This window comes from Toxotes jaculatrix, chromosome 10, assembly GCF_017976425.1.
Source record: "Toxotes jaculatrix isolate fToxJac2 chromosome 10, fToxJac2.pri, whole genome shotgun sequence".
Classification (NCBI taxonomy): Eukaryota; Metazoa; Chordata; class Actinopteri; family Toxotidae; genus Toxotes; species Toxotes jaculatrix.
In genome coordinates this window covers 7,419,029-7,486,948 of record NC_054403.1, presented here as the reverse complement: position 1 = coordinate 7,486,948, position 67,920 = coordinate 7,419,029, and the positions used below count along the sequence as shown (strand labels likewise).

The 67,920-nt window shown below is 41.7% G+C and overlaps 8 protein-coding genes across 14 annotated transcripts in view; 5 read left to right on the top strand and 3 right to left on the bottom strand.

Annotated features, from left to right (window-relative positions):
* The first annotated feature begins 9,071 nt into the window (after positions 1-9,071).
* On the top strand, positions 9,072-13,787 carry cfap100 (cilia and flagella associated protein 100). Its single transcript, XM_041048512.1, has 15 exons — positions 9,072-9,122; positions 9,237-9,308; positions 9,402-9,505; positions 9,663-9,891; positions 10,004-10,068; positions 10,185-10,348; positions 10,538-10,618; positions 11,599-11,777; positions 11,959-12,043; positions 12,194-12,236; positions 12,339-12,493; positions 12,790-12,919; positions 13,060-13,262; positions 13,386-13,479; positions 13,662-13,787. Exons 1-15 carry the CDS (start codon positions 9,083-9,085, stop codon positions 13,785-13,787), a joined length of 1,770 nt encoding a protein of 589 aa, XP_040904446.1. The 5' UTR covers positions 9,072-9,082.
* Positions 13,788-14,666: 879 nt separating this feature from the next.
* Positions 14,667-25,605, top strand: ap1ar (adaptor related protein complex 1 associated regulatory protein). 3 transcript variants are annotated; one of them, XM_041048137.1, is made up of 10 exons: positions 14,667-14,852; positions 17,007-17,055; positions 17,149-17,175; positions 17,592-17,620; positions 17,741-17,837; positions 18,023-18,121; positions 18,614-18,678; positions 19,425-19,498; positions 19,652-19,774; positions 20,551-25,605. In XM_041048137.1, exons 1-10 carry the CDS (start codon positions 14,782-14,784, stop codon positions 20,820-20,822), a joined length of 906 nt encoding a protein of 301 aa, XP_040904071.1. In that variant the 5' UTR covers positions 14,667-14,781; the 3' UTR covers positions 20,823-25,605. The 3 variants fall into 3 exon arrangements, with proteins under 3 accessions (XP_040904071.1, XP_040904072.1, XP_040904073.1); XM_041048138.1 differs by having other exon boundaries at positions 18,617-18,678; positions 20,551-24,924; XM_041048139.1 differs by lacking the exon at positions 20,551-25,605 and adding an exon at positions 19,974-20,535.
* A 501-nt stretch (positions 25,606-26,106) lies between these two features.
* On the top strand, positions 26,107-36,793 carry smad5 (SMAD family member 5). Of its 3 annotated transcripts, XM_041048187.1 has the most exons (8): positions 26,107-26,335; positions 26,731-26,866; positions 29,533-30,470; positions 31,928-32,215; positions 33,455-33,562; positions 34,974-35,195; positions 35,307-35,563; positions 35,689-36,793. In XM_041048187.1, exons 3-8 carry the CDS (start codon positions 30,068-30,070, stop codon positions 35,830-35,832), a joined length of 1,422 nt encoding a protein of 473 aa, XP_040904121.1. In that variant the 5' UTR covers positions 26,107-26,335; positions 26,731-26,866; positions 29,533-30,067; the 3' UTR covers positions 35,833-36,793. The 3 variants fall into 3 exon arrangements, with proteins under 3 accessions (XP_040904121.1, XP_040904123.1, XP_040904124.1); XM_041048189.1 differs by lacking the exon at positions 26,731-26,866; XM_041048190.1 differs by lacking the exons at positions 26,107-26,335; positions 26,731-26,866 and adding an exon at positions 26,947-27,078.
* A 1,353-nt stretch (positions 36,794-38,146) lies between these two features.
* syvn1 (synovial apoptosis inhibitor 1, synoviolin) lies at positions 38,147-47,287 on the top strand. Its single transcript, XM_041048849.1, has 16 exons — positions 38,147-38,326; positions 39,790-39,941; positions 40,104-40,196; positions 40,349-40,501; positions 40,982-41,030; positions 41,449-41,552; positions 41,982-42,108; positions 42,229-42,328; positions 42,580-42,645; positions 43,078-43,194; positions 43,442-43,599; positions 44,356-44,502; positions 44,703-44,849; positions 45,302-45,485; positions 45,810-45,922; positions 46,028-47,287. The coding sequence occupies exons 2-16, from the start codon at positions 39,810-39,812 to the stop codon at positions 46,225-46,227; spliced, it is 1,890 nt and encodes a 629-aa protein (XP_040904783.1). The 5' UTR covers positions 38,147-38,326; positions 39,790-39,809; the 3' UTR covers positions 46,228-47,287.
* Positions 47,288-48,599: 1,312 nt separating this feature from the next.
* Positions 48,600-53,040, bottom strand: gpr137 (G protein-coupled receptor 137). 2 transcript variants are annotated; one of them, XM_041048800.1, is made up of 8 exons: positions 52,893-53,040; positions 51,174-51,646; positions 50,867-50,916; positions 50,464-50,701; positions 49,794-49,943; positions 49,502-49,627; positions 49,248-49,366; positions 48,600-49,035 (listed from the first exon to the last, which is right to left on the bottom strand). In XM_041048800.1, exons 2-8 carry the CDS (start codon positions 51,552-51,554, stop codon positions 48,939-48,941), a joined length of 1,161 nt encoding a protein of 386 aa, XP_040904734.1. In that variant the 5' UTR covers positions 51,555-51,646; positions 52,893-53,040; the 3' UTR covers positions 48,600-48,938. The 2 variants fall into 2 exon arrangements, with proteins under 2 accessions (XP_040904734.1, XP_040904735.1); XM_041048801.1 differs by having other exon boundaries at positions 51,174-51,640; positions 52,893-52,966.
* On the top strand, positions 53,029-62,726 carry pld7 (phospholipase D family, member 7). Of its 2 annotated transcripts, none has more exons than XM_041048797.1 (12): positions 53,029-53,408; positions 53,935-54,042; positions 56,154-57,143; positions 57,376-57,563; positions 57,684-57,864; positions 57,965-58,079; positions 58,323-58,450; positions 58,966-59,169; positions 59,806-59,945; positions 60,553-60,718; positions 60,826-60,925; positions 61,192-62,726. In XM_041048797.1, exons 1-12 carry the CDS (start codon positions 53,283-53,285, stop codon positions 61,392-61,394), a joined length of 2,649 nt encoding a protein of 882 aa, XP_040904731.1. In that variant the 5' UTR covers positions 53,029-53,282; the 3' UTR covers positions 61,395-62,726. The 2 variants fall into 2 exon arrangements, with proteins under 2 accessions (XP_040904731.1, XP_040904732.1); XM_041048798.1 differs by lacking the exon at positions 53,029-53,408 and adding an exon at positions 53,474-53,723.
* Positions 62,727-62,857: 131 nt separating this feature from the next.
* On the bottom strand, positions 62,858-64,643 carry smim19 (small integral membrane protein 19). Its single transcript, XM_041048804.1, has 3 exons — positions 64,355-64,643; positions 63,841-63,965; positions 62,858-63,428 (listed from the first exon to the last, which is right to left on the bottom strand). The coding sequence occupies exons 1-3, from the start codon at positions 64,486-64,488 to the stop codon at positions 63,358-63,360; spliced, it is 330 nt and encodes a 109-aa protein (XP_040904738.1). The 5' UTR covers positions 64,489-64,643; the 3' UTR covers positions 62,858-63,357.
* A 1,497-nt stretch (positions 64,644-66,140) lies between these two features.
* fam199x (family with sequence similarity 199, X-linked) overlaps positions 66,141-67,920 on the bottom strand; it is a 5,896-nt gene continuing 4,116 nt past the window's right edge. Inside the window, exon 8 of the mRNA XM_041048799.1 lies at positions 66,141-67,920. This exon is cut by the window's right edge and continues 601 nt beyond it. The gene's annotated coding sequence lies outside the window, so the exon portion shown is untranslated.

Below are 67,920 nucleotides of genomic sequence, written 5' to 3'. Positions count from 1 at the left end.
GAACAAATGCTAGTTCTCTGGATGGGGCACACAGTGTTTCCTGGTGGAAGACATAATAGAAACACAGTCCCAGTTTGCTCCGGCTCCACTTCCTCAGTCTTCTCCACAGCAGCCCTGGCCCCCCCGCCGACAGCAGCAGATGTAGCCGCCGCACTTTACTGAGCCATTTTGCTGAGCCATGACAATTGCGACAAACAGGGTGACTCTAGATAACCTTGGTATCATTGACACACAACACGCACACACACAAGGACAAACTTGGCATGTCACTATGGCAACTGTGTCATCATTTTAATCGCCACAGGCAACATGGGATGGAGCTTGGATGCCACTTTCGGGGTCTGTTTCGCTAGCTTGACAGTGTCATTATGGGCTCTTCCAAAAGTTAACAATTACTAGCAGATATAGCAAACGCATGATACCAGAAAGAAATGCAATTATGTAAAACTGCTCTCAGTAGCATTGTTACATATTACAAATGTACTAGATCATTATGTATCATGTAATGATCCCTTCAAAAGAAAATTTATACCTTACCTGATTTTGTGATTAGAAACCCAAAGCAGACTGTCCCCCCCCCCCCCCCCCTCAGGCATTACAGCAGCAGTAGCCTGGAGCAGACACATTATCCAGCCTTCAGAGACTTCAGCAGGGGGAAAAGGAGTACTCCCAACCCAGAAGATTAGGCTAATGAATTCAGTTGCTGTAAAAGGATCCTTCCTCTAATGTGTAATTTTCAACTCAGAGTGAGCACCTGTTTTCTATGATGTTTTCCTTCCTCAGGGGAGGAGAGAAACTTTATATTGTTATTGTTGCAAACAAAATTGGTCCTGACATGAATGCTATTTTTCTAATAATGTGATATCCTTGTGTGCTTAATAGTTTTTAATGGCATTTAAAGCTGAACTAATCAATATTTTTATATTAACAACCAATAAAATGACGATGTGTGACTATGTGAAAGAGTTGTGTGTGCAGAAACAGAGGAAAGTGTTAACTTCCACTATATTGTCTTTAGAAAATATAAAACGTGTTTAACGTTTTCAGGAAGATCAGTAAAATAAACAGTTGATAAAAGATTGTGTTGACTTACAGAAGTTAGCGGAGCCATGACTAACCTGAAGGTGAGGTCAGAACTTCAGCTCTTTTACGGGACACTGCTTTGCTTTAATGTCTCTCTAATGTCCCACAAGAGGGGCACTTAAGAGGTTCAAGTGTTCCCCCCTGGTGAGACCCAAAGAGCCAAAAAGCTCTATTTTCATTTTCGTTAAGCATTTATTTGGGTTACCAAATCAGAAATAATCACTTATATCATAAAATAATCAGGATATTCTCCAGATTACACCTTATTTGAAGCTTTATTATGTCACATTATTTGCTTTCTCCTAACATCTGTCAAAATTAACTTTAAAATTAAGTTGACCATGACCACATCTTCACAGGACTGTTTGAATGTCCCAGTCAACTTCCATACAAAGCATTAACTGTAATGTTGCATTGATTATATTGATTGTGATTCTAGGATAGCACATGCCTCACAGTAAGAATGAGATTGTGATCCATCGAAGCCTTTAGCTTCCTGGCCTGATTGCTGGGAAGATCTTGCTTCATTTCACCTCTCTATTGAGGCAGGCACTGTATAAATAGGCACACTGGAAATAGACCTTCACTCTCAGAGGAGCCTCTCAGGAGAGGGCCTGGACCGATGGCCAGATTTCAAACAGTGAGATATAGGCCAGAACATTACAGACATCTGGACTGTAACAGTGTTTTGTGGAATCCCTTCACATTTCGAGAAGAAATAGATGTAAACACTCGTCTAGAATCTTTTGAATCAGCACGTCTGCCTGAGTTTACAGTAGCATCTCATGAAGGAAACGTTCATACACTGAAGTTGTTTTAAAAAGAACTGTTCCTCCTGCAGCCAGAACATTTATTCATTTATTATCCATTTGCTCTTCCATGCCTCATTTACTGTGTGCCATGACGTCCACACCCTTTATCCTCAACAGTGTGCGTACTTCTGTTGACTTGTTGTTCTCCATTCCTGTTCTGAATAATGTTGTCACAATTAAGTTGTACATGAAAGGACATGTTTTCCCCAGAGACTTCCATGTTCCTTACAAGGCGCTAATGAATGATGATCTCACAATATATTTCCCTTTCTGTCAGGGTATCTGATGGCCGTTCAGCTCCTGGGTATAACTTGCGAAAAAGGAAATTTGCTTTGTATTTTTAATGGCTTTAAGAAACAGCCTGAGAAATATCACTCATCACTTGAACAATAGTTAATGATAATGAAATAGATCTTTGACTCAGTGTCTGAAAACCTTTGTAACAGATTATGATTCTTTATCCAGCATCCAGCACCAGTATCTGTATGAACTGAAACTGATTTGGGTTTCCTTTCTGCATCCACATAGAGAAGTGATGAGGGTGGTGAGTTGATATGGCAAATGTGTTAGCAAACAGTTGCCCATTTACCCATCAAGCAGACTCTCTGTTCAATCTCATTTTAGCTCTGTTTTGGTTTCCACCAACTCCTCACCAACTGTTGTTTGGTGTTGAGCAGGTAGTGTACAGTGGATTTATCAGGGTTTTCCCTGCTGCTGGAAACAATGGTGGTAAGAGCAGCTGTAAAACCAGAACAATGGGCTGAAATATCTTAAAACACTTTATAGAAATGAGGGTAACTGCAGTAATAATTGTTTGTCCCTAAAAGCGATCCCTTTCACACTGTGGTTTTGATCTTTTGTTGATGTAAAAAAAATATTGATTAATGTAGCTTTAAAAGTGCTTTAACCTTGGTAACCTCAATCAAAACATAAAGGTACATAATATAACGAAGCACTTCCGCAGCATCACACTTTTTATGGATCTAAGAAAGAACAGCTTGTCCAGATTAAATACCCAGTAGTTACGGATTTTCTCCACAAGATATTTCCTTTACTGCGAGGTGGAATATTTTGAATGTGAAAATGAACTGGCAGGTGGGTTTGAAAATGTTTCATATGTGGTCAAATTTCTATTGTTTCACAATAAAGGTCCCTATCAGAAAAATGCTGCATACTTGATGAGTCCAAAAAGGTAATGAAGCACTGACAGAGAGTCATTGTGTCATATTTTCACAGTCTGTTTGCCACTGTTAGATCATGGCATTGGGACTAATCATTGTATCAGATTTGTGTATACTGGTCCAATAACACTGCCCACACACAGAGGGTGCACCTTCCGAAGTACTGACTCTGATACTGGTACTGCAGTTCGGAGGGCCTTTGGATATGGCCTTTAAATGTTGTAATTTGGCACTTCTATGCTGCAACTGCCAAATAATAAAATAATTTCAAACAATCAATGGGGTGGTTTTTAGCAGTGAATGGAGCAGCAAGAGTGGCAGAAAGAGAATGAGGGAGAGAGGAAAAACAGGAAAATCTCAGAGGAGTAAAAAGGAATCTAACCCAAATCTCCTTCATTTTTCCCTCCCTTGAGTGGCACAGCACTTCAAGGGAAACTGATTTGCATGCAATTGTCTTCTGATTAAATCCTAATCTATTTTTACACCTCAGTGATGAGAGCCTTTGTTATAAGTCCTCTTTTAAACAGAGGACTTACAGCACCAGTCCACATAGCTGAGGAGTGACGCCTCTGAACAAGCCATTACAAACTGGGGGCTGTAACACAAGTTCTCGGATTCTGAGATCAGGGGTGACTTTAGATCAGGTGGTAGTTTAGATTGGTTATTAATTGTATGGTTTTTGGTTTGGTCCCCAGCTGCACATGTCAAATTGTCCTTGAGCAAGACACTGAGTCCCAAATAGCTTCTGAAACATAAGTCACAGCACTGTTATCCTGCTTTTCACTGTCCTGTGGCAACTGGACTTAACTCTGGACACATGAGCAATGGAGACAGTGGGTGGTTTATTAAGTTGAATGTCCAGAGGACTGCTATTTGTAGCACCGCACTGTCAAAATCGATCACATTATCTCTTTAATCCCCCTGAAAGAAAAATAAATATCAAAGTGTTGATGAAAGCATTAAGGACTATTAATATCATCCCAGGGTAAATTATTCCAGATTGAGACGATTACCGGGTTTAAATAAGGTAAATTTGTGGGCCAAGGTGAAAGAACTCATTATCCTTCATCATTAGCGGTTTAGTCCAAGAGGTGGATCCCATAATTCTCAGCAGTCTCAGTGGCAATTATCTTTCTTGGGGTGCAATTCACACGCACATGTTTGTAGTTAAAGTAATTTCTGTTAGGGTAAACTCAGGATGCCAATCGGAAGAAAGTGTTAACCAGGCAGAGACAACAGACAACAGAATTTACAGCAGACATGGGTCACAGAATGAAATAACTTCACATATGCCTCAAGAATAGTTCCCACAATAGCACCCGATGGAATACAGAAACAGACAGAAACTTTTCTGTCTTTTTCATTTCACCAGTTAAATCTTTTCCCTTTGAGATGTCCTTCTGCTGCCAAATTGTCACCCGAGTATCCGAATGCAGACAGCATTTTCTCCAGACAAGACCAGGCGTCTGTCTGCTAACGAGTTTTTAATTATATGAGGATTAATTCTGCTGGGATCAAAGCCGACAGGCATGGATGGATCCCCCAAATATTCGGTTGTACATTCCCACTGACAGAGGAACTCATCGTTCACAAGTGCCTTCATTTTCAAATGGAAATGTAAACAAGAAAGTGTTAATTCATTAGGGCTTATAGACTAACAATAGACTGAAATAGGTTGAAGCTGTACTGCTTGTATGTTAGGCCTCTTCAGCAGCATGTTAAAGAGATAGATTTGTGACTTTTCCTTGAGCAGTATGATTCAAAAGTGACTCAACACACTGGAGTTTATGAAAGATGTCACCTTTCCTACACAGCTCTGGAAAGACCTCTTAGAACACAGAAAATTAGGTGATGTGTTTTTAAGGTTTGTTTTTAAGGTTGTATTAGCTGATTTATTTAGCCACTAGGGGGCAGATAGAGAGTAACCGGTTACAAGTAACCGGTAATGCATTGTGTAAAGTTTACACACACTTTAGTTATGAAGTCAATCTTCAGCAAAGTGCTAATTCTCTGTCAGTGATCCACCTCTCTTGACATTGTTCATATCTGATTCATTTCAAAATTAAAAAAAAAAATATTGATTGATGAATGACCCACTATGGTCACCACTGATGAAGATAAGTCAACAAACTGAATGTGTTTTTTCTTTGCTGTCTCTTGTCAAACAGACAGGTCCTAACATCAGGATGATTGAACACTTATTATCTGGCCCTGCATCACTAGCTGTAAAGCTATAAGTTCATTTGTGGTGGCAGTGTGACCTGCTCTATAAATTTAGAGCCATCTAAATTTTATTGTCCATGAAAATTGATACAGTTAACACGAGGCTTCAAGAATATTAATGACACTGCACTGGACACCATTAAAAATAATTTTCACATTTTTAACTGTAGACTTCTTTGCTCAACTAGATTCCTCTCTCTTCTTTTAATCCCTCCCTCAGCTGTCTTGCCTCCCTCAGTCATCAGTTCAACAAGCAACAAGGTGGTTTTATTTCACACGCAGCACAATGAGCTGACTGGAGAGAAACTGTTGTCTTGGCAGGATTTCAATTTAATTACCCATCCAAGTTTTAGTACATTGAGCCTGTGTAAAAATGTTGTTCTTATTAATTTAAATTTAGACTATGTCCTTCTTAAAGAGTCCTCATCAAATATTTTTATGAGTACAAAAAATTAAAATGTTAATGCTGTCAGACCTTTCACAGGACAAGCTGGCTCTGCTGATAGACAGACCTTTGGGAGATTTGAATAATATCTCAGTTTCTGTGCTTTTTGTCAAGCTGAAGATTCACTCGTTTCCCAGTAAATAATTATTCAGTGTAAACTGGCATTAGACATGCTTCTGAGTGTCCTATATTTAGAAAGTCTTTCCAAATTCCCAGTTCACAGCTCCACAATTCATTCAATTAAACGGATTGTTTGAGAGAACAGCAAATAATAACCATAACACTACAATTAATCAGTTGAGCATATTCATTAAATTTTGAGGCTTTGCCAATCACTTCCCTCCAACATTTCCATTAGAAGCAAAGGATCATTCAATTTTCATAATATTTTATTAATCAAATGTTATTGGTTTGGAGACGTAGGTATTAACAGGTCCTAACAGTGATTTTATTTATATTTTAATGGTTGAAACTTCATCACATGATTCTGAGGGTATCACTAACTCAGTCACCAGAGAAAATTCCCTGTCTGCAGCCTTTGCAGATTAAAATCAGCTGTCAGTCACATAATAAAAGTCAACATGGTAAAACTCACTTTTAGATTGTAAAATCAAAATTCACTTTAAAACTGACGTTACACAGATGAAGAAATCAGAAACAGAGACAGAGAGAACTGTCTTCTGACATGTTTAATCCTGTAAGAAGGAAAGAGCTTTTCTGTCAACTCACAAAGACTCTCTGTCAGTGTCGTCTTCGTGTGTGGATGTGTCATTTTTAATGTTTCTCCGTGGAACCTTTTTTTTTTTCTTAAAATATGTGACCAAACTTAAGTTATCTGATGACAATCTGATTGTTCATTTTAAATATAAACATAGTGAACATATTCACATGTACATGTCCTTTTTGTATCTGTATAGTTCATTTAATAAGTTCATCATTTGTGCTTGCAAATGTTGCTTTGCACACTGCACTGATTCTGTTAAGGCAGAAATAATGAATGCATGAGTCTGAATGTAAAGTTCAGGGAGCAAAGTTTCACCAGACATGTAAAACAGTCACACTGTATAAAATGCTGTCTCAGTTTGGAGCCCTGCAGCAGTCATATGGACCTGAGCTCAGTCTGCATCTCAAAGCTGCCTCAACAGCTTCCTGACAGCGTGGCAGCTCCAGCTCTGCTCTCGTGTTTGTTTTATGACAGGAGGTCAGCCCTGTTTTTTTTTTTGTTTTGTTTTTTGACTCAGCCACCTAAACTCACTGCAAGACACGAGGAAGAGAATTAGCTTTTAAGTACCTGTCCATCTCACATTTATTCTTAGACAGTCCTGTAATTAATATGTTTCTCAAGAAATGCTTCTTTTTCTAACTTCTTTCAGTGTGTATTCATTTATCTGGTTACATGATGGATGAGCAGCTTTGTCCTTTTTTTTAAAAGATGCTATTTGTTTTTATTGAAGGTGGCAGTGTTAATTATGTTTAAAGAAAAGCTGTCAATCTCATTATGCATGGAAGGCTGAATGTTCACCTCTTATATAATAGCAAATATCCACTGTCTTTGGGCTACATGAGCGGAGGAGGTGGAGGCAATCTGTAATGCTCAAACAACCCATGCAACGCTGTAAGAAAGCAGCTGCTTTTACAGCATCTTCATACTACAGCAACCACTTTTACCTACGTTTCAAGGCAGTGATACTTTCTTGGCAGCTGTCCTAAAGGAGTGGTTGCAGAGACATTGTTTGATTTAAATGTAAGATTAATCAATTTTATGAACAAGTAACAAAAATCCACAGAAAGTGTGAAATGCAAAGCAAACATTTGTGCTAGTGTTTGCATGAGGTTTTCTATTCACTCCTGAGCATGAAGCTGTTCCTTCAAACCTGAATAAAAACCTCCATTCCTCTCTGCTCGCACAGCGTGCCCTTTTTCTGTTGCGAGAGCCAACACTCGCCAATGTGTTTGCATTACTTTAACCTGACAATCTGACACTGGGATTTCCTACAAGCAAGTGTAGTGTGTGGGCTGCTTTGTTGAGCTGAGATGTGCAGGGTCATGTGTGGATGCGTGGGAGGGAATGCATAGCGCTAGATTCTAAGTATATTCACTTGTACACAGTGAACTAAAAGAAGTGTTGGCAATCAAGTTAAGTTAACTTAGGAAGAAATTATCAGTGACAAAGACGCACTATTCCAATCATGTCTTTCAACAGCAGCCTTTATAGAAATCTGGGTTTATCTACTTAATAAGGCAATCCAACACAGTGAGGAAATAATGAGCTCAGCCTGGGAACAGATTGTGTGATCTGTCCATGCCATCTAGTGGAGAATCAACATGACTGCCCACAGAACTGATGAGCAAGCTTGAATTCGCCCTCCTGTATCTAACCTTGACAAATATGGGTTGGACTTTACAAACCCTCTGTTGCTTTTATCAAACCTGTACTCAACAAAAACAGAGTACACGCCACAGGCTATCTGACGGTGTGTATCAAAGAGAATAGTGACAACAGTATCAGACGGTAGACACGCACATACACAGACTTAACAAGCATTTTTAGGGCACACAATGCAGACGAGTTATAAGGTCGATTTTAAATGAGAGCTTTACAAGGGGACCGTGAAGGCAACGGTTACCATGACAACAGCACACAAACGCCTCAATACCTCTAACTACCCGTTCAGCGCATGAACAACATTAGCAGACGGTAGGTTGAATTCATTCTGAACATTAACTTTGAAGAAGTGTGTTAAACTGTTTTCTTTCTGCTGCTGTGTACAGCAGCCTGCCCCGGTTTCTGTTTGTCACGAGAAACGCAAGCTGGGGCTAATTTGTCACGTTAGCTCGTTTGGCTCGAATTTATTTGGGAATATGCACCATGTCAGCACAGTTTAAACTACCTGTCCCACACAGGTGTTTACACTTTGCCCTGATTGGGCCTCATCTGATGACATCATGTGATTCCCTGAGCCTTTAATATAATAATACATACATTTTATAAAACAAAATGGCCAGCGTGACGATAGCAAATTGGAAACTGAGCTATAAATTGTATAACAATAATGAAATAATATGTTGTCATAACAAAATGAATCATTGTAAAAATGTGTCTTAGAAAAGGACTTCAAAGGGCTTGAACTTTGACGCTGAGGTAAAAAGCAGGCAGGAGTATCCACAGCACCGACCTGAAGATGAGAACAGCCAGCATCCCACTCCTGGCAGAGAGATGCTGGTTTAGAAGTTCAGCATTATTGTTTGGGTTGATGAAGAGATCCATGAAAAGGTTTTCATTTGTTTTCTTTCTGGAATCTGCAGCCAAATTAAACACTGAGCCAGTGCAGCACCAGATGCCAGAGGAAACCTCAGAAATGTCGTCGCCACAACCCAGTGAGTTTCTGTCACAATGCTACACTTCACACACAAGAAGCAAATTCAAACTGAGTCAGTGACTGGTTGATTAATGTGTAATTTGTACCATTATTATCATTATCTTTTCACCAGAAGGACTACAGATTTCTTCAGGCAGCATTATCGTCTCAGAAACTGAAAGTGCTGCCAAATCGCATGAACAAGGTATAGTGGGCAAAGTGACAGATCTGGAAAATAGAAAGACAAAACTAACTACATGCTCTCATTGGTTTTGTTTTTTCTCTCCATTGTGTGTAGACATGAGGAGAAGGAGGAGGGCGATACGACAAAGCCCGTTCAAAGTGCCAGACAGTAATAGCATTTTTCTGCTCAGCGTAAATGAAAAGGGAGTCCAAAAAGAGGTTGGTGTGTGTGTGTGTGCTTGAGTGAAACTGTGTATATAAAAAAAATATATTTTACATCAATTACATGATACTTGTGTGACTCAGTGTTTGCAAAAAGTCAAAAAATTGATCTTTGCTGTGTTTAAGTCATGCTCCTGTTCTCCTCCACGCTCAGGAGATGCGTAAATTCCTGGCTCTGCCGATTGATGAGAAGGCGACCCACGCTGCACAGATGATGGCCAAGCTGAAGAAAGACCTGGAGGGAGAACTGGAGGAGGAGGAGGAGGAGGAGGAGGAGGAGGAAAAGGAGAAGATGAAGAATCTAAAACAAATCAGGAGTAAGACAACTATCCCTAAACAAACTCCAGGCAGACGTGAGCTGAAGGTGGCCATGATGAAACGAGGTAAGAGTCGAGAGCAAAGTGCTACTTGTGGCTTTCAAAAGCCCTACATTCATTCCACAGCCATTGCCTGGCTAACTTGCTCATTTAAATGTCGACTATTGTCTGTCCCCAGAAAACTTCACAAAAGAGAGCAAACATGACTTAATCTCCATGGAACGGCAGAAGGCCGTGTTGGAGGTAAATGATTTTAGGATCTGCTAAGACCTTAATGAAGGAGGAGCCATGAAAACAATACATCTCTGACTGTATTTGCATTCCTCTTCAATTACTCTCCCTCATCCTCCTTTATTCAGTTATCTCTGATGACGAAGAGGAGCGAGATCTTGAGGATGGACAAGGCCATTGCAAAAGACGAGAGGAAGATTAAACAGCTCGAAAAGATTATTGAGAGAGACAACCTCAGCTTTGAAGAGTTCCTCAGGGAGAATGAGAAGAAGTCTGTGGAGGCCAGAGCACTGTTAGTATCAGCATGTGAAATGGTGCTTGGCATGTTGCTGTGACTAATGATCAAAATGTGGTTTCTTGAAATTTTGTTTTGCTCTTATTATATTTTTTTAGTACAGATTGGTGTTTGTCCTAACAAGAGGACATGCACATGATGTTTAAAAAGTCCCACTGCAAATTGTTGTCTTGTCTCTGTTGTCAGTTTTGAACAGGAGGCCAAGTCCAAACAGAAGAAAAATGCTGAGATCAAGAAACTGAATGGTGAAATAGGGACCATAAAAAGGTAGCACTCTGTTGATGTTGTATAATTACAGTGTGTGTCAGTTGTCCTCTTTTACGTGTATAAAATTAAATACTGAATATGTTCACAGAGGTGAACTACACTGCTCAAAAAAATTAAAGGAATGCTTTTCAATCAGAGTACAGCATCAAGTCAGTTTAACTTATGGGATATTGATCTGGTCAGTTAAGTAGCAGAGGGGGGTTGTTAATCAGTTTCAGCTGCTTTGGTGTTAATGAAATGAACAACAGGTGCACTAATGGGGCAACAATGAGACAACCCCCAAAGCAGGAATGGATTTACAGGTGGAGGCCTCTGATATTTTTTCCCTCCTCATCTTTTCTGACTGTTTTTCACTAGCTTTGCATTTGGCTAGGGTCGGTGTCACTGCTGGTAGCATGAGGCGATTCTTGGACCCTGCAGAAGTTGCACAGGCAGTCCAGCTCCTCCAGGATGGCACATCAATGCCTGCCATTGCCAGAATGTTTGCTGTGTCTCCCAGCACAGTCTCAAGAGCATTGAGGAGATTCCAGGACACAGGCAGTTACTCTAGGAGAGCTGGACAGGGCCGTAGAAGGTTCTTAACTCATCAGCAGGACTGGTATCTGCTTTGTGCAAGTAGGAACAGGATGAGCACTGCCAGAGCCCTGCAAAATGACCTCCAGCAGGCCACTGGTGTGAATGTCTCTGACCAAACAATCAGAAACAAACTTCATGAGGGTAGCTTGAGGGCCCGGTGTCAGACCCTGCGCTGGTGCAGTGGGTCCTGGGTTCCTCCTGGTGCACGACAATGCCCGGCCTCATGTGGTAAGAGTATGCAGGCAGTTCCTGGAGGATGAAGGAACTGGTACCATTGACTGGCCCCCATGCTCACCTGACCTAAATCCAGTAGAACACCTCTGGGACATTATGTTTTGGTCCAGCCGGAAAATTTTCATTCCCATCAACGATGTGGTATCCTTTCGTTCCCTTCTTTTTCACAGTGAAATCGCCATGTCTGAAGAAATCCTGATAGACTACAAGAGATACAAGGAGCTTCTGTTCAAGCTGTCTCCTCCAGAGTGGCAGGAGGCCCAGAAAGCCAAGGCTTTGAAGGTTAAAGTCCCACCTGACACAGACACACAGGACAAGCAAGAAAGGGAGGGGTCCACAAGTGGGAACGGCAAGTACTTTACCTTGTTGCAAGTAAATCAACATAAAACCAAGTAAATCAAGATAAAATAGATTTTTTTTTTTTGTAATTGTGCTACTTTAGAATTTTATTTTAATTAATTTATTATTCATTTGTTACAGTAAGCATTGATAGTGCAAGTGGTGTGATTTGAATGATAACATATGCACAGGTTTGGAGGAAAAGGTGTCCAGTCCAGGCAGAGAGCTGTCTTCTATCAGAGAGACCAGGCTGTCCTCAGCCCACAGCGACACACTGTAAGGAAACACCAACACACTGACCTCAGTCACAGCACTGATGGTTGATGGCTGCACAGCCAGTATTTGTCTTGTAGATTCATACACACTGAAGCAGAGGTAAATAAGGCAGGTCATCTCACATGGCAGACTCTTTCTTTGGCTTTTCAGGATTACAAATTCAAAGCTGGATAGTGACAGCTCAGAGTATGAGGTCAGTTTTACACAAATAAAAATGTCTTTAAATCTTGAGTTTCTATTTGCAGTGCTCACAGGAGACCTCTTTCCCACCTTGTTGTGTCACCTCTCTCTGCAGGATGAGCCAGAGCTGTACTTTTCTGATCCCCAGCAGCTTCTAGATCTGCTGACTGAGCTGACAGAGCAAAACCTGTCCCTGATTCAGAACTCTACAAGGGTGGAAGAGACGATGGAGGAGCTCCGACAATCCTTGGAGACAACCAGGAAGACGATGTAAGCATCTTGGGTCAATGCTCCATGAGTGAAAGATTTTGGCATTTTCCATTTTATTATATGGTCACAGGAGTTATGTGTGTGTTGTTAACTGTATTTTTTGTATTAATTTTCTGTCACTTTGCATGAAACTTTCAATTAAATCAGAACATGGAAAGTAAAAATAAAAGCCAGCTCATTTCAAACTCTTGACCATTTTCCATCAGATCCATTTTCAACCACATGCTGAACCTTTTCCCTAGACAACGTTCATTCCTTCATTCTCTTCTCTTTGTCACAACCTGTTCTGTCTGTAGTGAAAAGGAGGAAGAGCAGCTAACTCTACAGATAAACGACATGAAACAGAGAATCGACAAAGAGAAGACCAGAGGAAACAAGCTCAAACTGAGGGTTCAGCTCCATGTGTCGCTAGATGCAGAAGACCAGGTGAGCAAGCACAAAATATGTTTACCATTTTTTTTCCAATTACGTTTCAAATCTAAAAGCTGCATATGGAAACTTTAAATGGACCCAGCATGTTGCCATGTTTGGTGTTGACTATCTGAGTGTCTCTCCGTTGCTGACAGGATGCAATGCTTGATGCTCTGGGTGATAAGGTGGCAGAGGTGTATCACAGCTGCATGGACGACAGGATCACCAACCTCAGCACCTTGGAGAAGCTCGCCAGTATTGAGAACCGTATGTCTTTACTGCTCCAGGACCTGGAGAGCATCCCTGAAGAAAGTTTGGAGATGATGAAGAGGATTAAGGACAGCGAGAGGAGGAGCAGGTATGTCTCAGTGAATGATTATATAACAAATTCAAGTCTTTTGTGAAGATAAATGGCAAAGTCGTCACAACATAACATAGCATGTTATTTGAAAATGCCCTCTCTTTGTGCATCATGGTTCAGGGAGCGTGAAGAAAAGCTGAGAGAGCAGAGAGAGAAACAGAAAGAAAGGATGAGGAGGTATTTGGAGAGATCCCTGGCTGACTCCAAGAAAACAGTAAGTCATTTGCTTCAAAATCACTGCATGCAACTTTTTTTTTTTTTTTTTTTTTACTGTTTTTACTTCAAATTGAGGTTAATACCAAAAAAAAGTGTCAGTAAATTATTACTACATTCATTGGATGATTGACAACTGTCTCAAGGCAGCAGTGCTTAAACTCTACGCCCATTTTCTTTCAGAGTGGGAGAAAGCTCATGCCCAGATGCATGCCTGTTGCCCAGAAAGCCAAAGTCAGTGATGGGGACAACGTCCCTGATGAGGACGAGCTCCACGCCTACCTCTTCACCTCTGAGGACATAGAGTAAAAAAAAAAAAAAAAAGAAACAAAAAAAAATTCTGCAAAGAAAATTATGTTACAAATAATGCCATCATCCCTCTGATATGACAGCTGAGGAGTGAAAATGTTGAACATCTGGTTCACTGCGATCATGACATGAAATCATTAGATCAACATCAGCAGAACAAAAAAAAAAAAAAATTACAGTATAATAGTACTGTGTAAAATACAATTAAACAGTCAGACTTTCACTAAGAGGGAATATGATTAGGTTTTATTTGATATGGTAACCTTTTATAGACTATTTCAATAAGGTACGCTCATGATCTGTTGACAATACAGCCATATGATGTCTTTGCTGGATTGCTACATTGTTGTTTTGTTTTCTTACCTGTCAAATTAATTTTAGATGTTAGTGAGTGGTTAGTTCTTCTAAACTTCTGAAGGTCTCACATGATTTCATCTCAATAACTGTTCAAGTTATCTAGTATTTCACAAAGAAATAAAAAGATTTCTGTATCATAACTTACTTGTATCAGAACGTTTTTTTTCTTCATTTCATTCCCAGTAATCATCTCAGGACCCCTCCGATTTATTTTCCTGTGGTGGAATCCAACCCTAGTCTGCTTACACATGGACATGCCTGTATCAATATTTATTCTTTTTCTTTAACTTTGTTGTATTGGTACTTTTACTGAAGTAAAGAATCTGGAATGCTTCCTCCACAACTTTAAATGACTGGTTTCTGCCCACAATGATCGCGTAAATTCAGTTATCTTTTCCTGCAGGTCTATAGATCCTGTCTCATCTTGTGCCTGAGCCTTCTCACATTAATGGAAAGCTAACACTAACTGGGCAGTAGGCGGCGGTGTTGGACGGCTCTGTCTGGTGTGTCATCAACCGGAGAGGAAGGAGGACGAGGAAGTGGCTGGAGCAGAGGACTAGACTTGGAGATGAAGCTCCCAACAGTAATGCACCAGCAGCTGTCAGGCAGCTAGATATTAGTAACATTTGACAATGCGATGGGTAACTGCTGGGCATACTGTGTTGGGCTCTTCAGGAGAGAAGCCAACAGGATCCAGAGAGGAGGCGGGTAGGTGAAATGTGGCTTCAGCTGGCTGAGCTAACTAACTAGCATCATCTGAAGCGGCGTATCCGGTTACTGCTAAGGTTAGCTAGCAGCTGGTTAGCCGACAGCTGACACCACAGTGCGTCTGGAAAGACTTTGACAGCTCTGTGTGCTAGTCTGGTGGAGATGTTGTAACTGAGAGATAAAGGACGGCCTGTAAGATACCGGACAGGCTGCTGTGCGGTGTCTGTGGGGTTCAGCCTGTAGTCAGACAGTGCCAGCTGGAATCAGGACCCCACCCCTATTGTCAACAGTGTGGACATGGAGTTAGCTAGGTCTAATTAGAGGGGACCTCTAGCGTGAAAGACAGACCGAGCTGGAGCTGCTGAGGTCTTTGACAGTGATTGTAGACTAATACTGGGACTTCTTGGTTCAGTCTGAGAGCACTGAGTCTCAATTGTGTGATTCTTGCGCTGCTTACAGGCAGTTGTGTCACCAAACTTCAGGTTAATAATTTATGTTTTTAGTCTGTTGTTACCCTGTGCTTTGTTAAGATTAGAGCAGGTTTCACACTCCATCATTTCACTGTTTCATGTGTTTCCATATTGGAGCTGACAGATACAGATACAGATATAGCAGTGGTTATAAATTATTAGTCTGAAACTGGCAAATTGGAAACCTCATTATAAATCTGCACATGTCCACGTTGCCTGCTCCCATTAGGTCAGGCTGTAACACTGTAAACTGACAGCTGTCTTGGTTGGAATAATAAAATGCAGGTTTTCTTCCACACTACATGTAGTGAAATCAAACAAAAGAATATAAAGCTTATTTTTTTATCTGACATAAAATCAATAAATTAAAAATGAGACAAGGAAACAATGATCACAAGATGTTAGCATGTTACATCGTAAAAGCTGTTTCCTATAACCTGTCAAAGGTAAAACTCTTGCTATCATGTCTTTTTTTTGGGGGGGTAGGTGGTGTAGCCAAGGTGCACCATGCTTCCAGTTTTCAGCCAAACAAGAGCAATAGACTTGTTTAATCACAGACTTCTTGACATGTCATTGCAGGAAAGTCACAGGCAAAATCAATAACATTAATTATAGCTGCATAATTTATATGAGGCTGAGCTGTTACGTCCTGTTTTGTTTTTTTTGTTACACTGACATCACTCACTGACCCATCATTAGTGTGACTGGTTACACCTGCACCTCTCCTGCTGTATTCAGTAGCAGCTTTGAGAGGCTGATCAACCTTTTAAGGAACAGTTCATTCATCAATTCACCTGCCAGTTAGTTTCAGTTAGTTTGATTTACAGACATAAAAAAATCATCACTGTATTTACAGCAGATCACTGGCGTTCAGGCTTGATGCTAACAGCTCAGCATATGTCTTGTTGTATAAACTTGAGTAGTCACAGTCTGTGAACTACACAGATGAAGCGGACATAAATAGACAGACTGCCAGAACAGGAAATATCCTTAGACCCATTTAATAAGCATTGTAGATAGGCAACAGTTAAAGAAAAACCCTGTTGCTGTAGCCTGTTGATGAACACATTATTTCTTTTTCTCCCCATCATAAAATAATACAGAATTTGTTTCCAGAGTCAGAGCAATCAAACAGCTGCCTCCATTAAATTGAATTATCCCACATTTTCTGATAAGAGGTTCTTCAGATTTTAGGCTAATGCTAACAGCTAAACACACACTGTATGAAGTTGTGGTGGTCCACCAGTGTTATTTACAGTAAGAGGATTCATCAAAGACTGTAAAATACAGTATAGTTGCATCAACTGTCACAGATGAGCATCATATTCATTCACTGTGCCGTGATTTTAATCTGTACACAGTCTTACTTTGTGTCACTTCCATACTAACTGTTCAATTATAATGAATGAATAAATTGACCAGAGCCAGTGACACAAACACTGGGTGTGTTCCTTCAACTGTAGATACTCGATTAATTTCTCCTCTCCTCACAGGTTTACCTTATCACAGGTTCACAGCGTAATCATGATATAACTCCTGCATGGAAAATTGCAGCAGCTCAGTTTAAATGTTTAAACTGTTGTCTACCATTGTAGCTAACTGTCTGTCTGTCTGGAATTAGAGGTGCTTTAACAGTTTTCACTTTCCTGTCGGTGTGTTCATGTTCTCTGAATTATTCTTACAGATCCAAATATTTCCGAAGCAGTACCACAGGGGAACATTATACAATAGAGGTACGGGTAATATCTTTATTAGTATTTTTTGTTTGTTTTAATGAGGACGATTCAGTGTAATGTTATGTCTAACTGTGGCTTTTACTTTTGCAGTTTGAAAATCTGGTGGAGAGTGATGAGGTAAGTCTGATCATCTTTCTGAAGATCTTTCACTACCTAAATAAGTTTAAGGAAAACCTTGTTAGTGACTTTCCTCTCAACTCTATTATTGCTCGACTGCTTGGGACCCAATTACATCGTAAAAGACTGAGTAAGGGTTTTATAGGACGTACAGTCTAATTAAAAGCTGCATTATACTGAGACTCCCAGGATACTTTTTACTTTCAGACTCCCATCACACTTTGCTCGAGATAGCCACTGCACACCCATCACTGTAATATGGCAGTCTTCCATTATTTCTTCCAAGGAGTAACTCGATTACTGTCTGCAGAGTCCCAGACTAGTAGCACTTGAAGCAAACGGTGCAGCAGTGAAGATGCATTTTATGCTGGAATTCAAATGCTATATGGTCACATCTTGTGTTTGTTACTTTGCAGGGGGAGGAGAGCCCGCAGCCCTGCCCAAGGTTAGAGGTCTTGTGACTAATAAAAAAAAAAGAATAATAATCATGTGTGTTCTTTGACAGAAAAAAGAATTTGAAATAATTGTTTTAGCTTCAAGTATAATTTTTTTGTTCTTTTATTAGGCCTATCAGTGAAGATGAGATCAAGCACCTCAGAGAACACCACTACACTGCGATCTCAGACAAGCAGATCCTGATAGACCAGAAGCTACAAGCAGAGGTAAGACACAATTTAAAAAAGCACCTTTGTAGGGATTTGTTTTTGCTAGATTAACAGCCCCCCATTATTTTATTTTATGTTTTAGACATGTTTTTGCTTCTTTTTAATTTGCTGCATTGTTTTTTCTGTTTTGTAATTTTCTGTTCTGTGTTTTGTGTTTGTTTCATTTTGTTGTTTCTGCTCAGTTAGAGGCACAAGAGGAGAAGTTGAGGCTAGAAGAAGAGGCTAGAAATGCCGCCCAGCGTGAGGCCGCCAGGTTGGCACGTGAGCGGAAAATGAAGGAGGTGAGGCAGCACTGAGCGCTCCCTTCTGCCAGTTTGACTTACCGCTTGGCTAAACAACTTCTCCTCTAACCTACTGGCCCTGTGCAGAGGCTTCCCACCATTTCAAGTCCTCAGCCTTCTGTGTCTGATATTTCCCCTGTTCAGTCTTCTTTTTGTGATCATTAACCTGTCTTTGTTATCTAGTCGTACTGAGACATATCCTGTACAGTATCAAGGACAGGCCTTAAAATGTGTTTTGTCATTATGTGATATAATGAAAATTGGGACTGTTGTTTATAATAAAAAAGTCAGGCACTGTTAGGATTGAGACTCCTGAATTGCTTTTCATGCCACATTCCACTGCATCTTTGGTGTTGCTTTGTTTTGTTAAAGTTATTTGCTCACATGTTTTCTTTATAGCACCAAATATAATGTATAATCTGTCTGCATTTTAATTATAGGAATATATGACTTTTTTTTTTTTTTTAACTCGATCTGTGGTGTTTTTGTTAGCAGCTGTCTGCCCAGAGGACACGGGGGAAAGCAGATGGCTCTGGCAGTGAAACTCAGCAAAGAAAGTGAGTCACTTAAGTTCATTAGACAACAGAATAGTTGTTGAGTTGAGGACAAACTGCGGTCATGAGCTTCTGCATAGGTTTTATTGGACATACCGAGCGGACAGCAATCCTGGATCTGTTTAAAGATGCAACAAGTTGAGTCTTTCATCCACCTCAGTTGGCGGCTGATGTAAAGAAATATTTGAAAAACAGAACGTCCACTATCTTGAGAATCCCAGCTCTGTCTATCAGCCCCTCAGATGTATGATATTATTGTTTCTATGTAGCAGAAAGGACATTTCTTTTCTAAGCTCTCAACAGAAACATTGATTTAATGATGTGTGAACTCAGTGTGTTCCTGCAGTCACGCAGTGTGTAGGCTGCAGAGCAGATATGAAAGCACTACAAGGTATCCAGTCTCAGAATTCAGTGCTTAACTAATTTTCATTGTGGCAGAAAGGAGCTGCGAGATCACAAATCCTCATACTTTGCAGTGGTAATGAAAGGAGGCCACGTTAACAAAGCTGAGCACAGTATCAGCTTTCATCTCCCACAGAAAAACAGGTTTAAGTAAAAGCCTCAGTGGGAAGTTTTATTCCAGCTGACTGAGTTTCGGGACAGATGATTTTCATGCATTCATTCCTGTCCATCCAACCAGTGATGTGCAGTATTTTGTGCAGGTTTTTTCTTTGTTTGTTTGCAATGCAGTGAGTGATTGGACTTTCAGTTGTGTTATTGTTGTGTTGATTCATTGTTGCCTGTTTCAGACAAACCTCCGGGGAGGATTTCGATGTCTACCTCCAGAATGTAAAAGCCCAGTCAGAGGCTTTCAGGAGCAACAGTGAGTGAACCTTCAAACCTTAATCACATTAACTCTAATAATATACAGACACATTACATTTGTGCTGATAAATAAACCATATCTTGTGTTTTTTCAGTTGAGCACACAAAAGGTTCAAGATTTTCATGCACTCTGTTGTCTCTTTGTTACCAGGACTTCCTTCTGACACGAACGTGGTGACTCCCAACACAGAGTGCAGCTGGGATTTCACCACGAAGACCCGCTCCACCAATGAGGACGGGACCTCACTGGACCTGGAGTGGGAGGATGAGGAAGGTGAGACTAGCTTCCTCATCGAGTGTCGGCTTTGACTCCTCACCTGGAAAAGCGGCAACATTTGGTTGGTCACAAATGGCCGATCCATCAAACATTCATGTGATGTTCGATGGCACTGAGGGACCAAATCAGAGATTTCTTTTCCTCCAAACCAGGTCTCCCTTTTTCCCAGCCAAGATTGATTCTTTTTTTTTTTCAGTGACACTGCGGCAAAGAGGAAGAAGAAGCAGAGCAGGTCATTTAGGAACAGTGCACACAGCATATCTTATACGTATCGACCCTCCTCAAAAGTCCACTGCAAATATTAAAATAAAAGATGTGAAACAGGCCAGAATTAAACACATTCTTAATCATAGGCATATTCAGTATCTTAACACACACTCTGCACGGTTATTTGTATAATTATGTGTTGTTCTAAGGTACTGTGGGGTCTCCTCCTTCACAGGGCTGCCTCTACACATGTGGGTATATTACCTTTTTATATTACACAGGTATTATACCCCTGTGTATTATATATGTTAGGGTGTAAAACGGGAAACACAGGTAAAACAGTAGTTTTACCTGTGTACCTCCTTTAATGTAGGTTACATAAAAGAAATAAGAATTCAGTGAAGTGTGATGTGTTAAGCTTTAAATCTGGTTTAGAAAGTCTTATGTAGAAGCAGGTTGCACAGGGGTATTTTGGCCCCTCTGATCCACCAGATTACCGCCTGCAGCCGTTTTCGACTTCACTGACTTCTCCTGTCAGAATGAAAGCTTGTGTCCTTGCGTTGCAGGAATCAATCGAGCACTTCCAGCCTGGGAGAGGTCTCGGACGGAGGAGGACATCCTGCGCGCAGCCCTCAGGCCCGGCGGCAAGCAGATGAACAGCGGCCCGACCTCGGCCTCCGAGGACTCCAACGCACTGGAGTGGGAGAATGATTTTGTGAGTACTCACCCAGAGGACAATGCAAACACTGAATTTGAAGGGTTTGTCAACCCCGTCCTTGACACTCCCTCTGAGGACGCATTGGACTGTGGCCTCAGGTTGGACAACCAGGACAGATAGTGTCCAGCACCAAAGGAGACGTTTGTCGTGCCCTCTTCATGTCGAAGCTCACCAGCTTTTTTGCCTCATGAAATGGAAATTTATGTCCTTACTTGCTCTTCATATTCTGTCATATGAGACTCTGATGCTGCCGTAATATGTTGTGGATCTCTGCTCTACAGTGCATTGTAATGGCATTTTTATCAAATACTCATTTTTCAGTGCCTTCATTTGCTAAATTAGCCGACCGTTTTATGCATCCTAACTGATCACTTACATCCATTACCATTTGACACATTGCTCAATAAGTGCTGACTTTCAACGCGCAGTGGCCAGGTGGTCGTACACAAACCAATATGTCGCCGAGTTACTCTGAAGTGAAACTTTATTGTGAAAGCAGATGGCTGCCGGAGGAGCTGTGTGTTGTACTCACGGATAGAAATGGACACATTTCACTGGTTGTGGGGAGGCTGGTCACGTGGAATCATTTATTAAGGTGCGCTTTTTAAATCCCAGTGGGGGGAATTTGTTCTCTGCGTTTGACCCTCCCTAACTGTTTAGCAGCCGTAGACAGCCGCAGAGCAGGGCCTGGGGACCAAACGCAGTTCTGAGGTCAGCGCCTTGCTCAGTGGTAATGGCAAGAGTGTTCCTGCATGTATTTTGGGGTGGGAAGAAACCCACATAAGCACAGAAAAAAAAAAAAAACATCTGAACTGCAGATGCCCTTCTTCTCTCCCATTTGTTTCAGTTTTGCCCTAAAAATTCATTTCTGCTACTGCATGATGGCAAAAAAGAACTGAATTTCATATTGAGTTTGCAGGTGACAAAGGTAAAACATTCAGCTAAACAATTTTAATGAACAGTAGTATAATAACACAGCCTGTGTTGAGCCTGGACCTAATATTGTTTCTGCAGTTGCTTAAATGTACTTTTTAATCATGAGTTTGATTGCTCAGCATCCTCAAACAAGGCATGCATTTTGTGAAATGCTGTCAGTGCATGTACTCTGACATGAAGGCTGTGCTCATCACGCTGCCATCAGCTGTTAGTCATCATCTGGTACAGAATAATATGGCCGATATGGGACCCATCAGATGAAAAACACTGTGTGACTGTAATTTGTGTATTTTCTGAAATTTTAATAGATCAACAAATCAGGTACCTGATGAGTAATTAATTTAATCGGGCTCAAAAACAGCTTCCGTATTTGATCATCCTCTCGGGTCTAACAGCCTCATGTCTAGAAAAATAAAAATAAAGAAGCCAGAGCATGAAAACACCTTCACTGTCCTTTGCAGTAATATGCTCAGTAGTTTTATCTTTGTAAACGTACACATTTCCATTAGTCCATTAATGAACACCCAACAACAAGAGACCTTTTATAAAACAGCACAATCAAGCACGTAAAGCGACTCATGTTCATGGGACCGCTGGTCGAGCGTAGGACACCTGGGTTTTTAACTGGCCTTTTCAGAGATTCTCAGCTTCAAAACTGCATGTTCCACTCATTTTCTCCAACTGCTTCTCTGGTTCATTCTGAAAACCAGGGTTCCCACAACAGTATAAGGAATATGGAAATTAAAAAAAAACCCTCACATTTAAGAAGCTGCAATTACTGATATTTTGATGGCGCTATGTGGCATATGTCACATATCCAGTCAACTGGGGTAAAACAAAGCTGTTAATCTGAATAATTGCTTTCAAGTAAAAGGGAATAATGGCAGAATATACAACATGGGTGGAAAATAATGGAAGGCAATCTTTACCTCAACAAAAATCACTGTTTACAAGCTTCTAAGAGAGAGAGACACTGCTGATTTCTGATTGGCTGCTCAGGCTTGGTGTCTGGCATTTAATCAATAGACAAATGATTGTTGAGTTTAATGAACATGCGTCAAGAACAGACCAAGATTACCAAACATTAAAACGTGACCCTGTGACCTAAACTTTGTCATGTTCAAGACTGTAATTGATCCAGAGCTGCTCTTCCAATCAGTCTGCTCTATACATTATTCTATTTCTTGTGCGTTACATTGGGACAATAGAGTTTCACACTGATTATTTAATCTGTTTGGATCAGAAGTAGTTGACAGGTTGCACTCTAATGTGTAGATTCTTTCATTTGGTTTTAGAGGACATTCACTGAAATGAAGAGGAAACTGTGCACTACTGTTTTAAGTGTGTAGACGAGACACGGGTTCATCTGCAGATATTTTACTTCTTAATATTCAAGTGTGTCATTTAAAAATAGTGTTGTTTTCAAAACACATTTCAATATTATGTTTTGCTGTGATTACACGATCTCTGATTAATCACTGTAATTTTCTGTAAAAAAAAAAAAAAAACCTGTAACTTAACATTCCTTGTCACACTGAGCCTAAGAGAAAAAAAAATAAAGCATAGGAAAAATGTCTTGGGCATCACATGCATTCACTGTAATGACCTGCTGTACATGGGGTACAAAGCACAGCCCAGATTTGGTAACTGAACCATCATCAGTTTAATTAGTCATGTTAGCTTTTGCCAAGTGCACAGTTATGTGAATTTTGTCATTTTTAAAGTGATATTTCACACTGGCAGAATGTTTGAATTTCTCTAATAAACATACCTGAAGTACAAGACGAAACCAAAGTAGGAGGCGTTGTAAGAGAACTGCAGGCGACACCTCAGCCAATTCAAAGTCATGCTTACATTGAAACACAAATTACAAATCTAAAATACAAATTGAAAAGTGAACCCAGTAAATCTGAGTTCTATACTAAGAGTCTAAAAAAATACAAATTTTGCCTTTTCTGTTATAAAACTGTTCTGTAAAGGTAAAGTATCACTTTAACTAGAGGTACTATCTGGATGTATCGTAAGCCAACAGTTGGGGCTACCTCTGATTTTCACACTGCACTGTGTGTGTGTGTGTGTGTGTGTGTGTGTTTTGTGATCTGTCATAGCTCAACCACCACTGTAGGTCAGTGGCTTGAGTCCCTTTAGAGAAGTCCATACTTAAAACAAACTCTTTGTTATACTGTAGGCTCGTCCACCAAAGCCTGTTTTCTGTACAGATAATCATTTTTATAAAAGCTGGTACTGGGAACCGTTTTCCCAAAAATCATATGACTTAGTCAAGGACAAAAAAACAATAAACTTCCTTCGTTGATGCTGAATGTATTCATCTCCTTTAGGGCAAATTGCACAATCAAATTTTAGCTTTGGGGAACACGTGTGCTATGTACTGCTTGCAAGTAAATCAAAAAAGACCCGAAATGTGAAAATCAGAGTAAAAGAAAAGTTACCGGCAAGAGATGATTCAAGAAAGTGGCGTAATTTTAAAATAACTAATGTGGGTTTTCACAAAAGGAAGGTCACAGTTCATGCAGCACAGATTGAAAGCCAAAGCAGGATTTCTCAAAAACTAAATGTCCGTTTGCTGCTCTGTGTTTAAAATACAACAGTGACTCAGTTTCCTGCCAGTTCATGAAAACGTTACTCATCTGCTGTTCTCAATGCTTTTCTGCCTGGTGTAACTCTGTGAACAGGGTTTTTGAAATGAGTAGAAGGCTATGAAAACAATGACATATAAAACCACTCAAACTACATTGTTTTTTATTTGAAATGTGTCTCCCATTACCTGTTTGATCACCGGTCAATCAAACCATGTGAACTTTGGGATGTGCAGTGAGTAAATGGCCGAACAACAAATATGACACAGTGGAATTTAGTCAAACCTACCAAAGCGTTTATTACCTCATGAAGGCTACGAAGTCCAAATACTGATGGATTTCCTCATTTGGAAAACGTAGGAACGTGATGGGTTCCTCAGTATGTTAATGTGATGTAGTTTTGGTGTTTGAAATCACGCTGCTGCAGGACATTTGGCAGCTGTTACACAAAGAGTTACTGTAAGCTGTTTTTGATGGATAAGGACAAAATATGTTTCCATACAACCATAATCACTCGCATCCCCTGATCATCTCACTAAAAAGGAGTTTGCCACAAAAGTAGAGCGCACACATAAGGGTGGATTTTGACGCAGTTTTCCTTTCTTTCCAAGGTCACACCAACAAAGACTGTACAGCTTTACTTCATTTTTAGCTTGGACTTCTTTGTGAATAAAAGTTGACTTTGCATATTTCCATTGTCATGGCATGTTTTTCTTTAACAGAGATAAGGCTGTGGAAATGGTAATTGATTTTTTTTGTACATAAATGAGTAAAATATTCGATTACTTCATACCATGGTTTGTGTTTTTATGACAAACTTTGCGTAAGGGAACATGAGGATGTGTGTGTGCACTTTCCAGAACTGGCTCACAGTCACTATGTCACTGGTCATTGTGAATATTTAATTAGATCTATGTGAAGTCAAAGCTGCATTGCGGCAACACTGTGGCATTGGAGTTAACGCAACCTCTTGTGTTTTGTTATAAAAATAGCATCTGATCAATTCCTCTGCTGGTTATATTTGAACACATCATTACTGTCCACGTTCAAAGGTTTCATTAATGGGGACAGAAATGGAAAAAAAAAAGATTTTAATGATTTAAAAGGAAATGGGGCAGATCTTTTTTAGACAAGAGGCAGGAATTTAAACCTTTTCTTCTCCTCATGGCAAGAACCAAATCCTGACTTAGTGGATAACTGATGCCTGGTTCTAATTGCCAACCTGTAATAAGCACAGAAGGATTTGGTTTCTTCATTAAGACAATGTATTGAGGATTCTTTACAGGCTCTTATTTTTCTTGTGGCATGCAACATTTTAGGGTCTGTTTGACTGCAATGAATCCAGCCTCAGAATAAACTGGTACCTAAGTCATCTTGTGTAGTTTTTCCTTTAATACTTTTTATCTTGGAGTTGACAGTCTGTTGTGTATCCAACTTTTCATCCATGTTTTAACTGTAACATACATCAGTTTGATGAGCATGGGAAGAAAATAAGAAAATAAAACATGTTTAGCATTGCATTAAACAGGAGTACATTTGTATGGTTTTATGGGCACTTTACATTTCACAAACTACATTATATTACTTGGTAAAGAAAGAATAACATTTCACCTACACTACTACTGAGTAATAGATCAGTGAACTATATGGAAAATCAACCAAACTTTTCACATTGTACCGACGAGACACTACCTTTTTTTCTGTTTAAGCAAATTATCAAATATGAATAAAGAGAATAGTGTATTAATTATGATGGTAAATCAGCATAGTGCAAATACACTAGAATTGGCCAAAACTGAGCCTAGGCTACCCACTAGCGGTTGAAAGTGGACACTGCGTGTCATTTGGACCGAAGGCTGAACTAAGAGTCCGCACTCCACAACATTATCCTGCCGGAGAGTAACGGTCCATCTGCGGAAATGGGTGTGGAATAGTCATTATTAGTTTGATTAATTAAAGTCAAGAGAATTAACAACGCGGGGACAGCTGAAGTGTCGAACAACTGACTACAAAGGACAACAATACACAACAAACCGCAGTCCTCCAGACTGAGTGGAGCCAGCAACTTGTGAGACGTTCCAGAGCCGCATCACGACCACCGTAAGAGTTGCAACTACACACTGAAACATCAAAAACTTTTTAAGGAGACAAGATGTTGTGTTTATTTGTTACAGGTTCAGCTGCTTTTCTTAAATTTGACCCTTTTGACCGTGGTAATCTGGCTGCAACTGTCAGAGGTGGATGAAGTTTGTTCATTGGGAACATTGCCTGATCTATGCGCAAGGAAAGCGAATGAACGTTTTGGGAAGTTTTGCCTCTAAATGTACTGTTTGTGGAACAGAGTATAAAACTAGGGTTATGGCTAATGTTATAGTTGTATTTTTTTTCGTAAACAAGTTGTAAAATCCTCGTAAGCTTGAACACCAAAGTGGGCACTAGTTTGTCAGTACGGCGGAGTGATATGCACTCCGCCTTCCCAGTCTACTTGTCTCCAGGATCTGGAGGACATGGCACGGGGAGACGGAGGGAAGAAGCGGTGGAAAACGAGAGAAAATCTTTAAGAAAGTAGGAACCACAGCCTAAACGTTCTCAAGAAAACACGTTACCATGGTTTGCGTGCATTGTTGAAAGGTATGTGACTAAACATCTGTTCAGTAGTAGAGTAGAAGTGAAGCTGAGTGCGCTGCATCAGTCGGGTTACGCAGGGCAGAGGCTCGCCACTCTCCCTCCGAGGGCTGGGCTAACAGTTAGCTTAGCCTAGCTTCAGTTGTGAGAAGTTCAAAAAGTTTCTGGAATGGAGGAAGAGGAGGAAGGGTGAAGTAACGCAGGCTAACCGTTAAGAGGTACAAAACTTTAGCTCACGATGTTACGTTTTAAAGAGCAAACACTGTCTGAAAACCTTAAACTTCTAGCCTAGATGGCGATAGTTGTTATAAGGTGTCAGACTATAACTTTAAGCTAATCAAGTTGTGTTCTGTTAACGGTAGCTAAATAGTTAGCAAATTCCCGAGGTTACCTACATTAGCCTGCTACATACCAGGGTTAGCTAATGCCATTTAAATAATGTTTTATTCTATAACTGTGCGGTAGAGTTAAATTATAGCATCTCTAAAAGCTATTTTTACTACTGTTGGGGGATTTGTGTAACGTTAGATGCGTCTTTCTGAATCCCTTTTCTCTCTTTCTCTGGGTGGGGGGTGCTTGCTACATGCCGAACCGTTCTTCCATATTGTCTGTTCCCTGCACTTCATACTTGTCAAGCATTTCAGACAAACTTAACACCGTAAAGTATCATTCTTGAGTTTTTCAATGTTACGTGTTCTACGTTTTCTAGACCCTGTTAAAGTGATGTCTGAATAATGGCAGCAGTATAACTCAGACGAGTCTAACCTGTGATGAATAACTACTTTATACTGACCGGTATAACAGCGATGATTTCGGAGTGATTTTCATTGTTTACCACGTCCAAGTGGCTTCTTTTCCAGTTCGTATGGAGTGGTTTAGGCTCTGGAAAGAGATTCAGAGGAGTATTGATCTTGGCTTTGGTTCTTCAATTGGAAGTATGCTCTGCCTTGAACTGTGAAATATATGAAAATTCTTCATGGAAAATTTGGAGAAATAGCAAGGCCGTGGTTGTAAAGTGTGTCAGTTTCGGGAATTCTTGGGCCTGTTTTTATCAATATAAAAAATAATTTATACTCCTTGTTGTAACTTCACTATCACCCATATGCTCAAGATTTCAGAGGAAGCCACTGATGATTGTTGAAAGACTGCTCACAAATCATCTTTAATCATGGTTACAGTTAATTTAGGCAGCGAGCAGTCAATCAGGGGCTTCAGTTCTCCCCCACCAAGTTCTCCCCAGAAAAATGTGGTCAAGGTTGATTTGATTTTCAGCCTTTGATGGTGAAAATACAAAGAACTGTCAGTGTGAAGTCTTATCAGTTAGTAGAGAGGGATCAGCTTTATCTGAGGGATTAGTCATTGAGATTCAAATCACCTTTTGCTTTAGTTCATGCTGGCAAGTTATATGTGTCACGTGTTGATCAGACAATGTTTCTCCATGTTTTGGGAAGACCAGACCTGTTCTTATGTCGAAATCTGTTACTTGTCATTGCTCACTCAACAATGAACTGATGAATCATTGCTGATCCAGTCTAAAACGGGCATGGTTGCATCTTGGTCTATGACTGGGTAGGCTATGTGGAAACGACGACTGAAACAGTCTGGTGAATGTAAGAAAAGGAAAAACTCAGAACATGTACGAGCTGATCATTTTTATGTATGCCTACATGTCCTGCTTTAGGTTTCCCTCCGCTTTCATGTGCACATAGAACAATGAGCGGTGGAAGTGGGTGCAGTGCTGTTGGACAGCTGTGTACTGGAAGGGAGGGATGGGACGAGGGAGGAAGCAGCTCTTTGTGGTCACATCCTTTGCGATGAGGGCCGGTTTGACAAGCCCCCAAACAGCTGCTGCTGCTGCAAGCTACATGTGTTTGACTGTCTGCTTTCTGGGGCTGCATGGTATAGATTGAAGTGTCATATGTTATGGCAGCGTGTCTTTCATACATTTAGTGGTACGTAAGGATTTGTGTTTGGGTTGGAAACACTGAGTGTTAATGCAGTAATAGGTAGAAACAGTAGTTTTGAAGGGACGATCACCGGAGACATTCTGATGCAATACTAATTCATTTTTAACATGGTGATTCATTAATACATTGCTTTGTGACTGAGCAATGTTGAAGTGGCTCATGGGTACTTTTGCCCAAAATGTATAAGAATGACATAATAAATAAGAGAATCAGAGTTTTTAAAAACAGTTCTATATTAGTTAGAAGAGCAGATTAGTCAAAAAGCTGAGTAGTCACAAATCAATCACAATAGTATGTTTGAGTACGTGTTTTATATTTATGAATACTTATTATCTTTTTACATGCTGTCTGGGGAAGCATGTTGCCATCCTTACATGTTGGTGGGGTCATTTGTTTGTCTGTAAGAGTGTTCTTCCTGTGTTTTGTCTTTGTGTGTGATTGTCTGCAAGTTCAACACACAACACCTATCAAATAATTGAGTCGTCTTAGTTTCAGTAAGACCGAGACTCTTTATGGAAATGATGTTTCAGATCAAAAAGGGGACAAAGGGCTTTTTGATCATCCTTTTGACTAAGAAAGCTGTTTGTCACATGCTTTTTAAAATACATTTGAATTGTAGTATTATTTCCAAATGTTAGGAGTGTTCTTGTGCCAAACAAATTGGTGTGTTGTTTACATGTATCTCCTCTGTTTTCTGTTTTACAGGTGGATTAAAGCACTGACTGTGTATTGGTTGGAGAAGTCAGCCCAAAGAGGAGCTAGGAGTTGTTGATGAGAAGTGGTCAATACCTTATTTCTAAGCCTGTCAGCTTGCACCAGTGAGACCTGCTGCAGCGTGTCACTTCGACAGAGGTCCTGATCTCAGCTTCTTCAGCCTGTAGCCCCCCCTCTCTCCATCAGTGGTGGTGACCCAGCTCCGGACAGCTTGCTGCAGGGCCCTTCCTGAGCAGCAGCAGCTGCGTCCTGCTTGCTGACTCCCCTCCCTCCCCTGCTTCCTGTCCTTGGTCAGACAAGGCTAAAGCCTCCTCTCCCCTACCCCACCCCTCATCTCTGTTGGCCTCTCTCACACACTTAGAACACGCTCAAGTCGTTTCTTTGGTTGACTACACGCTTACACCCCAGTTTAGGCTACTAACACTCTTTGGAGATCATCAGCGAGGGACTTGTAAACCCCTCGGTTCCCCTGGAGTGTCCATCCACTACCGAGTTCCTGTCTGTTACCTACACTACAGCCCTCAGCATGACCTCCATGTCCAGTCTTTTCTCCTTCACAAGCCCTGCAGTCAAACGCCTGCTTGGCTGGAAGCAGGGAGACGAGGAGGAGAAATGGGCAGAAAAGGCAGTGGATGCACTCGTGAAAAAGCTGAAGAAGAAGAAAGGTGCCATGGAGGACCTGGAGAAAGCCCTGAGCTGCCCGGGACAGCCCAGCAAGTGTGTTACCATTCCAAGATCACTGGACGGCCGGCTACAGGTTTCCCACAGGAAAGGCCTGCCTCATGTCATCTACTGCAGAGTGTGGCGCTGGCCCGACCTCCAGTCCCACCATGAGCTCAAACCCCTGGAGGTGTGCGAGTACCCGTTTGGCTCCAAACAGAAGGAGGTCTGCATCAACCCATATCACTACAAGCGAGTGGAGAGTCCTGGTAGGTACTTGTTCCGTTAGGGAGCATGTTATTTGTTAAACAGTAAGGTTAGTTAGTTGTGTTATCTGTCTAATCTAAGCAAATTATATTTACAATACCTCTAGATATATATAATTTCAGAGGCATAAACGTTCGCGTTTATGCAGAACCCTTAAAAAAATTGCTTGTTCACGGCTAGCAGTGTTCAGTATGGCACTGTCATTACCAGATCTGTTCATTTTTAATTTAAATGTAAATCATACAACTGAACTGTCTTTTTGTAATGACTGGATAGCAGGAAATGCAAGAAAGATTAGACCAGTGTGGAGCTCTGCACATCCCTTAGCTAGAGCTCTGAGTAAACGGTGGAGCTGGTAAACAAATCCACAAAGGTCAGGAGGCTGTCATCACACGGGCCTGTTCCACCCGCCCCCTCCATTTCACAGAAAATCAATATCACTAGCTCTTTTAGAGTCTTATTAGATTATATGCCTCAGGCACTCCAGATAGGGTGTGGCTTCAGAGAGTGGCTCACTAAATGCATAAACCACTCAGACTAAACTCCCAGCACTTTCTCCTCAGTGCCCACCTCCCTCCCTCCCTTCTGTCACTCACACACCACATCACGTACACTTATGGATGACCCATGGGGTCTTTCTGGGGGTCAGCCTTTCTGACACTAGACTGGTTTGGAATTGCCAGCTCTGTATCGACTGGTTCAAGGGTATGGATCACATGTTGGTCAGGAGAGACTGCACATCATATAATTTAAAGCGGTGCTGGGTAGGTTTGGAAGGGCAGCCTTGGAACCTTGAAATTCAAGGCCGCGGAATCACGCTCTATCCTTTTGACAAAGTTGAAAATAAAAATGGATGACTTCTGTATTTGTAGCTTCACCAAGGCCTAAAGTGGCTTTTGAGAAATGCTGGATTGTTGTTGAGCAATGCTGTGTATTTTACATTATTCTGTTGCAAGATAAAGGCAGGGATAGTATCTGTATTTACTTATTTCACCAGTCATAGTTCTTAGTTTTGTTAAAGATGTTATATCTTTGGTTTTTGTACAGTCTGTGAATAAAATTAAAGCATTTGAAGACGTCATCTAAGGCTTTAGTTAATGATGAGGGGCTTTTTTCACTAGTTTGATTAATCTGAAAAATCCAGTCCTAGTGTTATACATCCACTGTGGGCACTACAGCTACTTTTCCAACAGCATGCCCATCAACAGCTTCTCTTTGCTTTGGCCGCATTTCCTTGTTAATAATGGAAATGATACATTATTAACAAGGAAAAACATTTATGCACAATAAAAGCCATAAGTCAAACACGTTTTCTGGTTAGAGATGTGTGTGGTAGACACTGCCTCCTTCCATAAAATTATCAAATGGTTTTCTAAAGAAAATCCATTTTGTGTGTTTTAATTCATTTTCAACAAACCAAGTAATTTTCCTCCCCTGTCTCCTTTGCTGTATCATCCAGTGCTCCCTCCTGTCCTGGTACCACGGCACAGCGAGTTCAACCCACAGCACAGTTTGCTGGTACAGTTCCGCAACCTCACCCACAACGAGCCACACATGCCCCTGAATGCTACCTTTCCAGAGTCCTTCCAGCAGCCACACAGCGGGGGTGGCAGCAGCAGCGGTGGAGGAGGTGGAGGCTCTTTTCCCATCTCTCCCAACTCTCCGTATCCTCCTTCTCCAGCCAGCAGTGGTACTTATCCAAACTCTCCTGCCAGCTCGGGGCCCTCCAGTCCATTCCAGCTCCCAGGTATGCTAAATACACTCATGTACCTGACCCTGGGAAACATGCCAAACTATTGTGTTTTTCTGGATTGTCGCTGTCTTGTAGCCAACAAGAGTCTTAACTGTTGATAAACACTGGTCTCTGGTGATTTCTGTTTTTAAAGTTGTGTAATGTACGGGAAAAAAGTGTTGTTTACAGCTAAATGACAAAAGACCTTAACCAAAGTTCAGGTGAACCCAGTTCTGGATTTGTATCATTTACAAAACGTCCCGTCTAGGGACATTTTGGCTACAATAAAGTGAAGCATTAACTTAGTAGTTTACTAAAACATCATAAAATATGATCTATGTTCTCAATAATAGTTTGAACATATGCACGCTGCACTTCATCTTGATGCATTTAAAAATGTGTTCAATCTTCTTGACAGAACTCTAAACCAGGTCAAGTTATTACATTTATCCAAATCAAGCTACGTTCGTAAATGAGAACAAAGGAACTGCCAGCTAAGCAGTGTCCAGCAGAGCCAGGGCTGCTGGCTGCTGTCAAGGCACTAACTCAGTGGACCAGGCAGCCTCTGTGTCTCATTGTTACTGACTGGAGACAAAACAGATATATTCACATAAAGCAGTATCATTTAGTCAAGACATTCCCCTCTGCCCTGTTCAGTAGTCTTGGTATATTGGAGAAATGCCCTTGACTGTTCCCATTGTACTTATGTTTGAGTGTATGTTGATGATGTTACTCCTGCTGTGTATGTGTATGTGTGTGTGTCTGTGTATGTGTGTGTGTGTCTGTGTGTGTCTGTCTGGTGACTAGTGCTCTATTCTGCTCCAGTCCAGATCTGCTGACGCATCCGGTGGCTGCAGGCAGTCAGGCAGAAAAAGTTTTTAATGGCAATTTAGGATTTTAGGATTTGGGCTTATTTGTGTTGAAAAGCCCTGATCATCAGTGTCTACTCTCACAAGCAACATAATTGTCAAGATTTCCTCACTGCAGTCTGAGTGGGGGTTTTCTGCATTGTTTTTTTCCTGTGTGCCTCAGCATGGACCTGAACAGCTCATGTTGCATCTCTGTTGGGAATGGGTTAGCATGTGGCTTAGCAAGTCAGGGATATGTGTAATCTGACACCATTTCCGGGGTACAGATCCTGTGATGATTGTTGGAGTCTAGGGAGACTTGTGTGTGTTTGTGTGTGTGTGTAAGACCATTTGCCAGCAACAACAACTGGTCTCATCCTCACTAACTGCCCTCTTAATGTCTCAGCTGACACCCCACCCCCAGCCTACATGCCCCCTGATGAGCAGCTGGGCCAGGAGAGCCAGTCCATGGAAACAAGCAGCAGCCTGGTGCCGCAGAACATGCCCAGAGGAGGTGAGGAAAGCCCACATTTAACCGAACGTTGTCCGGAGTTGTCCTTTCACACGTGCACCACACAAACAGAGAACATCTGTGTCAGATGTGTTGTCACTTACTGGAAGTAGTCCGTTCGGTTTAGGCGCCTGGTTAGAGGGTACAGGAAGCAGGATAGAAACATCATCAACTCACCCACTCACTCACTTTGAATTCTCCGGACAATGACCTGGTCTGTTCACACACCAGCTCACTTGGACATTACGCAGACTTTGTACTTGGGAGCTGGCTGGCTAAAGTTCATTTCAAGTCCGGTCAAACTTATTCGAACATTTGCATTCAAACATACTGCTTCTCCAGATAATGTCTGGAAAAGTTTGGAGTTTCTGTGCATACGTGAAAGCAGCATCAGTCTGACAATAACACTATGCTTAAAAAAAAGTGAAACTATGAAATACCTGCCCGAGAGTCCAGTTTGAAGGCTTATCACAACCCAAATCCTCATTTGATGCTAGACTGGAGTACTGAGGAAAGTTGCAGGAATAGTTTTTTCTCCTTCTTGACATATTTGTGCTTGCAGCTGAATGCCCTGTACTACCAGATGACAGTGCATTGCTACGAAAGTAGTTACCAGCACCAGCTCTTTTTGCTAGCTCACATTTTTGCCCCCAGTCCAAGGCCGTGGATATTGAATATTTGCCAAGTCTGAGCCGATACTGGTTTGTAATTTACTGTAACACTTGGGGCGGCAGTTTTTTGAACAAATATTGATGGTTTTTTTTTTTTTTTTTTCAGTGAATCTTAAAAATGTAAACATTGCAATTGTGTGATTTCATCAGCTCTTTTAAAAACAAACCATTTCCACCAACACATAGTCTTAATTTGGAATCATGTATTTTTTTTACAAAAGAAAAAAGAACTGAAAAGCTTTTTGGAGACACCACCAGTAAAACTGACTTGTGTAAACGAATAAGCTTTCTGTCCAGGCTGAAGGGTAGGCTGCCTCTTTATAATTGACTTGATGCGTAAAAGGCTGGGAAATGTAATGTTAATTAGAACCACCTGCTGTAATGTTCCACTGTATGAAATGCTCTCCACAACAGTGAGAGTAGTTAATGAGCTTATTCTTTTGTTAACAATTCTCATCCACTTTCACCTTGTTAGTTAATGAATCCTGTTCCATTGGTCTTAACAAGGCTTTATAAGTGTATGTAATATAATATACCAGCATTCTGTCTGTTTTGTTTTTGTTTGAACTGTGAAGAATATAAAATTATAAATTTGTAGTGAGAGTTTATTTGCAGCAGTGAGACAGTCCCACGCTGCCTGAATCCATCCTGTGAAACTGAAAGCATATTCCTTTGTAAGATACATATTAATCAATGTCTTGTGCCTCACCTGTTTTGATCTGACCTTTTGTGCAATTTCCCAGATGTGCAACCAGTGGAATATGAGGAGCCGAGCCACTGGTGCTCCATTGTCTACTATGAACTCAACAATCGCGTAGGTGAGGCTTACCACGCGTCTTCAACCAGCGTGCTTGTGGATGGCTTCACTGACCCTTCAAACAATAAGAACCGCTTCTGCCTCGGACTGCTTTCCAACGTCAACCGCAACTCCACAATCGAGAACACCCGCCGACACATTGGCAAAGGTATAACTAACACTGATGCTCAGCATAAGAGGCAGATTGATAAGACAGACATTTTGTTCTTTCAGAGTTTTGGTTCGAATGTCCTGACCGTCCGTTGTCTGTGTTATCTAGGAGTGCACCTGTACTATGTGGGAGGGGAGGTGTACGCAGAGTGCCTCAGTGACACCAGCATTTTTGTCCAGAGCCGTAACTGTAATTACCACCATGGCTTCCACCCCACCACTGTCTGCAAGATCCCCAGTGGATGTAGCCTAAAGATTTTCAACAACCAGGAGTTTGCTCAGCTTCTGGCCCAGTCAGTCAACCACGGCTTTGAGGCTGTCTATGAGCTTACCAAGATGTGTACCATTAGGATGAGCTTTGTCAAGGTAAGGACGTCACAAAATAAGTGGAAGACAGGCAGGGACAGTTAAATATCTGATCATGTCTTTTAACGAGAGGAAAACATCATCAGTGTTAATATCATCGTGTAATTTGCTGTGCCTCCTCCCAGGGCTGGGGAGCTGAGTATCACCGACAGGACGTCACCAGCACCCCCTGCTGGATTGAGGTGCATCTGCACGGGCCCCTCCAGTGGCTGGACAAGGTGCTAACACAAATGGGTTCGCCTCTCAACCCAATCTCCTCTGTGTCCTAATGATGGTCTTGTGGAAGTGTGGGAGACCCTTTTTACTTTTTTTTTTTTTCTTTTTTTTTTTTTGATTCCCCTCAGTGATTTATAATTTAAGGTGGTCTTAATGGCTGAACTGTTTACACTTACTTTGGGAAGGGATATTGAACTCTGGCTGGAAGTTCAACAACAGCAGCAGCCAGAATCTAGTTGTTGAAACTGAGTAACGTTACAAGCAAATACCTGGAGAAAGAGAGGAATAAGGAATACCCAAGTAGCGGTAACGACATGGACACAGTACTGCTTGACAATGCTACAACACCTGGAAGAATTGAGGGCTCCATTGTCAAGCTTGAATCTGTCAAATGTTAATTTTTGCATCAAGTTTTATTGTTTTTCTCAAATGATTTTATCTCTCTCTATGTGTAGTTTTTAATGAAGCAGAACTGCGTCACTGCTCTGCCTTATGTCCGACAGACAAATTGGAATTTTACTGAACACTTTTCTTACATTGTTGTCTCAGTGTCAGATATTTACAGTATAGACACGATTATGTTTACCATTAGGCTCAGATATAACAAATGCTTTCTTTTTATAGTCTCTACTGCTAGAAATGAACACTGAGCTACTGCCTTTTAAGAAAGTTATGTATGCCAACCTGATAGTTTTTGATATGGGAGATCAATCACTGAACAAGTTTAACACGCCATAAGCTAACAACAGTGTGAATGTTACATCTATTGCAATAGAAGTAGTCATTTATGGTATAATCAGACAATGGACATCATCATTATTACTGATTTTGGTTTGTACTCTCAAGTTCAAGTAAGAGTGACTGTATTTTTCATACTCACTGTATTAACAATATTGTGCACTCATGGATTTTGTGGAGGCATATTAAATTTTGGCGTGGGTACCAAGGCATTATGTTGATAGATAATTGACTTCATTAGCTCAATGAAATAAACAGGATATTTGGTAACAATGATTGCTTATTTTTCACTGCTTCTGTCTGTTCTTTCACATTTTAGTAAAAGATAAAGATAAAAAAAAATACAAAATTCATTTTAATATACATGAACAGTGTGGAAATGTGTTGAATCAAAACGGATCTACAGTAACAATCCTACCAGTCATGTATACAGACATAAACTGTGATTAACTATATTGATGAAAGGTAAAGCTTTCTGATACATCACCACCCATTTGTTCAGCTGAGCATGATTGTTTGAATAGCTTGTATTAGATCAGGGGTGGGCAAACCGTTCCACAAAGGGCCGGTGTGGCTGCAGGTTTTTGTTCCAACCAATGAAGAGCACACAGTTTGACCAATCAACTGTCTGAAGACTGAGATCAGTTGATTAAATGAGTCAAGTCTGGTGTGCTGCTGCTTGGTTGGAACAAAAACCTGCAGCCACACCGGCCCTTTGTGGAACATTTTGCCCACCCCTGTATTAGATGCATGCTGTTAAGAATGCAAACAACACTGATCACAGCTTTAAGACATTAATGCATCTAAGTATCACTGAAAACAAGGACAACAACAGTGCAAAATGTTGAGTACATAAATCCTCCAGCTTATTTCTGTTTGATGTAAAGCTTTCAGAACAGCAAAAAATCTAGTGTGGCTCACAATAATGTTCAGTTAAATATTTAATGAAGAACATGTTTATTGTTTACACAAAAGGCAAAACAGTGAAATTACTGCTTGTCAGGACTGCGTTTTAAAATTGGATAGCAACACTTCCTCAAATTAAAATGAGATAGTGACACTGTGGAGGATTTCATTGCAATATCAAACAGCGTCAGAAACACATACCTACATACTTCTAACACTTTTTTATTTTGAAGGTCAACAAGAGCAAACCTCTCACGTCTTTTGGCTGAACGATAAATGTTTGAAATTATTTTTTAAATAATATTTTCTTAAGCCTGACTGATTTGTGCCCATATTTTCCTATTTCATATTTAAATATATTTCACTTGCGGTCGGAGCATTATTCCCACTCTGACATACTGTACAGTATAATCTAATGTAACGCCGAATTGGAGCCAGTCAGACAACTTCCTATTGGTCCACGTTTTTTATTTACCGTAAATCTCCTAAAAGCTGGATCCCTTAACATTTACAAATAAAATACAACAAATTACATTTACAGATACAACTCAGAAAATAGGCGATTAAACGCAAACATTAAGCCCTCACCAAATATATAAGACAAAGCATGTTTCTGACTGTTTTCATACCAACTAAGTGACAGAAAACAGGCAACATGTTAGTGATGCATGAAATTGCTCTTGCGTCATATTACCGTAGCAGCCGGATGTGAGGTGGCTCCCAAGGAGCAAGCCAAAGATAAACACGTAGCCAGACGAACAGGGGTGAGGGTAATAAATATTACAGAGAGGCTGCTGTTAAACCATCGAAATGGAGTAGCTGGTAAAAATATAGAGGTCCTAGCAGGCAAGGAGACATCCGTTTTATTTACCGAGGAGCTAGTCTTCCGCAGACATCGAGTTGGTAAGTCCCGCAGAGTGGTGGCAGCTGTAACGTTACCAGTTAGCTTGCTAACGTTAGCTAACGCCAGCTAACTAACCTAATTACCTGTCTTTGACAGTTAGGTAGTGTCTGGAGTAAAGCAACGTTACTAATACAAACAAATAGCTATACACTCAGCTTTTTTATAACTATGTTACGAGCCAGCGTTTGCAAGGCTGAGTATCTCTCTTGCTTCGAAAGCTGTCCTAAGGCTAGTTGGTGTTTCTGAGACTTAATTTTACCATATTAGCTTTAATGTTAGCGGGCTCAGTTAGCTGAAAGAGCTGCCTGTACACCAGAAAGGTAAATGCTAGTGAAACATACGCGGAATTAAAAGATTATATAGTTTTGGTATGTTGCTTCAGTATGAGATATGTTGTACAGGAGTCAGTGATGCGGCAGTAGTGGGAGTGTACACAGTGTTAATTCAAATGTTCGTTGCTGCGTATCTTCTTTGTAGAAGAACTGTAAAACCAAGAAAGCAATAATTTAACTTTATACATTTTTACCGGCATTGATGTGTTATATTCCGTGTCTCTGGTCCATTAATTTAAAACCACTAACCATTTTCATCTAGTACTCCAGCTTTGTCGTCTAGAGATTTATTGAATTTAAGTTTAGTCAGTTGTAGCCTGTCATGCACAAATTAGTGGAAACAGAATATTGTACAAAATGATGTCCTGTCATTTAACGTTTAATGAAAATGTGCTAATCAGAATGTTAATTTCAAAATGTGATTTGCAGTAAATGTTCAGACTTGGGATCCAGTCTCAAAGTCAACACGTTGGTTCATCTGCAGGTTAACAGCTGAATGTGTTTTCTCAACAGATGTTACTCAAAAAGCCCTAAAGGTTTTCTTCTGTATTTGCTGTGTGTAGTTAACACTTGAAAACGTTGGTGTGGTTAATGTAACGCCCTGGAGGAAATCCTTTCTGTTATTTATTTGGTGAGATTAAGATGAGATTAAACACATTTACTCCCACAAATAGTGTTACCTCAGTCAGCAGCAAACAAATCACATTGTTTTGAACTGCGTTGTTTCTACTGGGTCTGGCCTTCATATTTGCAAAATGAAGCATTAGTGATTGGCATCGATATGTAAAGATATTTATTTGACAGGTTTGGTCATTTTCCTGGTTGGTGGAAAAGCAATGGAAAAACACCTTGTATGGCCTTATTTCTCTTTTTCTAAGTAATGTTTGCAGAGTAATTAACTCTTAATGGATGACTGACAGACTGTCAAAGCTTTGTGACCATTTATAATTTAAAAAAGAAAACTTGTTTTTTGTCCAAATCTGTCTGAATAAAATGAACCTAGCCGAGATATCACACAATTTCCATCATAGTTCCACCCTTTATTTGCATATTGCTCTGCTACATCAGTCAGCTTTCACATGCAACATCCTTCTTCTTCTTGTCTCCCTTCATCTGTTTCTCCTCCACAGTATCTGTAGCTGAGTCCAGAATGGTGCGAGCAGCCTTGGTGACTGTCACCAGTCTGGCTCTGACTGGGGCTGTGGTGGCACACGCTTACTTCCTCAAACACCAGTTCTACCCCACGGTGGTCTACCTCACCAAGAGCAGCCCCAGCATGGCGGTAAGGGCAGTGCTAAAATCAAAGCTTAGTTTGAGTTTGGTTTAAATTGTTTGAATATTTTAACCATAGTAATATTTTTGCATTTGACAGTATTTCTCCAAAGGCTGTATCAGTGACATTGTGACAAATCAACATTTAGTTTCTGTTTGGTTTGGTTATCAGGTGTTGTACATTCAGGCCTTTGTGCTGGTGTTTCTGCTGGGGAAGTTCATGAGGAAGGTCTTTTTTGGACAGCTAAGGGCTGCAGAAATGGAGGTAAACTGTTTATGTTTATTACTCACTTAATTGATAGTAACACACATTGTCTTTTGTAATTAATGCACAATCTCTGTTGTGTTGTAAATGACAACGATGAATCCCTTCAAACTTTATTTTCTTTCTGCACTGTCATCCACCTCTACCACCAGCACCTCATCGAGCGCTCGTGGTACGCGGTGACTGAGACGTGCCTGGCATTCACTGTATTCAGGGATGACTTCTCCCCTCGCTTTGTCGCCCTCTTCACCCTCCTGCTCTTCCTTAAGTGCTTCCACTGGCTGGCTGAGGACCGGGTGGACTTTGTGAGTGATGATGGAGAAACAGCTTCCTCAACTTACACAGTGCACTGAATACTCCCTCCACTGTATCTGTATACAGATATACAACATATACAATACATTGTTTAAAGGTAGAAAGTGAACGTTGGACAAAGGATTGGGCAGGTGGTGTGTGGCTATGGCTGCATACCAGGGTTGAACAAACATTGTTATGTGACATTTTTAGCTAAAACTATTTGAGCAAGTGAAAAGCATTGCTTCACTGGTGAGGACGCTGTGAGTGCAGGAAGCTTTACCAAACTAACTTTACTAGACGGCAGTAATTAGCCAAATATCGAGTACACTGGAACATATTACAGATTTCTGTGCTCCTTTATTAGGGAAGCATTGATACAATTATCATTGGGAATAATAATCAATCATTCAGTTATTGAATAGACATACATGACTTTGTGTGCTTTAAGTAAAATGTAAATAATGTTTATTTCCATGGTTTTCTGTTAGATGGAGCGGAGTCCTAACATCTCCTGGGTTTTTCACTTGAGAGTCCTATGTAAGTACATGTTATAAAGCCACATCCGATATCATTCTTCCCGCCCTTGTGTGCTGGCGTTTCTTACTTTTTAACTTTCACTTCCCTTTCTGTTTCTCTTTCATTTCTGTTGCTTGTACATATGAAACACGCCTTTTCGCTAAATGAAACTGTATGCAAATCATTCTGTTTGCACATGAGGCCAGGTGCTCTGCAACATGAGAATAACTTTAACAGACCATAAGCCTGAGAGTAGCACCGATTAAAGGGGCCATTTGATTACATACAGTTTACTGTATTTGAATTTGGGACAGTTAGTTGTTTATTTTGAGCAAATACAAAGGTACTTTTTATCCAATTTTACTCTGACCTGCGTGTTCAGCAGGTACTGCAGCCCCTCACAGAAGTGTTATTCAATGTTGCTCTTTATGTCCTGCAGCACTAATGGGACTGCTGGGTGTCCTGGACTTCCTGTTTGTCAACCATGCCTGTCACAGCATCATTACCAGAGGAGCCTCAGTCCAGCTTGTTTTTGGATTTGAGGTTTGTCATACATGATTGGAGTTGAACTGAAGCTCTGTTTCTAACTGTAAACAAAATAATCCCTCATTCATTTGTGATAGGCTGATTCTTTAGTTATTGTCATTTTTTACTATGGGTTTCATCTGGTGACTGAGTTAGCCTACACCACAGGAATAGTAAATCAAAGTCCTCCAAAATGTCAGACCAGCCATAAATCAGTACTCCTAAACGTTTGGGTTCAAAGTTTGAGAGAAAAGGATGTTTTTACATGGGAACCGTGCCTCCTACTTAAAAAGGATTTTCTTTTATTTTGCCACATTACTTGGCAGAATCTTTTTCATACTTCATGTTACAGTTTGTGTCCCTATGTGGTTTGACATGCTAATATGCATACACAGTGTTTCTAGACCCTCTTTTAAATAAGGTTTCTCTCCTCTGTGTGCTCATCAGTATGCCATCCTGCTGACTATGGTGCTGACAACCTTCATCAAGTACGTTCTGCACACCGTTGACCTGCAGAGTGAGAATCCCTGGGACAACAAGGCCGTCTACATGCTCTATACTGAGCTCTTCACAGGTACCGTGTTCAGCTGGAGCTCAAAGCGTGATGCTGTTTTCAACCAGACAGCCTGCATGTGAAGTAAATGATGAAATGATATCAGCGAGATTCAAACGGTGTGTGATGTTTTTATACCAGGATTCATCAAAGTGCTCCTGTACATTGCCTTCATGACCATCATGATAAAGGTCCACACTTTCCCCCTGTTTGCCATTCGCCCCATGTATCTGGCCATGAGGTGAGCAGGTTTATTGTGTCTGTGTTTGTGTCAGAGCCTTTATGATGCTGTTGTTACTTCTACCAGTGTAGTTTCCTTTTATTTCTCTTTGATTGGTCCTTTCCTTCATTTTGATGATGGTATTTTAAATTTTAAGATATGTTTCCATACTTAATATTTTTTTGGAATAAGATGATCATTTTTAAATTAGATATTTCAGTTTCATGTTTATGGAATGTTTCAAGTTTTGTGCTGTTTTGTTTCCCTATAAGGCAATTCAAGAAAGCTGTAACAGATGCTATAATGTCTCGGAGAGCCATCCGCAACATGAATACACTGTGAGTGACGTTAAGCCTTTCCTGATTGCGCTGCATTGTATTTGCAAAAGTCATTATTTCCCAGTGCATCTTTTTTTTTTTTTATTAATTTACATATTATTTATCTTATTTTGTTGGACAAAACATGGTCAAGTGGGAGTTCAATTTTCATTTAATGACAAGGACTGTGTTCCATATGCCAGTTAATGTCCATTCTCTGTTTTGTGTTAATGTTTCTGCAGCTAAATATGCACACTGTTACGTAGAAACTTTGGCATGCTCTTACTCAAGTTGTAGCAAACCCATATCATTTGTCTGCTGTCCACATTTTGTTTGTTTGTTGCTTTGTTGTTTCTTGTCTCTTCAGATCAGCTTTCAGGGCTGCACTTCAGTATTTAGTCAGTGGTAGTTGAATTGCGTGTCACTTCTTTTGTCCTTTCTGCCCGGGCTCAGATACCCTGATGCTACTCCTGAAGATCTGCAGGCCTCCGACAACGTCTGTATCATCTGTCGGGAGGAAATGGTCACTGGAGCCAAGAAACTACCTTGTAATCACATTTTCCACTCCAGGTAAGTCCTGTGGTAAACAGCCTGACTCAGCGGGAAAGATTCCAGACTGCAAACAAACAAAACAACTTGGATGTCAGACATGGTCGGCGTCTCACTATGTAAACCATTTAAAACAGAAAATGAGTCAGTGTGGCAAATTAAAAATGACTTCAAACGCGAACCATTGGTATTGTGATGTGTTAAACGTTCTTAACTGTTCTTGGAGTATTTTAAATAATGTTGTGTTACCTTCCTTTCCTCTCCACAGCTGCTTACGGTCCTGGTTCCAGAGGCAGCAGACCTGTCCTACCTGTCGCATGGACGTCCTCCGAGCTTCTAATAACACTCAGACTCCTGCTCCAGCCCAGGCACCTCCCCCTGCTCCAGCAGCCCCTGCCAATGCCCCCGCCGCCCCGCCTGCTAATGGTATGGATCAAAAACCAGTACACACAAACACAACCCCCATGTTGTTACTGCTGCTATCAGCACCACGTAGAGCCAAACCAAGTGTTAGCCGTGCAGAGCGTCTGTCATGTGGGTGCCCTCAGCTGTAAAACAGCAACTGTGCAAGAGTAGACCAGAGCAGAAACATTCCTTTGAAGCAACTTATGCAATACTGCACTCTGCAGTACCCGAGAGGAGAATATTTCACCTGGCTACATTTAACTTCTTTGCAGACATAATGTACCTTCATACCTACTGCTGTGAGGACGGTTTAACTCAGAAAAACATTTCCATCTATGGGCTTAAAGCCAACTGTCAGATTGTACTGTAATATTTTTCAAATTAATCAGATTTCACAACTTTCTGTTTGTAGAAAACTGAGACAGTCCTGTGAATAATGTTAGTCAGTCTGTGAGCTGTTTTCAGCCCATTCATCCCGTGTCTTTTTACACAGTACCACCCTGGGGCGCCAGAGTCAGACATCTTTAAATTCTACACACATTGGCTTTGAGTTTTGAGTAATTAGTCCCAAAATCTTGATTCTATATAGTCACTACATGGCACTTCATAAAATCACCTCTGTCCTCCACCTCTCTTTTTTTGGCTTAATTATCAAGCAAGTGTTGCTGGTAATAACGACGTCTGTGCAGAGAGTGTTAATTATGTTTTGAAGCACCCTCTGGTAAATACACATTTGGACCATTCTTAAGCATCTCTTTGGTTCTGTTTCCTCTCCAGTGGCTCCAGGCATGTTACCAGGCTTTCCCCCTGGCATCTTCCCTTTCTGGGGTCCCTTCCCTGCTGTGCCTCCACCTGCTGCAGCAGCTGCAGCTCCTGGTGCTGCTGATGCTCCACCGAGCAGCGCAGAAGCTACACAGGCAGCTGGTAAGGACACATCGTCCTGCCTCATCAAATACAGATAATCAGAGTCATTATTATTCCATGACTGTGGTCGCACGAGCCTGTGCACTCTCAGATGGAAATAATTACTGATAACTGTAATTGTATTGATGTTTTTTTTTTTTTTACACCATGAGGACTTTGCATATACCCAGGTCAGTCAGTGCTGTGTGTGTTTCCATCAGGTACCAGCCAGCCCACATCGTCGAGCGCAGACACCTCTACAGCAGCTGCTGCTCCGGGATCAACAATCCCAGGCTTCCCCTTCTCCTTCCCACCTCCTCCCTTCCCCACTACACCATGGCTGCCCATGCCACCACCTCCTCCCTTTGGTAAGCACAAATACTCAGTACTGCCTTGAAAACTAAAATGAATAAACACGTAATGACAAATCACTCTTCTCTGTGTTTGTTATAAAAAGACAGAGAAGAGAGGAAGTGCAGCTGCACGTGGATGAGTCATAATAATGTTGTCTTACTTCCCCTTTACTGCCAAGTTTGTGTTTGAGAGTGTCAGTCAGACAATCATGATTAAATCTTAATTCTTGAGGTTGAAATGATTGTTAATGTTCAGTCTCAGCCTGAGTTGAATTAGATCATGTTAGAGTTAGAGTGCAGACCGAGGCCTCTTCAGTCTTCTCAGATCCCAGCCACAGAGGCTTTAGCTTAATTGGTAACTATAGTTAACTACAGTAAACACTTCCCTGCAGCTCCCACTCATCTAGTTTACACATGCAAGGATCTCAGCTGCAGTCAGGTTTATTTTATCCTCTCCTCTCCTCCAGTGTCGTCGATGCCTCCCCCTCCTCCGTCTCTGTCTCGCCTGTCCGAGGAGGAGCTGAGGGAGCTGGAGGCAGAGGGCCGGCGGGGCCTCGAGGCCAGACTCCAGTGTCTCCAAAACATCCACACCCTGCTGGACGCCGCCATGCTCAACATCCACCACTACCTCAGCACCGTCGCCACACTCACGTAACTACACCTCACTGATTCTTCTGCCAAATTAAACTAAAATCATCAAACTCATACTGCTGCATTTGTTTGTATTAATTTCACCACAGCAGCTCAGTTAAGAGTTGATGGTATGTGTCAGGCTTTTAATCAGCTTCACACTGTTTTTTTTTTTTTTGGTGAAGATTTAAGTTAGAAGGCACAAACAAGTGGTCACATTGTCTGGAGGGGATTAAATCTTAAGCAAACACACTGAACATGGCTCTTGTGTCTCATTTTCTCCAGATGAGAATGTCATTTTCAGTTCAATGCTTCATTGTCCTCTTACTGTTGTTTCTTTCACAGCCCTCCTCGGGCTGAGGGCAGCGCTGGAGAAGCTAGTGCGACAAACCACACTGCTTCACCCCCCACAGCCGGCAGTAGCACAGAGAGCCCCGGCCAGGAGGACTCTCCCAGCTGTAAGTAAACTGACAGTACACATCACCTGTGAACACAGCCAAGATAACTGAAACAGACACTTTGGACCGTGACCTGATCATATTTACTTTTTGCCACTGATAAAGCGAGTGGAGCTACGGTCTCCTCCCAGCCCGCTGACTCCACCTCTGCTGCCTCAGACACGGAAAGACTAGAAAAGATGGATGAAGGAGTGGTGGAGGACGAGGATGGAGAGCCGAACGCCGCCGAGCTGAGGCGCCGTCGCCTTCGTAAGCTGGTATCGGCAACATCATCGTCGTCATCATCACCCCCTCCCGACAACTGATCCGTGTGTGCTGACTCGGGACATATCGTTCTGGACCAACAGGAACTCTGAGCAGATTGATCTTTGCTTTTGGTTCTTCATTGCCTCTCTTCCTCGTGGCTCTCGCCTCCCACAGGCTCAGGTTTCTAACTGTGTCGAGTTGGACTCAGGCTGCCAGGAGACGCAGTGATCTTTACCGCTTATCTGCACCATTTCTGTGTCAGAAAGCAATAGCGTGACCTTTTTTGTTTTGTTTTGTTTTCATCACCTTTCTCCTTTGAGAATGACTACTGCAATAAGAGTTCTGCAGCTGTTTGTAGGTTTAATCAGGTGGAAGAAGAATTCTCGTTTGAAGCCCAGATATTTGGTCGAGAGATGGTATTTGGATTTGTGTGTGGTAGTTTTACTGTCAGTGACATCTTTGCCTGCACTTTGATTTTTGTTTAATTCACCTTCCTTTTCAGTATAAAGGTGGTCCCTTTCACCACATCGACATGTTACACAGAACCTGGATCAGTGTCCGATCCAGTGAATTCAAATCAAAAGAACCTGTTTGCTGTTTTTTTTTTTCCTGTAACATGCATCATTCTTCTGTTTCCTGATTTCTCCACGTTGCCACTGGAGACGTAACATACTGATTTATTTGAATGTGTACATACTGTATAAAGAGTTTTAATAGGATGATCTGTACATAATGCAGAATAAACTGTTTGACTGAAACGGCAGTGGCACAACACACACATTAGTTTGTATGCTGATACCACAGAGGTGAAATGTGTTGAAGCTCATAAACTGTGAGCACTTTTCTGCAGGCTCTCTGTTGCAGTGCTTCAATGTTGCCAGTGAATTAAAGATTGGGCTGTTAAATTCAAACTATCACTCACTGCATACAAAGCTTCTTTTAGGTTAGTCTGGAATGCAAACGTTTGCTTGCTGGATAAACCCTGTTTTGTTGACAGTGAAAGTTCATTCTTGACCTTTGAAATAGTAGTTGTCAAAACAGTCCTACGACAAGGTCCCTTTAGAAGCTGTTCTGGGGCTTTTGATCACAAAATCTCTACTTTTAATTTAGCATGTACAAGTCCTTTTAAGTTAAGTTTACATTTTTATGTATCATTAGATTCATTCATAAGATTAACCCTTTACGGGGCAAGGTACCATATATGGTAACTTCAGCAGGCTTTAAAGATGGCACCCCCACGTCTCTCAAAGAAGGGGGAGAAACGTGATTGCAGCCTGAATCTGAAACTTTTTTAAAAAGTCAAAAAAGAAAAAATAGGCAGAGATGTAAGTGGACAGCAAGAAAGGCAGACCAGCATTCAGATATACTGACTCCCAAGCAGTCAGGTAGACTGACAGGCGGAGACACAGATAGATAGACTGACAGACAGACAGGGAATTATTTGACTGAGCCTTTCACCATCTCTTGTGGTCAACAAAAGGACTCAGGCAGGTGGCATGAGGTTTGTCACTGAAAGAGCTGATGACAAGCAGAGCGGGAGTAATGGGAAGTTTCAGGAGTTGACAGCTTAGAAAAAGTCCTATAGTCCTATAAAAATCCTGATATCCTGAAAGACATGAGAGTGGACAGGTCATCTGCCACAGTAATTATCACGTCACAGACTAATGTGTTGTTGTGAATGGATTAAAATATGTAAGAACAGGTGCAGGCACAGCTCGTCTCCCTCATATATTTTCTGCTTAGCAACAGGCTGAACAAGTTCTTTGTTTGTTTTTTATTGGTTTGTTGTTTACATGGTAAATGTCAGTCATGTGGTGCAGTCAAAGCCACAGGTGAGTGATTTGCTATGAGGAAGCCTCTTTCCAGTAAAGACATAAAGGAGAATACCATGTGATAATCAGCTGCAATTACAAGGTAGAAGTACAGTTATAAAATAAATTAAACTTACATCACAATAAAATTATACACAGAGGGGAGAAGAATCCAAATCAGTTTTAAAAATTTTAAATGAAGACATTCTTTACAAATGTGACATACAATCAGAGAGAACAGCAGACACTGGCCATAAACAGAACTAACAAAAACCAAACAGAAAAACCCAATAATACCTGCAGAGACATGCAGGTCTGGGATCAGAATCTGGGATGGAATTATTTATCAAAGGTGTCAGACGTTAGTGGCCTTAAAGAAACAAAACTCTGCTATAAACATAAAATTCCAAAAGAGACTGCTGTTAATTTGTATTTCAGTCTGTTTCCTATATATCTGAAGCAGTGCAAGAGAAAAGTTACCTTCATTTAAACGATACAAAACTATAAAATAGCATTGATGCCTGTTACCAATGGTTATCACAAGCTGTGAGCTCATTACAGGTAGCATTACAGATATTCATTTATTAAGGAATGCTAATGAAGCTAAATGTGCCATTTTAAGGAACTGTAAGCTATTTTACCATTTTATCATCAACAGATCAATAGCTTAGTTAAAACAAGCCAACAACTTGTGGCTAAACCTCAGTATAACTGTTTGGCCGTTCACATCTAGGAGGACTTTTCCCTCTGAGTTTGTTCCCTTTGAGTTGAGAAATATTTTTAATTTATTCTCCATTCAAAAACTACAAGGTGCATATTCCCTGTTTGGTGATGATTTCCTGAGGTTTTCAGTGCAAAAACTGCTCATCGAGCGAGGGGCTACTGGCTGGTTGCTATGTGTGTGTGTATTTTGTCCTTGAAGTGAAAACCACAACACTGATGGTGGACAGGAGTCAGGGTCAGGTCTGGGGGGTGGAGTAGAACGAGTGGTGCTGGTGGTTCTGGTTTGGAGGGTTGCTGGCAAACAGGAGAGGAGCGGTCTCTGCTCCATACCATCTGAAACAGTGACAAGAAGAACGTAAGATGACAGCTGTACCCACTGTGCAGAGTGGGAGGAGTCTGCTACGGTGACTTTCAGTTTAGTTAGTGATTTCATTGCTTTGTCTAGTTAACAAAACCAAAACCAAAAGCTTCTGGTTTTTATATTAATATTCTGTTAATTGACTAATTGATTGATTGCCTGTGTAACATGGTTTTACTGATCGTACCCTGACTGTGTGTGTGAACTGCGTGCCCAGGGAACAGGGGTGTCCTCATCGCTGCCTTGAGGGTCATCAAAGAAATACGGATGAGGTAGGACCCTGTTTTTGATGGCCATGCTGCTGGTCTGTGAGGATCAGAAAAAAACACGAGTTGAAATTACTTCTCCTGCTTCAACAAGACACACCCTGTGTCACGTTTCATTTTTAAATTTCTTTTTTGGTTAATGTTTAGTTCGGTGCCTGTGGGACACACTAACTACCTCCTGAGCGGGCTGTCGAACCCTGAAGATGAGGATGAGCAGACTGGTTGGGAGCAGTTCCCATATGAAGAGGATGGCACAGAAGACCAGGTAGCCGCTGTCGCCCAGTTCATTACGCAGGTCAGCCTACAAACAAACACACACACATAGGATTATCTAATAGTGTACTGGTATTTTTACTGGCCATGGCTGTTAACTTTACCGCAATCAACCATCCGACAGCCATTTCTGCCAGTGTGACCCAGACTGACCAGTGTGCTACACTGGCTGGACCCAAACATTATATGATTACCTGGTCAGAGACGTTGTACCAGTCAAAGTTGAAGGACTCCACCCAGTGGTCCTGGGACAGGAAGAGGACTGTCAGGTTGTAGCAGGCTCGACTGGCAAACAACAAGATCACTGCTGCGCCCAGTGCTGTTGTGCGGCACACGGTGGTCCCCTGGTCAGGTAGGAAAGGCAGAATCACAGAGGAGGGTAAGAAGTGGTTTATGTTTGAAGGGGCACATTCAGAAAGAGTTGCATTAATATAAGAATGGTCAAACCAGATGCAGCAGGTGCAGCAATATCGGAATTTTAATTTTACTCTCTAGTATATGTCTAACGTTATATCATACAATTCCCATAATGCAACTCAATGTTGCCTTTCATTAGACCCTCCCTCCCTGGTAAACACCCAAGTCTTCCGAAGTCCACACTTCCAGTTTTTAACACAGCTCTGTTATGAACGTGTAGCCTCCAAGCCCAAGATGAGACTACCCTGATGATGTCATTGTGATGTCATCTGGGTCATTTTTGCAACCTTGACAAAGCTCCCCCAGAGCCACAAAAGACTTAATACACCTGTTTCCACAGGATGAGTAGGAGTAATCATGAGGAGTGAATTAAGCTTGATGTGTGAAAACAGGTGGGGTGGCCCTTTAACTAAAGCTGATTGCTGTGTGGACTGAAGCTGAGCGCACCTTGCTGATCAGGTAGGGGCTGGTGGAGTGCGAGTGTCTGCTCAGGAGCAACAACAAAGCTGCCAGTAACACCGCATCCAGGATAAAGAGCGAGTCATTGACTAGGACCCGAACCAGGACCAGGTTCCAGGTCCGCTCCCCTGACCCGCCACGGCCTCGGTCCCCAAGAGCCGCACAAACCACGTTGACACAGAGGAAGACGGCGTTCATTGCACCATACATGCACCGAGCCAACCACCTGAGGAAGACATGGAAGCCAGAGAGAGAATGAATTTGCAGCCATAAGGTGTGTCGGAGGCTGGATCATGACATTCATGTGTCAGAGCCAAAGCTTGATACAGTATCACTCTCGAAGGACGAGCAGATCTTTTCAAATTTTCTGCTGTGGGGGGGTGTAACTTACAGTTTTCTGTCCCCTGCTGAGCTATAAGTCCCCCTCACTTTGAGCAACACCTGTGGGACAAAAGAGAAATATGCTACATAGTAAACAGACACATTGGACTTCATGAATGAAAGTAAAAGCAAAGGAAATACTACAAGTGCGTCTAAAGGAACTACTAACTGCACAAGGTTTCATTTAAATAGCTGTTGGGTTCACAGCTGATGAAAGGAACTCTCCTGGTCAAAGATTATGTAAAAGTGGCCTTGATCAGTCCTTCTTACAATCATTCTGTCCATTTCCATCCCTGCTCCATTCTCCCCAGCCTTACCTGAGTGAAATACAGGCTAATAAGGCTGAGCGTGAAGAACTGTAGACAAACAGGGAAGCAGTACAGCAGCCAGTAGACTGTAACAGGTAGGTGGTTGGCCTCCAGGGCATTACAGAAGTAAAAGGAGAACAAGGTGGTGCGGAGGGCGGCCCACAGCAGGCAGAGGAACAGAAAAACACTCTGGTAGCTCCATCTTTTGTGTCTGTAGAGGTACAGAAGCCAGAGCTGGGCGTACACCACCAGGAAGAGTGCGGCGTACAGAGCGGTGTAGAGGATGGTGAAGCCAAGCTGGACCGACAGGGCCACAGCCGGACGAAGGGGGACAGGGAGAGGTGGAGTGGGGGAGCTGGGAGGAGGGGCAGCTGTGGCTGGAGCTTCCATTGGGGAACTGTCAGAACCAACTGTCCATCATCACAGAGACACTGTCTGACCTTCTCCTCTCAACCTGAGGGGTTTACATGAGAGACCTGAAACTGACAAACAAAATCAGAAGAGGTCAGGAGGTCTTGACGAAAACACCTTGAGCTTGTGCCAGTCCACAGTTCTAAGTGTATATTCCACCCTGTACACACAGGCATCAGACTCATTACTTCACAGGATCCACCCCGCCCATTATTCATCCCTGCATTTTATTTTGAACGCTGGAACAAGAACTCATCATCAATTTATACATGTTAATTCAATGAAATTACAGGGAAAGGTTCATATGTACCTTAATATCCTTCAAGCCACTATTGATAAAACTTCCTGTTTACCACAGTGAAATACTTTCTCCCATTTCTACACACTGTGCACTCTGAGCTCGGAAAAAAAAAATCACAAGATAAACTTTGTCTGGAAACACTGCCTATGTGTCAGGCATTCAAGCACCACATTCAAAACATGCTTCAGGTTTCACTGTTTTAAATGATCACGTTTTATCACGTTTTATCTCTCCCACATCTCTCAGGGCCTGTTTAGCGGTGCTATGCATGACTGAACCACTAAAAAACCCAGAAAATTATTAGAGCTGCACTGTTTGGGTAATGTATCTATTACTCAACTGACACAAAATGAATTGGTAATTATTTTTATAATTAATTTACTGTTTCAGTCTTTTTTTTCCCCAAGCAAAAAAGCAATGTATTCTCTGTTCCTCAGCTTTGAGGATCAGATGTTTTTTCTTCGTCGGGCTGGACAGTGAAGGGAAGTCAAACTAACACTTTCACTTACAGTTGAGCTGTGATGTATTTCAGAAAACACACAGTGAGAAATCTGACCTGTTTTCTTACCGTGAATGACACTGTAACTACAATGTCACGTTTTGACTCACACTGTCAGATGATACACATACATTGCAGACAACTTACATTATTATATAACAATACATCAGTCACATTATGGTGACACACATTCGTAGTCATTTTCATTATATATATGTATATATATATGATAGACTATATAGACTAGTTATCACGTTGTACAGGTGTTCATGTCCACTGGCTATATTATAGTGACCTCTGAAACTCAGTAACCCAGCCAGTTAAATGTCTTTGGAACATAAACAACCGCTGCTGGTCCGTTCAGACTGTTCAACGGCTAACTAAGCTAACTGAAACTAACTTTGCTAACTGACGTGAATGCAAACTATTTCGAGAAGTCGCTAAGTTACGCTATGTCTGCTCATAGAAATCACAACACGTTTATGCTGTCAGTAATCGTTAAACGATAATAGCAGACCTTATTTCAGGTGTACATGAAGCTCCAGCGTATGTAGCGGACGACGGTAATCCCCGGCTTCCGTGTTTGACCTGACTAACGTCTGATAGGCGGAGCCACTGTTTTGATTCTAACCGCCAATCAAGCGACGACGGGAAATCGCGGTTTCTTCAATTTCTTGTTTACTTGTCTCGGGAAGAACGGCGCTTACAAATCACACTTAAAGCTCAGGTTACGTATAGGTGACCGAGGAAAGGTGTCTCGGTAACTAGCAGCTGTGGCCGGTTTTGTTGGCCACCGCTCGGCATCAGCCGTTTACCACAGCGGGCTCTCATCAGACCAGCGCACTGCTCTTCACGCTCGTCGTTAATCTCGTGTCACGAAGGTGCTGCATTATTAAAGAGGTTCAAGATGCCCATGGTGCTACGATCCAGAAAGTCCATCCACCAGAGTCAGGCCAGCGAGGTAGAGTTACCGGACACAGGACGGGCAAAAACGAGAAGGTCGACCCGCCTGCACGGCAGAATTACGTACGAGGTGGGTATTTTTATTACTCAGCTTTTCCGCCTCCTCTTCCTCCGCTGCTGAAAACTTCACAGTCAGCCACGTAGCTGGCTCGCTAACGGCAGTGGCAGCGACGTTAGCTGGCTAACCCGAGAACAATACTCAAGAAAGGATTATATAGACTCCAGCCTGCTTTAACCCGTCATATATTTGATGCTACTACCACTTTAGCTTATCTAATATTTGCTTAGCTGGTTAGCATAACTGTTAAGAGCGGAAAAATTACACCGTGAGACTGAACCCCTGCGCATAGCCAAAACTTGTTACCTAGCAAGTTACTCTATTATGGTAAGTTTGTTTTCACGCCGACGACGTTTCTTTGTGAAGAAGGTGATAAAACGTTTACATTTTAAATTCCTTTTTGTGTTACTTTTGCCACAGGCATGGTTAATTTTCACACTGTACGTCCTCAAGTCTTACAGGAATGCATAACTAGTGCTTTATTACAATGCTGCATGCTCCTTATTGACCGTGAGTGTAACCGATGTGGTCCTGTCAGGAGTCAGATGAGTCAGACTCTGAGTCTGTCCAGAGCCAAGTGATGGAGAGACACCAGAGTCCCCCGGCTGAGCTGGAGGAGGAAGCTGCTGAGGAGGCAGAACTAACGGTAGGCAATAATTCACCTTACAGACAACTCAAACAAACGCACCTCTTGCTCTTACATGTTATTTTGTATTGGCAGGATAAGGGGAAAAGCAGAGCCTGCCTGGGATGCATGGGTGTGGCCTTATTTATACAGTGGTGAGAGAAGTAATGCTGTGTATGTGTGTGTGCAGCAGCATGTAATCATCTCCAGGAAATATTGTCACCCTAGAGCGGAAGTGTCTCAATCTCCTTTACTCTGCTTCAAGAGAAGTACAGATTATAAGTAAGGCCGTGAGTATTTAAACAGGAGAGCTCAATCAGTACTGGAGTGTTTGTGTGTGTGTTTATACTGTGCATTCAGAAAATGTTCAGACTCCATTTTTTTTTCACATTTTGTTATGCTGCAGCTTTATTCAAAATTGTTCAAAATCCCTTTTCCCTCATCTATCTGCAGTCAGTACCTCATAATGACAAAGTGAATTGTCTTCAGGTTTAATAAAAAGGAAAAACTAACTAAAACTTAAGCTCAGGTGCCTCCCATTTCTCTAGATCACCTTTGAGATGTTTCTACACCTTGATGTGAGTCCACCTGTGGTAAATTCAACTGATTGGACGTGATTGGGAAAGGCACTCATCTGTCCTACATAAGGTGTCACAACAGACAGTGCATATCAGAGCTTGAGGTCAAAGATACTGCCTGCAGGGCTCACACACAGGATTGGGGAGGGCTACAAAAAAAATCTGTTGCATTCTGGCCTCCATAATTCTTAAATGGAACAAGTTTAGAACAACCACAACTCCTCCTAGAGTTGGAGGCCCAGCCAAACTGTGCAGTCGGGGGAGAAGGGCCTTGGTAAGAGAGGTGACCAAGAACCCCATGGTCTCTCTGGCTGAGGTCCAGAAATCCTGAGTGGAGATAGAAAGACTTCCTGGAGGACTAAGTAAAGGAATGAATTTAAACAAATGTAGTGTAAGGCAGCAGCCTGTAACATCTTACATAATTATTGGAATTCCTTTTTGTCATATTGCACACTTATTTGCTGTTACTGTTGCACCTGTGAATAACTCAGTCAGGCTTTAAGTTTCTATATCTATATATAGCCATTTTCAAAACAGGTGTGGTAAAGTGCTTCACTAACATAAATGGTGAAATTCATAAAATGTAGTAGCAGTATGTAGTAGTTTAGAGCAAGGCTGACATATAGAAAGGGATAATGAGAAATTGCAGTTACATGAATGCCAGAATGTGTTTCAGGTAACGTGGGCAAAAATCAAATTTGAGATGTCATGATCAAAAATGTTTGTTAATGTAAAAAGACTGTTTGCTAATATCTGATGGAGTTTTAACAAATGTTGAAATTTATCTGCCCAAAAAAAAACAATCGGCATCAGCCATGCATCAGTCTGTATCAGTTGGGCTTAATCAGCCTTTTTCTCAGCCCACATTTTTACTTGTCATAGTAGGAGAGGCACAGCTGTTACTAATAACATTAATGATGACTCAGTAAGCCATGACTGTCATTTCAGTGGCATTTCCTACTGTGACATGCCAAAATGTCTTGCAAGACAAAGGCCTATGGAGTTAGACAGTGAGACATAAAAACAAGTCATTAGCGTGGCCACGCCCTGACGAACTGTCCTGGATCGCTGGTTTGGAACTATGGTTGCCATGGGACATCAGAGTGTTTCTGAACATTAGCATTGTCTCTAACTGCCATTAGAATGTTGAGTTGAATGATATTGTAGCCATGACAACACACGTGTCAAGTCCACAAACAAATATTGACACCCATACCAACATCTGTGGCAGGCATGCGGAGGGGTACGAGTCAGGAGGGCTAATTTGAATATCTGAATAGGTGTGGCTATTCTGCCTCTTAAAATGCTACAGAAGCCTCTCCAAGTATTCAACAGTGTTATAGAGTTGTTGATAACCAGTACCCAGACTGTTGATGTTTAACTGCTAGACTTTTTAAAGTTATATCAGATGGTACAGGCAGCTAAAGGTGCTGTTATAAGTCTGTTCAGACTGACTGGATTAAAAGCTGTGTGCGTGTACCGAGATGTGCTATAGACGTTTTTAATTCACACAAAGGATGTATGCTTTTACTAATGAGGTTCTGTCTTCCTCAGGAGCTGAAGTCTTGTAGTGTTGTGCTGGACCGCCTACAAGCTGAGGACAAGGCTGCGAAAAAAGAGCTTGAGGAGAAAGAAGAAATGAACCGCAAAAGTGGGAAACCCGTCTCTCGGATCCCTACTTTCCATAAACGACCCACCAGTGCAAGCCAGAACACGGAGGTGCCTGTTCCCAAAAAAGATACCCCTGTTCATGCAGCTCAGCCTCATGAGAAAGCAGGATATGGAAGCGTGGAGGCTTCAAAGTCCAAACTACCCGATGTCAGAGAAACAGCGCTCCCCCTGCCATCAGTCCGAGTCCCCAAAGCCGGTTTCGAAGCCCCCTCTCCATTCAGCAGCACTGAACAAGCCGCTACATCAGCTCATAGCTCCCAAGTGACTGCACCCAAGAGCTGGAGTTTGTCTGAGTCTGTGCAGCATCCCCTCATGACTGCAAGCCCCAGGCCTGCCCTAAGACCAAGACACGAGTCAGAGCAACATTTACCAGAGCAAGACAAGAGCAAACCCTCAGAAGAAGAAGCTGATTCCACACCAGATGGCCCTGTAGGTCACCTTCCTCATGAGGGCTCCCTCAGCCAAAAGCAAGAGCACGGGACGGAAGAGATGCATGACACTGAGGTTAAAGGCAGGATTCCCTTCACTGCGTCTGGAGACAGCAAGACGTCTGAGTCTGCAGAGAGTGCTCAGACAACGGAGGTCAGCCAAGTGGATGCCATTATGGATGAAGAGCCACCGTGGGAAACAGAGCCGGTGAACATACTCGAATTAAAGGATAGCAGATCTTCATCGGACGTTGAATGTGAGGAGGATTTGACAGGTGAGGGGTCTGAGCGCCACGATTTAGGAGAGGTGAAAGACCACCATGAACCACATGTAAGCCAGTCAGAGGTTTCGAAACTGGCAGAGATACAAGCCAGTCTGGATGAATCCACCTCTTCTGTAGCACCAGAGAAGCCCACTAAAGCCAGATCAAGCAAGACAACCAAGGTGAGTTATGTTGCTGTACTTACTTAATAGATTCTGATATCAGTCATGCTGTTTTCTTGGTGGTCTCAACAGAGTCTGTCATATGTAAAGGAATTTCTCCACACCCTGCAGTAACAGCTGTGGTATGCAACACAGTCCTAAGCTGTTTCCCAGGCTCTTGTCAAAGCTGTGATTGCAGCTTCTCTCATTTGTTTATTTGGTTGGTTAAAATTCCACCTCCATCACTTTGCAGAGCTCAGGATGCTCCAGTTTTACCCTCTTCTGCTTCCTGCCCATGGCCTTGCTGCTTCTCGGAGGGTTCGGTCAGCACGTGTGGCACTATGGGCTTCCCATGTCTGTGGCCCAGCTCACAGCTCAGCTGGAGCTACAGTGGCTAGAGGGCCTTGACTTGGTACCAGAGCCTTGTAGCACTGATTGTCGGTAAGAAATGTCAACAAAGTTTGGTCTTTGGAGAAAAATAAGAATTTGTGATATTGACATTATCAGGACTCGTTACAAAACCAGCCTGGTGTAACTTGGGTTACCCTGTCCCCTGTTCAGAGTGCATCTGGTGGAGAGCATCCCCGTGGGTCTCTACCAGGCTTCTCCCTCCTCCAGACAGAGCATTGCAAACAGCTGGCTGCATCTGCTTGACAAGGCCAACAGCTCCGTCCACATTGCTGCTTTCTACTTCTCACTACGAGGCAGCGATTTGGAGTTTACTGATTCCTCTGACTCTCAGGTCAGAACAGTGGCATGTCCTAGTCTCATGATGTAGCGCTGCATATGTAGTGACTGAATACTTTTTTTTTCATTTAACCTTTGATGTGTGTGTTTTGCAGGGACGAGAGGTCTTTGAACACCTGAAACAACTTGAATCGAAAGGCGTGAAACTTCAGATTGCTGTCAACGCCCCCCAGACCTCAACCCAAGACACAGCAGAGCTGGCTGCTACAGGTACACCATCATCCCCACACATCCCCACTAACATAGACTCCACAGATCGGTGTTTACATTGTTGAATTTACGTAGTGCAACCTAAGAGAACTGTTTACTGTTAAGAGGATTCTGCTGATGCTGTTGCTAGTATTCAGTTAGTACTTGCACATAATGGTGTTCAAACCAAGATAAAGAACTGGGAACTTTGTGTGTGCGAAGGCTGAAAGTTTCTGGATTGATCTCTCTGTTGCGTTTTTGCAGGTGCAGAAGTCAGAGAAGTAAACCTCAAAGCTGTAACTGGAGGCATCATCCACACCAAGCTGTGGGTGGTGGATCAAAAGCACCTCTACCTGGGTAGTGCCAACATGGACTGGCGCTCTCTCAGTCAGGTAAAGCAGAGAGAACGCTGTGCATTTTCAAACCTATCTGCATTAATGCGGGCAAGGCTGAAGTCTGCAGTCATTCTGTTCAGTGGTTACCCCACATGACCTTTTGCATTAGGAGGGAGACTTACATCACTGTCCATTTGCAGATCAAATTACTGTCCAGTAGATTTGTAGAAATGATGTCCCAAGCAAGTAATAGCATGCGGCTGACTCCCAGGTAAAAGCTCTGAAAGAGCTGAGAGGCATTTTTATTTGGAGGCTCTAAACCTACAGACCTGTTTTAAGACGTTTTAAGACTGATGGTGTATTATTCAGTGTAATAGACTTTGAAGGAGTGCTGCACAACTAATCATGTAATTAAACTTTATCAGCTGCTGAACTGATGCTTACATGTTGCAGAGCCTGCACATCTTCTCTGGATCAGGCCCCAGATGATCCCCTCAGTAACACAGCTGTTGTGTGTTCGTGTGTGTGGCTGCAGCAGCATTAATACATTCAGTGGTCTTTGTTCAACCAAGGTGAAGGAAGTGGGTCTGTCAGTGGAGGACTGCAGCTGCCTGGCTCAGGATGCCTTTCGGATCTTTGGGGTGTACTGGAGCATCGGTGGTGCAAACAATGGCTCCCTGCCCCTGTACTGGCCTGCTCGCCTCTCTGCCCTGTCCAGCTCCCAGAATCCTCTGCGTCTGAAGTTCAATGGAGTACCTGCTCAGGTCTACCTGTCTGTAAGTTCAGCTCTGGTCAACCCTGACTAATAGCTCAGGAATGGGGAAATACTGTTTTAAACCTAAGGAGCCTGTCAGGTTTAAGCTCATTAATCAGACAGATGAACTGAACTGTGGTAATGTTTGAATGAAATTTAAAAAAAGGCACAGTTACATTAGAAATCTGTACACTGACAGCATAAGCACACTACAGTGACTGCTACAGTATCTGCAGCAGTCTGTTGATTTTGTTGCACAGTGACAGCTTCAACATACAGTCTTCACAGTACATCATACTGAAACCCAATGCAAATATGTTCCCAGTGCCACATTGTTTGTTTTACCATCATTCCCTTTGAATACAGTGATGGCAGTTTTATTCATTGTTACTTAAATTTTTATTATCAGGTGTGATAATGGAATTGGAAGGAAAAGCAACCAAAAATGTTGGTTTTAGTTTTTTGAAAACTGAATACATCTTGATGAGTTCTCCCCGTGTGTCAGGATGTTTTGTTTTTAGCATTGTCAGTATTCTAGGCAAACCTATCAGAGTCTTTACCACATTTTAGACAAGGGGAGGACTGTAAAATATTCCTATTCTCTCTCTCTCTCTGCTCCCATGACCCTTATTGCTTGTTCGTTGTCTGTTTCCTACAGAGTGCCCCTCCACAAATATCAGCCCGAGGCCGCTCTGACGACCTCTCCACCATCTTGTCTGTCATTGGCGATGCCCAGAAATTTGTTTACATCTCTGTCATGGACTACCTTCCTCTGTCTGAGTTCACACAGCCGCTCAGGTACACTCAGAGCCACCAGTGTTGCACACTGCACTGTTAAAATCCCGCAGATTCACCATCAGACATACAGATTTCAAAAACAAAATCATGCATTAAAGCTCAGTGTGACGACTTATACTATTATTATATCATTTGATTAGAAACATTCTACTGTGTGACTGTAAAAACTAATGTAAAGTGGACTAGTAAACGGGCATTTGTGGAGCAGTCACAGCACTGGACCCTGATTGGCTGACAGAGCAGCTATACCTGCTGACTGGAAACTTTTTAATTGAAATGTTGAAAACTTGCCAAACTGGAATTCAGCCAATCACCCTGACATCCAGCTGTGATGTGTTTGGTGTTCAAAATTTACTGTTTAGAAAAGAAACCCCCACTTGTTTTAACAATGTCTCTGTGACATGTGGATCACACTGAAATGTGTTTTCCTCAGCTTCCTCTTCATGAGTTACTCACATAATGAGTCTTTTTCCTGCTTGGCTGTATTTCCCTCATCTGCCCTGAAGCACCGCAGACGTACATACAGTATATCGACAGTACTGATCTGTCTCCTGCAAAGCTTCCCATGCTGAAGAGTTCAGACTGTGCTCTGGTGTCCTGCTCTCAGGTTCTGGCCCGCCATCGACTCCGCCCTGCGCGCTGCAGCCTGTACCCGTGGGGTGCAGGTCAGACTGATGGTCAGCTGCTGGGAGCACTCCCCTGCCTCCATGTTCACCTTCCTGCAGTCCCTGCTGGTGCTTGATAGGCCTCCGCTGAAGTGTGACATTGACGTAGTATGTTCTGAGATTTAATTTCCGTAATGGCTGAAACATAGTGCACTTAACAGAATGATGATGGATCCTGAGCTCCTGTTTTATTTCTTTATTTTGTGTCTTTGCAGAACATCTTTACGGTGCCTTCAACAGCAGAGCAGATGAAGATCCCCTTTGCACGAGTCAATCACGCCAAGTACATGGTTACAGACAGGGTGGTCTATATAGGTATGTTATGACTGCTGCTCTCACCCTTCACACATTAATATGTGACAGACTCAGAACACTGACTCTTGAGACATTTGGAGTTTACTTATATTCTATTATTTCCATTTTATGCTACTTTATAAAGTAATTATCAGCTCTTCTTCATCCAACCACAAAAAATGGACTTAAAAAATCCCTTGATATACTGTCCATAATACTATGACCAGAGCCACTCTATAAACTGAGTTACTTTACCTCCCTGAGACTGACTGTCTCTGTCCCCATAGGGACGTCCAACTGGTCAGAGAACTACTTCACTCAGACTGCCGGCGTGGGCTTGGTTGTGAACCAGACGGGCTCAGAAGTTGGAAAAGGCCAGCAGACTCTGCAGAGCCAAATGGAGGAGCTCTTCCTTCGAGACTGGAGGTCCCAGTACGCCAGCCGTCTCTCTGTGGACAGCGTGGATGTCTGCCATCATGGCCGACACTGAGGGTTTGTTGTTCAATAAAGCACATTGCATTGTAGATGAGCATTTCGCTTACTCCTGCCACTTGAACTTTATTTTACTTATGCAGAAATCAGCTTGCTGCACTGTGTGAGTGAACAGTTTATTTGATTGCTGTTTTCTGACTGCCTGCCTTTCTCTGTATATAATTGCGATTTTATATTTAGTTTCAGAATGTGTTATTTTTATACTGTGTAATGTCTTTACTTGAGCAGAGGCGCAGGGGAACTCGCTTTTTACAATTTATTTTATGCCTGGAGCATTTTGCATAATTTCCTTTAAAAATGTCGGTGCCAAGCTTTAACCATCTCATGCAGGAAATTAAACATTTCCAAAGAGGTGCATCCACCATGGTCATGTTTACACTGCTGAAGCTATCAGCTGTTAATATTCATGTGTAGTGGAACCATGTGCTGTAATATTAATCCAACAGTACAAGATTCTTGTAAATAATGGCAGTTTTCCATTTATACCTGATGTTTGGCTCACAAAGAAATCTAGTGTAAGGATTACCACCATAGAGAGAAAATAACTCCCTCAAATGAGAGCGAGCGTGGCAGCGTGGCTTGTTTTTTGATGGAAGTGTTTGTTCTGGAAGAACCATTTTCCTCGTCTGGAGTCTGTTTTACTGTACTGAGAATCACTGTGCTGTTTCTTTGATCAGTTCATTACCAGGGTTTTATCTGTTGAATGCCTGAGATCCTGCTTCTGTTATCAGCTGACGTGTTGTGTCACTTCACACTGTAAAACAAAGGGACCTCCTGGCTCTGGATGGAACGGGGGACATTTCAGTTGACCCCTGACAAACAGAGCGGTATAAATAAAACCTGATCCCCGGCTAGTGGTCTTTGAGAGCTTCTTCTTGAGCACAATGAGTGACACGTTGATTTGTTGACGAAGGAACAGACATGGTTGTAAGAGTTGTGACCTAACTTCTACACACTTCTTGTGTATCTCTCCTGATAGCTAGCTAATTCAGTTTGTGCCCTTCTTAGGATATCTGATGCCACTGAATTAAAATAATAAATGGGATTTAATGGGATTTTTGTAAACAAGTGTCTACAGCCATGCTAGTAGCCCTGTGAGGCTGTACTTAAACAAAGCAGTGCTTTGAGCTAAACACTAAAAACAGCATGCAGATACACTCACTATAACATGCTAACGTGCTAATGTTTAGCAGATATAATGTTACAATCCTCGTTTATCCTGTTAGCATGCTAACATTTGTTAGTTAGCAAAGTACGGCTGTCTTTAGTATCTGATCACAAACCAAAGTAGTGGATGAATGTAATGTGTGAAGACATAAAACACTCTTGATCTGAATAACAGTTTGTGTTTGATATGGTTTTCCTCATTCTCCTCACTGAAAAATACAGAATCTATAATTATGCAAACTGGTTCCCACATCACACATGTGCCATGGCTAAAAATTCAACAGTATTGAAAAATTCAATGTTTACATGTCTTTATTTTCACATTTGACAATTTTAATTTTACCACTTGACACAAAAAATATATATTACGACTAACAAGTAAAAAAAAATCTAGAACTTATGTTAAATCTGAAGGATTTTTTCTCCTGCCATACTGAAAATACCTCAGTGACATCTGCTGCAGTTACAGGTTTATCACTCCTCACACTATGTTAGTGTCATTACTCTGTATGCTACAGCAGATCTGCATAATGCCACGCTCTGTGAAGAGCTCCTGGCTTTTATTCATCCCTCCAACTGTATCTGCTCCATGTGTTCACATAAAAAAGAGACAACAGAAGGCGAATGGAGACAAGGCTTGTTCAAGAAGCCAAACAGGAAACAGCCAGGATAGGACCAATCACAATCTCTGATCACGACATTCAAGTCATTCAAGTCCTTTCCTATCCATGTACAGATGGCTTGAAGACGCAGGAGTGTTTCTCTGACACACAGTGACGAGTGCCCACCTGCTCTCATTCCATGGAGAGCTGCACACTGTCTGTCTGGCCTTGTTGTTGTTGTTGCTGCTGCTCATATTTTCTGGCTAAAAGGCAAATGACAGGAGAGTTGAAGACAGCAGAGGAGTTTAATTCACTCCAACATCACCCAGCATGACAATATAAGACACAGAGTGATCAAGAACTACACCATTAAACTAAAAAATATATAACACTTGTCACTTGTGAGGTCTTTACATGAGTGCACTGCAACTACTGAACATAATGTGCAGAAAACATTTTGTGGTGCCTGTTAATATATCCCTTTTCTCCAGTAGAATAGGAAAAGATGAAAGATTACTTATGGATTACAAAAAAACTTAATACGGATGTGTGAAGCCTCTAAACTGGAAAATTATACCCTGTCTTTAATGTGGCCCCTTCTGAAGCCAAGTTGATAAAACCAACATTCTTTCTCATGCTTCTTCTAGTCCTGTGCAAATCTGCTCTGACACTCACCCAGAGAGTACATCTCCAGCTGCTGTCGCAGGCGGACCTTCTGCAGGCTGTCGTAGAAGTTGGGCTCCGGGCTGCTGCCGACGGTTGGGGGCAGAGTGAAGATACGCATGATCTTCCTCTTGTTTCTTGTTTCAGAAATAAATAAAGAGAAACAATAAGACCGCATTTTCGCCATAACGCTTTAAAAGGAGGTTGCCATTTCTGCGTAGGCGTTGGTCAACTAAATTTTGAAGTTAAAATTCAGTTGTAATAGCAGGTTTGAAAGATTAAATTGATGCCGACACTGGCAGCAGATACTAAAGATGTTATTTAAATATCAAATCATGTGATATTAAAATATACTAACTTGCCTGTAACCAAGAAAACATTAAAATTCACAATTTTCAAACGTATTATTGCGTGAATCGTAGTAAAGAAAACTCACTGACTGAGCCACGCGCATGCGTTATACCTCTGTCTATGATAAGCTGAGCAAAAGAGTGAATGGTTGACTGAAAGTGCGAGCTGTCCTTACTTTCTGGCGTACATCAGCAGACCGAAGCTGACCAGGATAACCAGCAGGTAGACATTAGTGGCCTCGTTCCAGGCTTCGTGCACCGAGTAGTCAATGGACTCGGGCTCGTTCCCCAAAACCCCGTGAGCACCCATAGAAACACGACAGCTACGACCAAAGTCTGCCGATAAACACGTGAAAACAAAGAGATATTGTATTAACGTCTCTTCGCTAGCTCTCACTTGTTTGTAAACCAACTGTGCACAGCAAACATCACGACGTCACATCCGCCTCCTTTCTCTTCTTCGTCCGTTTTGGTTTCCCGGAAGTCCACACTCTGCGGGACACGTCGCTGCCTCCTACAGTCCAAAACCTGAACTCAAACATGAAGACGCACAGCTCCAAAATACTCCACCTGTCATGTCCAAGTGGAAATAGCCAGATAAACTTTTGAACCTTGCAATATTTTCGTATGTATTTTTACAGTTACTGTATTTTTTTGGTTATGAAAATAACTACTACTACTAATGAATATCAGCAGCTTCAAATAGAAATTTAAAACAAATTAGTATTATTCTAAACCAGGGGTCTTCAAGGTTTTTCAGGCCGAGGACCCCGAAACTGATGGAGAGATAATATTGCAGCGTGCGCACTGCAGTCTGGACACACTGAAGACCCACAGAGGACCAAAGAGGAGCAGACCCCAAGACCAAAAAGGAGCAGACCCCAGGACAAAAGAGGAGCAGCAGGACACCGCCCACAGCACAACCAGCAGCAGGACACCACAGACCCCACAGTTTCATGACTAGCCCCTAAGGGGGCTGTTTTCTGAGCCCTTTTTGTTATGTTTAGAACTCTTGTGGACATTTTCAGAGTCTTATTTAGTTTAAGTTTTGTTAGTAGATCTTTTATTTTGAAACCATAGCCCTTGTGTATCTTGTCTTGTTCTACTTCCAGTCTTTGTCTTGTTTCCCACCTTTGTGATTGTCTGCCCCGCCCTAATTGGTTTCACCTGTTTCCCATTACCTTGAGTGTATATATTGTCTGCGTCTCCTTTGTTCTTGTCAGTTCGTCTTGTCTCTTACTTTGTTTAAGGTTTGATTTTTTTTTTTGCTCCTTGTTCAGTCCTGTTGCCTCACTAGAGTGATTTTGTGTTTTTGCCGACACCTGCTCCACGTCTCCAGTTGACGGCCCGGCCGACACCCGCTCCTCGACTCCAGTCGGCGGCCCGGCCGGCACCTGCCCCCAGGCCAGCTGCCTCCTCATCTCTGGAGGGGACTCATCTTCACCCCCATCGCCCTCCAGCTTCACCTCCAGTGGTGGCTCACCTTCGCTGCTGTCGCCCTACTGGTTGGTCAACTAAGCTGCTCCGCCTGTCTGGTCGGCCTCATGGTCAGCCTTGCCAGCGTCTTCGCCCATCTGTCTGGCCTCCAGGTTGTCCTGTCCGGGCTCGACCCCCTGTTGAAGACCTCTGGTCTAAACCAAAAAATAAAATTGAAATAAAGTAATGTAATCTTCTGGTGCTATCTTTTCAGTGTGACTTGAAGAAAATGTCATCATAGACAAAAACAATAAAATGCAACAATATAAGTTTATTTTCAAGTTTACAATGTGTCTGAACCTTGGAGTGAACTCTCCTGCAGCACTTAGTGTTTCTTGCAGGAAACACTATTCCATAGTGGTTTATAGGGAACTAATACATGTAAAAACACTGTTTTTGTAGCTGATGGTAAAAAAAAAAAAAAAAAAAAAAATCATTTTAATAAGTGGTGTGAAATTGTGTAAAATAATTCTAACAATGACAGAATTTTCTCCAACAAGAATTTGGTTTACAATGAAACTTTTTTTTTTTTTTAAACCATGTTTAATCAGTTCAGTACCACTCATTTTCAGCAATTACATGGTACCTTATATGCAGATAACTTTGTTGCATCACACTGTGGCTTGTTTTGAAATTTTTTCTTTCAAAATTATCTTAGTTTTCAAAATAGAGTTTTACTAATTCATTACTACATAATACATTGAGCTGTTTTGAACATAAGTTCTGTAATTAATGACTTTATACACTAGACAGAGACAAGAGCCAAAGCTCAGTGTAGTCTATAAAGTATTAGACAACAGGCTGTTAGGCAAATAACTGCAGTGGTTCAGCATGTTACAACTAAGAAGCTGTGGGAAACGTGTTTCCTACATGGTTTCCTGCAAGGTAGACAAAAAATACAAAAAACAAAAACAAAACATATTTCAGTTTACTACTTTCAGCAAATCTGAAAATGGCATGATAGCTACAACGCCTCGAAAACTCCCCTCTCAAGCTGTTTTTGAGGTGTTAGTGCTTTGTCCACAATTTGAAACCAGCTCAAGTAGAGAACCGAAACCAAATCCGTCATACAGTACATGGACGCACACTGCAATCTGTAAAAAGTTGTTTTAAGACTTTACCAACGCTCCGATGCTTGAAACTTGTGATGGAGGTCAGATCATTCAAACATGTACATATAAGTGATGGGGAATCCATCACAGCAGGAAGCTGTGCACAGCCAAACACAGCAGGAGTGCTTGTAGAAAAAAAACAAAAAAACAAAACAGAAACAACAAAGACTTGACTGAGTCAGAGTTCAAAAGACATCTGAGACAAAGACAAAGACCAAACTCAAGTACATGTGGCAAAACACAACTAAATGCATCAAAATAAGACTCACATTTTTGCAAAGAACCTGTGGCAATTTACAGTTTTTATGCTATGACAACCAATTAGTTTATTACTTTGTCATCATATATATACACACACACAGGGGAAAACAAAAACCTTTAAATCAAACCTTTATCAACAAGGAAAACCTGAAAGCAAGCAGTAAATATGCTGTTATTTATCACTTATTTACAGTACAGCTAAGCTATTTTTAACAGGTATATGCAAATAATGATGCGAGCTGTTAGTTACTGGACCACACATGGACTCAGTAAGGGTGACAATTTAAACATGCAATGTTTCAGTGCTCCCTCTAAGCCTTAAGAGTGAAATGGAACCACAACACTCAGCAAAGAGAAAGACAGACCAGCTCACTTCCATTTCAGGAACCTCTTCACCTCTGATGTTCTTGTTGGTTTTGGACAATGTGTTTCAGGAACATCCATTATTTTCCCCTGAAATTTAGTCTTCAGCTCTCAATGAGGCTTCACCGTTCACCATTCAGAGAAACTGCTCATCAGATGTGTCCCAGCTAGGGCACTTCAAATTTACAGTGAATCTCCTGTCATGTTAAAACTGATGCTGCCGCTATTTTACACTCATGTCACACCACTTGTATTCCTTGAGGTATTTATTCATGTCTATGCTGCCGTGACTGAACCTGCAGCAGATTAAACTAGAGGTACAGATGAACAGAGCTTGGCCAGTGCAGATGCAGCTCTGCAGAATATGGGTGAAAACTACCATCACGTTAGCTAAAACACAGCAAATTGCACATAGTTTCTCCTGTAGTGTTATGAAAACAAATGAACTGCCGTCACCTGGTTAGAGCAGCAGCTGCATAATGTGGCCAAACTCTGCTTCTCTTGCCTGATCTGTCCTTCTGCCAGCAGTG

Excerpts from the sequence above, each read along its gene's own strand:
- smad5 (XM_041048189.1), top strand. The coding sequence starts at position 30,068 with ATGACCTCCATGTCCAGTCTTTTCTCCTTCACAAGCCCTGCAGTCAAA. Across the intron at positions 30,471-31,927 it reads CAAGCGAGTGGAGAGTCCTG|TGCTCCCTCCTGTCCTGGTA; the intron begins GTAGGTACTTGT and ends TGTATCATCCAG. Across the intron at positions 33,563-34,973 it reads GCAGAACATGCCCAGAGGAG|ATGTGCAACCAGTGGAATAT; the intron begins GTGAGGAAAGCC and ends GCAATTTCCCAG.
- pld7 (XM_041048797.1), top strand. The coding sequence starts at position 53,283 with ATGCCCATGGTGCTACGATCCAGAAAGTCCATCCACCAGAGTCAGGCC. Across the intron at positions 59,946-60,552 it reads GAGTTCACACAGCCGCTCAG|GTTCTGGCCCGCCATCGACT; the intron begins GTACACTCAGAG and ends TCCTGCTCTCAG. Across the intron at positions 60,926-61,191 it reads AGACAGGGTGGTCTATATAG|GGACGTCCAACTGGTCAGAG; the intron begins GTATGTTATGAC and ends CTGTCCCCATAG.
- syvn1 (XM_041048849.1), top strand. The coding sequence starts at position 39,810 with ATGGTGCGAGCAGCCTTGGTGACTGTCACCAGTCTGGCTCTGACTGGG. Across the intron at positions 39,942-40,103 it reads AGAGCAGCCCCAGCATGGCG|GTGTTGTACATTCAGGCCTT; the intron begins GTAAGGGCAGTG and ends TTTGGTTATCAG. Across the intron at positions 43,195-43,441 it reads AATCACATTTTCCACTCCAG|CTGCTTACGGTCCTGGTTCC; the intron begins GTAAGTCCTGTG and ends TCCTCTCCACAG.
- smim19 (XM_041048804.1), bottom strand. The coding sequence starts at position 64,488 with ATGGGTGCTCACGGGGTTTTGGGGAACGAGCCCGAGTCCATTGACTAC. Across the intron at positions 63,966-64,354 it reads CTGCTGATGTACGCCAGAAA|AAACAAGAGGAAGATCATGC; the intron begins GTAAGGACAGCT and ends TTCTGAAACAAG. Across the intron at positions 63,429-63,840 it reads GCTGGAGATGTACTCTCTGG|CCAGAAAATATGAGCAGCAG; the intron begins GTGAGTGTCAGA and ends TTTGCCTTTTAG.
- gpr137 (XM_041048800.1), bottom strand. The coding sequence starts at position 51,554 with ATGGAAGCTCCAGCCACAGCTGCCCCTCCTCCCAGCTCCCCCACTCCA. Across the intron at positions 50,917-51,173 it reads TTAGCCTGTATTTCACTCAG|GTGTTGCTCAAAGTGAGGGG; the intron begins GTAAGGCTGGGG and ends TTTGTCCCACAG. Across the intron at positions 49,036-49,247 it reads AGTTCACACACACAGTCAGG|ATGGTATGGAGCAGAGACCG; the intron begins GTACGATCAGTA and ends TCACTGTTTCAG.
- ap1ar (XM_041048137.1), top strand. The coding sequence starts at position 14,782 with ATGGGTAACTGCTGGGCATACTGTGTTGGGCTCTTCAGGAGAGAAGCC. Across the intron at positions 17,621-17,740 it reads AGCCCGCAGCCCTGCCCAAG|GCCTATCAGTGAAGATGAGA; the intron begins GTTAGAGGTCTT and ends TTCTTTTATTAG. Across the intron at positions 19,775-20,550 it reads GGAGTGGGAGGATGAGGAAG|GAATCAATCGAGCACTTCCA; the intron begins GTGAGACTAGCT and ends CTTGCGTTGCAG.
- cfap100 (XM_041048512.1), top strand. The coding sequence starts at position 9,083 with ATGCCAGAGGAAACCTCAGAAATGTCGTCGCCACAACCCA. Across the intron at positions 10,069-10,184 it reads GGCAGAAGGCCGTGTTGGAG|TTATCTCTGATGACGAAGAG; the intron begins GTAAATGATTTT and ends TCCTTTATTCAG. Across the intron at positions 12,044-12,193 it reads TCAGCCCACAGCGACACACT|GATTACAAATTCAAAGCTGG; the intron begins GTAAGGAAACAC and ends TTGGCTTTTCAG.